Source organism: Pongo abelii, chromosome 1, assembly GCF_028885655.2.
Source record: "Pongo abelii isolate AG06213 chromosome 1, NHGRI_mPonAbe1-v2.0_pri, whole genome shotgun sequence".
Classification (NCBI taxonomy): domain Eukaryota; kingdom Metazoa; phylum Chordata; class Mammalia; order Primates; family Hominidae; genus Pongo; species Pongo abelii.
Window position 1 is genome coordinate 220,357,728 of NC_071985.2, and position 71,125 is coordinate 220,428,852.

Here is a 71,125-nt window from a genome sequence, read left to right on the forward strand (position 1 = left end):
GAAAGCAAATCTCATCCCCGTGTTTTCACTTAGTAAAAAGGCATACTTTTCTAAAAATGGTCCAAATGTCATTTGGACTGCTTCAAACACAGGAATTTTCTAAACTGCATTAGAAACCTCTCCTCACAAATATTTTCCTTACTCCAAGGAATTTGCTGATATATTGGGTGTAAACTGGATATGGCAGCTCTGGTATCCACCAACTCTGTATCTAAGTCCACGCTGATCTGGATCTCAGCTTCTCCATTTTTATTTAAGGGTTTTATAGAAAATAATTTACCAGAGTTATCTGAAGTTCCATCAATATGGAGCCATCAGAAATGAACTCTAGCCAGGTGCTGGGGCTCACACCTCTAACCTCAGCACTTTGGGAGGCTGAGGCAGGGGGATCACCTGAGGTTGGGAGATCCAGACCAGCCTGACCAACATGGAGAAACCCTGTCTCTATGAAAAATACAAAATTAGCCAGCTGTGGTGGTGCATGCCTGTAATCCCAGCTACTTGGGAGGCTGAGGCAGGAGAATCGCTTGAACCTGGGAGGTGGAGGTTGCAGTGAGCCGAGATTGTGTCATTGCACTCCAGCCTGGGCAACAAAAGTGAAACTCCATCACAAAGGAAAAAAAAAAAAAGAAAGAAAAGAAAAAAAGAAATGTCCTCTAATCAGATCAAACAATGTCTGGGCCAAAAGGGTTCAGTCCAGTAAAGACCTGGTGCAAAGGTGGACAATTTTCATTCCAATGGCCTGACTGTTTCAAAGGTGATGGGCAACTCGAGCAGGGTTTCCCTGTTTACAACGAACCGAATTTGAGTTTTAATAGTAAGGGGAGCTCCCCTTGCTCTTGTCCCTTCAGCTGTTTTAGCTGCAAACACTTTATTATCCTTTGCATTCTTTTCATTCAGCATTGGGTACTTTTATGTTCTAGAACTCTCTTAAAATGTTCTCCTATGGTGACCAATTCGGCAATATCAGTAACTTCTTTTTTTTTTTTTTTTCTTTTTTGAGATGGAGTCTCCCTCTGTTGCCCTGGCTGGAGTGCAGTGGCATGATCTTGGCTCACTGTAACCTCCACCTCCCAAGTTGAGGCAATTCTCCTGCCTAAGCCTCCCAAGTAGCTGGAACTACAGGCATGCACCACCATGCCTGGCTAATTTTTGTATTTTTAGTAGAGATGGGGTTTCACTATGTTGACCTGGCTGCTCTCGAACTCCTGACCTCGAGATCTGCCCTCTTCAGCCTCCCAAAGTACTGGGATTACAGGGGTGAGCCACCATTCCCGGCCTTTTGTATTTTTAGTAGAGATGGGATTTCACCATGTTAGTCAGGCTGGACTCGAACTCCTGACCTCAAATGAGCCACCCACCTCGGCCCACCAAAGTGCTGGGACTACAGGTGTGAGCCACTGTGCCCGGCCTGGTAACTTCGTATGTTATGTTTTTCAGTCAGGTCACCAAGCTGTAGACGAAGTCCATTAATGAGTAAAGTTGTCAGAGCCCTTCAGTTCTAGCAGGAAATACTCCCAGTTATTATTATAGGACCAGAATGTTTTACAAAGGAAATTACCATTCTAGACTTGGAATCAAAAACTGATACACCTGTCTTCTGTTTACATGATTCAATAATAAACCAGTTGGCCAAGTGTGGCGACTCAAGACTAATCCCAGCACGTTTGGATGCCGAGGCAGGAGGATCGCTGGAGACCAGGAGTTAGAGACCAGCCTAGCCAACAGAGTGAGGCCCCATCTCTATAAAAATAAAAAAAATTAGCCAGTTGTGGTGGTGTGCATCTGTGGTCTCAGCTACTCAGGAGGCTGAGGTGGGAGGATTGCTTGAGCCTAGGAAGTTGAGGTTGTGGTGGATTATGATCACACCACTGCACTACAGCCTGGGTGACAGAGGGAGATCCTGTCTCAGAAAAAAAAAAAAAAAAAATAACAATGGACCAGTCAATCTTTCAGGGGAAGGCAGTGGGGATTGCTGCATCTTTTGGGTCATCCCTAGAAGTAGCTTTTGAGGGAATGATGTAGTCATTCATTTTTAGGCTTTCTCAGGTCCTAATACATGTGTGTCAACTGATATAAATCAGGTAACCCAGAGTCATAGCCTCCTGTGAGGATTCTAGTTTACTCAGTAGATCAGGTGCAGTAACTCACATCTGTAATCCCAGCACTTTGAGTCTGAGGTGGGAGGATCACTTGAGGCCAGAAGTTCAAAACCAACCTGGGCAACATTGCAAGACCCTGTCTCTGAAAAAATAAAAATAAAAAACCAACAGAAAATAATGCTAAGGAGGATATGGAGAAATGGGGACCTTGGTACACCGTAGTTATGTAAATTATGTTGGTAGTTATGTAAATTAGTACAGCTACTATGAAAAACAGTATGAAATTTCCTCCAAAAAATAAAAATAGAATTTCCCTCTCCCTCTCCCTCTCTCCCTCTCTCCCTGTCTCCCTCTCCCTTTCTCCCTTTCTTCGGTCTCCCTCTCCTTCTTTTTTCGGTCTCCCTCTGTTGCCGAAGCTGGACTGTACTGCCGTGATCTCGGCTCGCTGCAACCTCCCTGCCTCGGGCTCCTGTGATTCTCCTGCCTTGGCCTGCCGAGTGCCTGGGATTGCAGGCGCGCGCCGCCAGGCCTGAATGGTTTTTGTATTTTTGGTGGACACGGGGATTCGCCGTGTTGACCAGGCTGGTCTCCAGCTCCTGGCCTCAAGTGATCTGCCCCCCTCGGCCTCCCAAGGTGCTGGGATTGCAGACGGAGTCTCGCTCACTCAGTGCTCAATGTTGCCCAGGCTGGAGTGCAGTGGCATGATCTCGGCTCGCTACAACCTCCACCTCCCAGCCGCCTGCCTCGGCCTCCTAAAGTGCTAATATTACAGCCTCTGCCCCGCCACCATCCCATATAGGAAGTGAGGTGTGTCACTGCCTGGCCGCCCATCGTCTGGGATATGAGGAGCCCCTCTGCCCGGTGCCCCGTCCATCTGGGAAGTGAGGAGCGCCTCTGCCTGGCCGCCATCCCGCATGGGAAGTGAGGAGCGTCTACGCCTGGCCGCCCATCGTCTGGGATGTGAGGACCGCCTCTGCCCGGTCGCCTGGTCTGGGAGGTGAGGAGCGCCTCTGCCCAGCCGCCACCCCGTCTGGGAGGAAGTGAGGAGCGCCTCTGCCCGGCCGCCCCATCTGGGAAGTGAGGAGCGCCTCTGCCCGGCCGCCGCGTCTGGAAAGTGAGGAGTGCCTCTGCCAGGCCACCCTGTCTGGGAGGAGAAATTCTTCTGCCTTGGAATGCTGTTGATCTATGGCCTTTCCCCCAGCCCCGTGCTCTCTGAAACATGTGCTGTGTCAACTCAGGGTTAAATGGATTAAGGGCGGTGCAAGATGTGCTTTGTTAAGCAGATGCTTGAAGGCAGCATGCTCTCTAAGAGTCATCACCACTCCCTAATCTCAAGTACCCAGGGGCACAAACACTGCAGAAGGCCGCAGGGACCTCTGCCTAGGAAAACCAGAGACCTTTGTTCATGTGTTTATCTGCTGACCTTCTCTCCACTATTATCCTATGACCCTGCCATATCCCCTTCTCCAAGAAACACCCAAGAATCATCAATAAATACTTAATAAAAAAACAAACAAACAAACAAACAAAAAACGAACACAAAACAGCTTACTGCTTACACTGCTGGGCAGAGTTCTCTGAACCTCTCTTCTGGTTCTCAGTGCTGTCCCATTCATGAATTGTTCTTGCCTCAAATAAACTCTGCTAAATTAAAAAAAAAATTGAATTACTATATAAACCATAAATCCCACTGCTGAGTATGTATACAAAAGAAAAAAGAAATATATCCAAGAGATATCTGCAATTCCATATTATTTTTCTTTTTCTTTGTTTCTTTTTATTTTTGTGAGACTGAGTTTTTACTCTTGTTGCACAGGCTGGAGTACAGTGGTGTGATCTCAGCTCACTGCAACCTCTGCCTTCTGGGTTCAAGTGATTCTTCTGCCTCAGCCACCCAAGGAGCTGGGATTACAGGCGTGTGCCACTATGCCCAGTTAATTTTGTATTTTTAGTAGACATGGAGATTCACCATGTTGGTCAGGCTGGTCTCTAACTCCTGACCTCAAGTGATCCACCTGCCTTGGCCTCCCAAAGTTCTGGGATTACAGGCATGAGCCACTGCACCTGGCCTGCACTCCCATATTTTTTGCAGCATTATCCGCAATAGCCAAAATATGGAATCAACCTAAGTGTCAATCAACAGATAAATGGATCAAGAAAATGTGGTAAATATACACAATAGAATATCATTCAGCCATAAACATGAATGAAATCCTGTCATCTGCAACAACATGGATGGAACTGGAGGGCGATTTGTTAAGTGAAGTAAGCCAGATACAGAAAGACAAACATGGCATGTTTTCACTCATATTTAGGAACTAAAAAACATGAAACTTAAAAATGGAAAGTAGAATGATGGTTATCAGAAGCTAGGAAGGATAATGGGAAACAAAGAGTAAGAAGGGCGCGGAGGCTCATGCCTGTAATCCCAGCACTTTGGGAGGCCAAGACGGGGGGATCACGAGGTCAGAAGATTGAGACCATCCTGGCTAATATGGTGAAATCACGTCTCTACTAAAAATACAAAAAAATTAGCCGGATGTGGTGGCATGCACCTGTAGTCCCAGCTACTCGGAGGCTGAGGCAGAAGAATGGCATGAACCCAGGAGGCAGAGCTTGCAGTGAGCTGAGATCGCACTACTGCACTCCAGCCTGGGTGACAGAGCAAGACTCCATCTCAAAAAAAAAAAAAAAAAAAAGAAGGGGATGGTTAATGGGTACAAAGCTGCAGTTAGGTAGGAGTAAGATCTAGAGTTCAGTAGCACCATAGGGCAATTCATGTTGACAATAGTTCATAGTAAATTTCTACATAATTAAAACAATGGAATTGGAATGTTGCTAACACAAAGAAATGATAAATTCTTGAGATGGTGAAAACCTGAGTTACCCTGATTTGAACATTACTCATTTTACACTTGTATCAGAATATCAGGCCAGGTGCTGTGGCTTATGTCTATAAACCCAGCACTTTGGGAGGCTGAGGCGGGTGGATTACCTGAGGCCAGGAGTTCAAGACCAGCCTGGACAACCTGGTGAAACCCCGTCTCCACTTAAAATACAAAAGTTAGCCCGGTATGGTGATGGGCTCCTGTAGTCCCAGCTACTCAGGAAGCTGAGGCAGGAGAATTTCTTGAACCCAAAAGGCAGAGGTTGCAGTGAGCCAAGATTGTGCCATTGTACTCCAGCCTGGGTGACAGAGGGAGACTCCATCACACACACACACACAAAAAAGAACATCAGATGTATCCTGTAAGTATGCACGAGATTTATATATCTACAATAATTTTAAAATTAGAAAAATAGTAAGACTAGGCATGGTGGCTCATGCCTATAATTCCAGCACTTTGGGAGGCCAAGACAGGAGGAACACTTGAGTCTAGGAGTTTGAGATCAACCGGGTCAACACAGTGAGCCCAGGTTCACCTCAGTGAACCATCACAGAGCTTCCTGGCCCACATGGGGCAAATTCCAAAGAGATTCTCAAGGCAGTGCGGGAATGCTGCCTACAGGTCAGTGCCCTGGTCTCTTGTGTTTCTTGATAAGGAGAGAAGGGAGATGTTATAGGAAGATATCTCATTGGTATGAATTAGCTTTCCAAAAGATGTATTTTTCTATTAATGTGGACTAGAAATATTTAGAATATGTAATATGCATTTTTCTAAAAGGGAAATTGGACAGAACTACTTTAATTCAGTGAAACCCACCAGCCACCTTGAGGACAGGCAAGGCTTGATCCTGCAATACACACTGTAGCTATTCCCTTCAAGGTCAGGGGGCAGCCCCTGGTGCAGTGAAGCCATTTCCTGGCATGGCCAAAGATCAGAAATGGATTCCACTGGATCTGCCCATTAGGAGTGAGCAGGGTCTCAGTATCTGGGGAGCAGTGAGGGCCCCTAAGAAGAGGGTAGATTTCAGTGGCTCATCATCACTGCCCACACAGAATGTTCCAGGCTGCAAGTGTGCATCCTTTGTGAATGAACCCAGTGAACAGGCATGGGAAAAAGCAAGGAAGAAACAGATGACTGAAGGGAAGTAAAAAATTGGTGAGAATTAATCAAAATGATCACATTTCAGTTTTGATGCCTTGATTTGCTGCAGCTGAACCTCAGTCACAGACAACTTAGTACCTCTCATCAGTAACTAGAGATTTCTGATGTATAAATAGCTAAAAGATTGATCAATCATGGAAGACACCAGAAAGTTTCCATTCAAGTTCCATTTATTTTTGACATTTTTAAATAACCATCCTTGAGAGGGTAACTCCTGCATCACTCTAGAACTTCAGGTTCCATTTCTGAGTCTAGGAAACAGGTCCCTGAAGGCCTCATCGATGCCAAGTCAGCATTTTCACCCAGTCCTGCCCCCAGCTGAGTCACCTTTGTTTTTCCAACCACAGTCAGCACGTGCCTGAAACACATGGCTGTGTGCTTCCTTTAAGATGCACCTGACTGGGCCCAGCTGCTCATGTCTGTAAACCCAGCACTGTGGATGGCCAAGGTGGTTAGATCACTTGAGGTCAGGTGTTCGAGGCCAGCATCCTCCAACATTGTGAAACCCTGTCTCTACTAAAAATACAAAAATTACACTTTGGGAGGCTGAGGTGGGTGGATCACAAGGTCAGGAGATCGAGACCATCCTGGCTAACACCGTGAAACTCTGACTCTACTAAAAATACCAAAAATTAGCTGGGTGTGGTGTCAGGCACCTGTAGTCCCAGCTACTCGGGAGGCTGAGGCAGGAGAATGGCGTGAACCCGGGAGGCGGAGGTTGCAGTGAGCTGAAATCGTGCCACTGCACTCCAGCCTGGGTGACAGAGCGAGACTCTGTCTCAAAAAAAAAAACAAAAATTAGCTGGGTGTTGTGGCACATGTCAGTAACACCAGCTAATAGGGAGGCTGAGGCAGGAGAATCACTTGAACCTGGGAGGTGGAGGTTGCAGTGAGCTGAGATTTTGCCACTGCACTTTAGCCTGAGGGACACAGCGAGACTCCATCAAAAAAAAAAAAAAAAAAAAAAAAAAGCACCTGTGTCCTAGATTTTAGTGCCCAAGGGTCCAGAAGAAAGCGTATCCATCCCACTAACCAGGCCTTCCCTAAGAGCAAAGATGGAAGTCCACTTTCTCAGATGGCCATGAGCCACAGGAAGGGCAGGGGACGGGACCAAAAAAGATCCTCTTGGGCTGCCTGACTTCCCTGAGTGTACGCATCAGCTCAGCCCGAATTGGGGCAAGGATCTCCCAATTGACATGACCCCTGTTGTCAAGACACTCCAGAGGGGCAGGGTACAACTCCAGGCCTAACTTGCTCAGCCCGCCTGTGTGACGCAGTAGGTCTTTCAGAGCATTCGTGGAGGTCTCATTTCCGTGAAAGTAGAAGGTGGTGAGCTGGGAGCAGTGGCTCAGGGCAGGCAGGAGGACCCTGAGTTGGGAGTCCTGGATCTGACAGTCCTTTAACGTGAGGATCTCGAGAGTAGCAGCAACTTTCTCTAGCAGAGCTCTAAGGGGCTCAGGATTGGTGGTCCACATTAGGATATGAATCAGATGCAGCTCCTTTAGCTGACTGAGGCTTGGGTACTGAGACAGACACTCCATGTCCCGATCAGCTAGGTAGGCATGACAGAATATAAAGGCCCCCAAGGGGTTCTTGAGGCACCTGGGGAGAGCAAGAAGTTAGTTATAGACAATGGTGCCAGTTAGAGGAGGGGGTTGGGAAAAAATCTCAATGGTAAACTTGAAGTGGGTATTGAGTAATTCTGCACCTTACTACAACACAGGTGTTATAGTAACTGCAATGGGGAAGCCTGTTTCACCCAAACACAAGTTTGTTCCTGTCATCAGATGATGGTCTGCATGCAAGGTGCTGCCTGATGAAGGTTCAGATCATTCAGGGGCAGCTCCATTTTAGGCTCAGTCCTTTCAGCCTCACTTGTGTGATTGGTTCAAGGCCACAAAATCTTTAAAGCCTCTTTACTTCATCTTTCAGCAGTCAACCTCAGCTCTGGGCCAGAGGAGCCCAGTGGGAGATGTGCACAAAGAACTCAACTGAGCAAGGTCTAGGGACATCAGCTAGGGCCACCTGCCTGCAAAGGTTCCCTGACATGCCCATGTCTGCAAACCACCTATCACTTTATACCACTCTCCTGCCTACTCCCTCACCTCCATCCAAGAAGCACGCTTTTCCCATGTCAACTACTTTTCCTGGGGTTCAAAAGGACGTTTTACAGACAGGGAATTAGAGACAGGATCATTGGTATTTACTAAGCTGTGAGGACAGAGCTTCTACTGTGAAATGCACAGGTTTGATGCACTTTCCCTTCTTTCATATGCTCCTCTATATGAAGAGTAAGTTTCATCATATTAACTTCAAACACTTTTCCTTAAAAGGAATTCACAAATGCACCCTCCCTAGATCTGAACCCCTGACTAACTAGCTCCCTACAAATCTCTCTGTGTAGCATCTACCCCAGGCCATCCCTCTGCCCTTATTTGAGTGGTCTTGTGATACCCACTTCAGGATATAGAGCACTGAACAGCATAAGGCATTGGCATACTAGTGTCCCATTCCCTGTGACATCATCAGTGGCTGGCACAGAGTAGATGCCCACTAGCATTTACTGTGAAAAAGAAAAAAAGTCTGTGGTGTGGTCTGCAGAGAAAGCTCACCATCATTTCTTACCTGAGCAGGTGCTCCAGGTGCTCTTTGATATTACTGATCTTTCTTATATAAAGCATCTGAGGGTAGTACAGGCAGAGGAATGAAGAGTCCAAGTCAGGAACGAACTGCTGTTGGCCGCTTACATATAACTCATCGTCATAACCGAAGGCTAAAAAGAGTTTGCGAAGATTGCTCATCTGGCTCAAGTAAGGGGCAAACTTTCCTGTTTTATTCAGAGAGCACTTTCTCTTAACTTCCAACTCCTGGATACTGTCTGGGTATACCCTTTTCAATAAATTTCGGAAACTTGAAGTGGGCATTGAGTAATTCTGCAACTTATTACAACACAGGTGCACTAGACCTCTTCTGTAGTGGATCCACCCACAGAGGTAGCTCAGGCATTCATCCAGCATACTTTCCTTTAGGCAGAGGTCTATGAACACCTTTAAGGGCTGGCGCTCTCCCATCCTTGGACAGTCCTCCACTGTCTGCCTCTTACTCATGGCCTCTGGGGAGCAGGAGAGGGCCCTGGCTCCAGACCATATGGTCCAGAAATTCTCATCAACATCCCGCAAATCCAGCACTTGAAGTTTCCACCTCCTGTGAGTAACATAGGGGAAAAGCTCAGAATGTAGGCAAGGACCCACCCTTGACCTGAACTTTCACTCCACATCCAGGACATCAGTCAGCTGCTCCTGTCCTCAATGCTCCTCCTTCTGTCTTTTCTCCATCCTGCTCCCCCTTGGGTTCTGCCTGGTTCTCACTTCTAGAACCTTTACCATCCACTGGGAGAAAGCAGGTTCTTGTTTCCTCAGTGGACCCTGTATGTTGAGCAGTCCTTTCCCAGAGGATCTGGGCAATGGTCAAGGCCTCTCATGGGCACCATCAGAAGCCTCTGAGCCACCCTAGCTCCCCAACCCCACCACTCCTCCTGAGCCCACTGTCCCTTCCCTGGATGCCTGGACCCTTCCCACTAGGCCACCTGAGTCACCTCACCTAGGGCGAAGCTTCTGGGCCAGCAGTGTATCAAGTCCCTTCAGCACAGCTTGCAAGGTCTCCAGATGAGGTGTCTTCATCAGGGATCCCAGAGGGAGGCGTACGAAGGGCCAGGCCTGCACCATCAGCTTCAGGGCCTCACAGTGTCTCATGCTGAAGGCCTCCATGAACATCAGAGGGAAGACTTCCCTGGGCAGCTCGTCCAGGGTGAAAATGGTCAAGAACTGGTTCCTCAGCAGGCTCTGCCCTGCCAGCTGCAGGAGTCTGGATGGGGACTGGAGGCTCATTCTGACAAATCTGCAAGGAAAAGCTCTAGAGGACAATCCAGTGAAAAGGCAAGTTTCTCGGGCCATTCCCCATCAACCCGCACTTCTCCTAGGGCCAAAGTCATTTCTCTAGCATGTGTGAAAGAGCCCTCAGTTTACTCCAATTCCATCTGCAATAAGTGGCCACAGAGGCATAGTTCTGCCCTTCTGGTACCAAGAAGAATGTGTCCCAACCTCTAAAGAGCAGGCAAGATCACTCCTATAGGGTCCATGAATTATTAGCCACTGTTCCACCAAACTGATAGCACTGGGAAGTGTTAGCAAGGATCTTTGAAGCTCAGATCTCCACTTTTTTGAGGAAAAAAATGTCTTCTTGGCCGGGCACGGTGGTTCATGTCTGTAATCCCAGTATTTTGGGAGCCTGAGGTGGGCGGATCATGAGGTCGGGAGTTCGAGAGCAGCCCAGCCAACATGGTGAAATACCATCTCTACTAATACAAAATATTAGCCGGGTGTGGTGGTCCATGCCTGTAATCCCAGCTACTTGGGAAGCTGAGGCAGGAGAATCTCTTAACCCAAGGGCCAGAGTTTGCAGTGAGCCAAAATCTAGCCACTGCACTTCAGCCTGGGTGGCAGAGTGAGACTACCTCAAAAAAAAAAAAAAAAGTAAAGAGAAGCCAAGCATGGCGGCTTACAGCTGTAATCCTAACACTTTGGGAAGCCAAGGCAGAACAATCACTTGAACCCAGGAGTTCTAGACCAGCCAGGGCAACATAGTGATAGCCCACATTTACTAGACTCTACTAGAATATAAAATAATTATCTGAGCATTGTGGCACATGCCTATAGTCTCAGCTACTCTGCAGATGGAGGTGGGAGGATGGCTTGAGCCTGGGAAGCAGTGGTTTCAGTTATCTGAGATTTTGCCACCACACTCCAGCCTGGGCAACAGAGAAATACCCTGTCTCAAATAATAATAATAATAATAATAATAATAATAATAAGAACAACAATAATAATAACACACTTTGGGATTGAGTCTAGGGGAAGAAATGGATCCTACATTCAAAACAAAGACTCTACCCTCGAAAATAGTGTATGGGGCCAGACATGGTGGCTCATGCCTGTAATCCCAAGACTTTAGGAGACAAGGTGGGGGGTTTGCTTGAGTCCAGGTGTTCCAGACCAGCCTGGCTAACAAAGCGAGACCCCATCATTATAAAAAAATTTAATAGAACATGGTGGAAGGAATATCTTGATAATTTTAGTAAAAAACAAAGCCTATCTTTCAAAATCACAATAGCATTCCTGGGTGGGGTGACTCTTGCCTGTAATCCCAGCACTTTGGGAGGCTAAGGGCTGGCAGATCACATGGAGCCCAGGAGTTCCAGACCAGCCTGGGCAATATGGTACAACCCCATCTCTACTAAAAATACAATTAGCCAGGCCTCATGGTGTGGGTCTGTAGTCCCAGCTACTGGGAAGGCTGAGGTGAGAAGATCCCTTGAATACAGGAGACAGAGGTTGCAGTGAGGCAATGATCACACCACTGCAGTATAGCTGGGTGACAGAGTGAGACTTTAACTCTGTAAACTGTAAATTAAGGGCACACAATCTACAAACTTTAAATGTCAAGGAATGAGATATTAATTAATTGGATTCTTTTTTTTTTTTTTTTATTGAGACAGAGTCTATTGCCCAGGCTGTAGTGCGATGGCGTGATCTCGACTCACTGCAACCTCCACCTCCTGGGCTGAAGCAATTCACCTGCCTCAGCCTCCTGAGTAGCTTGGATTACAGGCATGTGCCACCATGCCCAGTTAATTTTTGTATTTTTAGTAGAGAAGGGGTTTCACTGTGTTGGTCAGGCTGGTCTCAAATTCTTGACCTCAGGTGATGCACCCACCTTGGTCTCCCAAAGTGCTGGGATTATAGGCATGAGCCACTGTCCCTGGCCCAATTGGATTCTTTTTTAATTCTTTGGTTAAGAATTTTGAAATGACATAAAACAAAGCACAAATAAATTTTTTTTCCTTTTTAAGGCAAAGTCTTGGTGGGTCACCCAGGTGTGCACCACCATTCCTGGCTAATGTTTGCATTTTAAGTAGAGATGGAGTTGGCCTCACGTGATCTGGCTGCCTTGGCCTTTCAAGGTTGCTGGAATTACAGGTGTGAGGCATCATGGGAGTCTCAGCTACTTGGAAGGCTAAGGAGGGAGGATCAGTTGAGCCTGGGGGGCAGAGGTTACAGTGAGGTGAGGAGTTTGAGAGCAGTGTAGCCAGCATGGCAAAATCTCATCTCTACTAAAAATACAAAAATTAGCTGCGCATGGTGGCAGGTGCCTTGTAATCCCAGCTACTTGGGAGGCTGAGGCAGGAGAATTGCTTGAAGCTGGGAGGCAGAGGTTGCAGTGAGCTTAGATCGTGACACTGCACTCCAGCATGGGTGACAGAGTGAGACTCCTTCTTGGAGAAAAAAAAAAAGAACTTTGAAATGTGGCAGGGCCCAGTAGCTCATGCCTGTTATTCCAGCACTTTGGGAGGCCAAGGCAGGTTGATCACTTTAGAGGTCAGGAGTTCAAGACCAGCCTGGCCAACTTGGCGAAAACTTACCTCTACTAAAAATACAAAATTAGGGCTAGGCAGAGTAGCTCACACCTATAATCCTAGCACTTTGGGAGGCCGAGGCGGCCTGATCACAAAGTCAAGAGTTTGAGACAAGCCTGGCCAACATGGTGAAACCCAATCTCTACTAAAAATATAAAAATTAGCCAGGTGTGGTGGCAGGTGCTTGTAATCCCAGTACTCGGGATGCTGAGGCAGGAGAATTGCTTGAACCTGGGAGGTGGAGGTTGCAGTGAGCCGAGATTGTGCCATTGCCCTGCAGCCAGGGCAACAGAGTGACTCTCCATCTCAAAAAAAAAAAAAAAAAAAAAAGAAAAGAAGAAGCTTATCGAGCCCTGAAGCAACATGGGAAAAAAAAATACAAAATTTAGTCAGGCATAGTGGTGGGTGCCTGTAATTGCAGAGAGTAGGGGGGCTGAGACAGGAGAATCACCTGATCCAGGTGGCGGAGGTTGCAGTGAACCAGGTCGTGCCACTGCACTCCAGCCTGGGTGACAGAGCAAGAGTCTGTCTCAAAAAAATAAAAGAGAACTTTGAGATGGCATAAACTAAAACAGAAATAAAATATTTGGAGAGTGGCTGGGCATGGTGGTTCATGTCTGTAATCTCAGCACTTTGGGAGGCTGAGGTGGGTGAACCACGAGGTCAGGAGTTCAAGACCAGCCTGGCCAACATGGTGAAACCCTGTCTCTCTAAAAATACAAAAACAATTAGCCAGGTGTGGTGGTGGGCGCCTGTAGTCCCAGCTACTTGGGAGGCTGAGGCAGGAGAATCGCTTGAACTTGGGAGGTGGAAGTTGCAATGAGCTGAGATCATGCCAGTGCACTCCAGCCCAGGCAACAGAATGAGACTCTGTCTCAAAACAAAAACAAACAAACAAACAAAAAAATATATATGTGTATACATATTTGGAGTGTAGATAAAGCTGTATTAGAGGAAAAATCAAAGCCTACATCTGTTCATTTGAAAAACAGGCAGGAGAATTCTCTGTGTTGTCTTGACCTGCCTGTCATCATCTGGACTGTCTGACTGTGGGTCATAGGAGTGCCCTTTGTGGAGGTCCCTGACTTACCAGATCTGGACTCACTTTGCCGTGTACTCGGATCTCGTGGAGAACCAAGCGCTAACTCCAGGCACCACAGCTCTGCGTCTCTTCTGGGGGTGCTCACAAGCTTTCTTGAACCTTTCTCATCACACCTCCCCTTTTCAACCACCAGCTTCCCATCAGAGGGTGATGCCTGATTGGATTTCTGAAGATCCACCCAGTTAAGCCTGTGAATTCAGGTGTCCATTCAATCCCTTGGATATCCTAATCATGAAACTGAAAGTGTTGGGATTAGGATGCAAGTCAGGAATTCATTTTGATAACGTTGATCCAGCCAAAGATCTCTGAACCATAAAGCTTTCAGGTTTTGTTTTTCTGTCTAATCTCAGGAGCAGATTGAACCTTTCCCTCTCTCAAACTCAAAAATAGGAAGGTCACATATTAGCACAACTCATTCGCTGTGGAGGTCATTAACAAATGAATTCTTGACTTCCACCCTAATCCTAACAAACACTGATGGAATTTACTAAGGGACTGACTGATAAGGTGGGTGGTGTGTGCCTGTAATCCCATTGAGCAATTCATATTGAGGAATTATTTTCTTATTTTGCTGAGAATATTTTTAAAATCTTGAATGAGTCATTGAATTTTTTCAAATGTTTTTCCTGCATCAATTAAGATGATCATTTTCTGGTGCTTTTATTCTATTTATTTGTTTAAATACATTGGTTGAATTCAAATGTTCAACTAATTGTGCATTTTTTATTTTTATTTTTGGGAGACAGAGTCTACTCTGTGGTCCCGGCTGGAGTGCAGTGGTGTGATCTCAGCTCACTGCAACCTCCATCTCCCGAGTTCAAGCGATTCTTCTGCCTCAGCCTCCTGAGTGGCTGGGATTACAAAAGTGCACCACCATGCCTGGCTAATTTTTGTATTTTTACTAGAGACAGGGTTTCCCATGTTCCCCAGGCTGGTCTTGAACTTGTGATCTCTGGTGATCTGCCCACCTCGGCCTCCCAAAGTTGTTGGGAGTGCAGGCGTGAACCACTGCGCCTGACCCAGTCATGCATGTTTGGTTGATATTCAAATGTTAAAACCATTTTCATTGTCCCTTTGGTCATTTTTATAAATTGTTGGAAGACACATAGATGGGTGGGATTGGAAGGAGAAGAGTGGAGAGACAGGTGGCCCTAAGGTGGGTGGAACGTACATATGCCTTCATTTTACTGAGGACTAAGAACTGAATTTTTTATCTTGCCCAAATTCCTAAGGAGTCTACAGAGTCATGCCCCGAAATCATAAATTCTCATCAGATGAGTTTTTTTTAGCCCTGTATATGGCAACTTACTTTCCAATCTGACTCTGGCATAACATCCTGTGACAGAGGAGAAAGTCAAGATATTTTGTCCCAAGGCATGTTTCTTTGCCATATCTTGAAATGGCCCTGCAAAGCTGTCCTTTATGGAGGAAAATCTGCATCTGTAAAGAATCTCTATTAACACAGCTAGATCTTTTTCTTGCAGGCCCTCCCAATCCTGAAGAGATGAACTGTCTGGCACCTTTTAAGGGTCTGAATAGTAAACATTTGTCATCTGTTGTCTCTAAGGGTGGCCACTATAATACTTCAAAAGAACCTTGGTCTCCACAATCTTTTATTTCACCCTGACCATTTCCTTTCTATGGATCCAGGGTCTTTAGACAAACTCAACCAATTGTCAACCAGAAAATGTTTAAATTTACCTATAGCCTGGAAGCCCCCCACCCTTCAGTTTTCTCTCCTTTCTGAGCCAAACCAATGTAATTCTATTCTTTTCTTTTCTTCTCTCTCTCCGCCCCCCCCCCCAACCTTTCTTTCTTTCACATGCATTCTCACTCTCGCCCAGGCTGAAATGCGGTGGTGTGCTCTTGGCTTACTGTGACCCCTGTCTCCTGGGTTCAAGTAATTCTCCTGTCTCAGCCTCCCAAGTAGCTGGGAATACAGGCACACCATCACGCCTGGCTAATTTTTGTATTTTTACAAAAATTAGACGGGGTTTCACCATATTGGCCAGGCTGGTCTCTAACTCCTGACCTCAGGTGATCCACCCACCTCCGCCTCCCAAAGTGCTGGGATTACAGGCGTGAGCCACTATGCACACGGCCATGTATTTCTTTTTTCTTACTTTCTTTTATTTTTCAGATGGAGTCTCACTCTGTCGCCCAGGCTGGAGTGCAGTGGTGCAATCTCAGCTCACTGCAAACTCCACCTCCCAGATTCAAGCAATTCTTCTGCCTCAGCCTCCTGAGTAGCTGGGATTAAAGGCGTGTAGCACAATGCTAGGCTGATTTTTGTATTTTCAGTAGAGATGGGGTTTCAGCATGTTGGCCAGGCTGGTCTTGAACTCCTGACCTCAAAAGATCCACCCACCTCAGCCTCTGAAAGTGCTGGGATTACAAGCGTGAGCCACAGGGCCCAGGGGACTGGCCATGTATTTCTTAGATGTATTTAATTGATGTCTCATGTCCCCCTAAACTATAAAATCAAGCTGCGCCCCAACATCCTTGGGCACATGTTCTCCAGACCTCTTTTTTTTTTTTGAGATGGAGTCTTGCTCTGTCACCCAGGCTGGAGGGCAGTGGCACGATCTCGGCTCGCTGTAAGCTCCGCCTCCCGGGTTCATGCCATTCTCCTGTCTCAGCCTCCCGAGTAGCTGGGACTACAGGCACCCACCACCACACCCACCTAAGTTTTTTTTTTGTATTTTTAGTAGAGACGGGGTTTCACCATTTTAGCTAGGATGGTCTCGATCTCCTGACCTCATGATCCGCCCGCCTTGGCCTCCCAAATTGCTGGGATTACAGGCATGAGCCACCGCACCCGGCCTCTCCAGACCTCTTGAGGGCTGTGCCATGGGCCATGGTCATTCATATGTGGCTCAGAGTAAATCTCTTCACATCTATTACAGAGTTTGACTCTTTTTGTCAACATTACTATTATATTTTTTGACTGCATACATATTACATGTGTGTATTTATTATATACAGTGTTCTGTTGGTATGTATCATTTATTTTACTACTTATTTATTTTAAGTTTGGAAGGGAGAGCTTTATTTTTCATAAAAGGTGGCCATGGCCAGGCAAGGTGGCTCACAGCTGGAATTCCAGCACCTGATCCAAGTGGGTGGATCACCTGATATCAGGAGTTCAAGACCAGCCTGGCCAACATGTTGAAACCCTGTCCCTACTAAAAATACAAAAATCGGCTGGGCATGGTGGCCAATGCCTATAATCCCAGCTACTTGGGAGGCTGAGGCAGCAGAATTGCTTGAACCTGGGAAACAGGTTGCGGTAAGCCGAGATGGCACCACTGCACTCCAGCCTGGGTGACAGAAGGAGACTCCATGTCAAAAAAAAAAAAAAGAGTAGCCAAGTGTCGGATGGCCACTCTGACGGGAGGAGCAGCATCAGGCAGTTGGTTGCTATGAGTGGTAGATTCTTAAAGAGCTGGTTTCTGTTTCACCCTTAAGGAAGAAAGGCTAATGGTGGTTAGCAAGGGAAGGGGTATAGTGAAGCATGTGGACTCCGCCACCCACCATCTCGTTCTCCTTGAGAACTCAGTTTTCAAGGATAACTGGGGGTCCCTCTTAACCAACAGGGAGTCTGTTTCTTCAGTTAGGGGGCTTAGAAATTCACTGTTATTTCTCATTTCTCCCCCTGTTCACCAGGATATGCCAGAAGCAGCATCAATGGCCAAAGTTTTAATTTGTCTCATGTGGATGACAGGGTGGCGGAGCTACCTGCCTCGGTCCACCCAGCACGTAGGTGGGACTCCTATGGAGAGTGAGATTCAGAGCCAAAAGGCTTACAGCCAATTAAAGCATCCTAGGCCAGATGAGCATGGTGGTGGGCAGGCATGCATCAACCCTTAAAACCTTTTAGGCAACATAAGCCTCAAACCAAAGCCAAAAAGCAAGGTTACAAAAATTGACTTATATATAAGTTCTACGCATTGAGCTACTGCAACCTTGGTTTTAGTTAGACTTGTAGCAATTAGCTATAAACAAAAACATTTCCCTTAAACCACTTAAGGTAAGGAATTTAGAGACTTCTGTGTCTCACAGCGTTTTTTGTGGTCTCTATTGTAATCTGTCCTAAAGTGGCCAAAAAATGTCTTCATCATATCTCTATTTGCATAAATCCAATAGTGAGAACAAGTATACCCAAAAGGCTTTATCACCACCTGTCTTGATATCCTCTTGGTGATTCTCCTTAATGCTCTAGAAAGCAGGAATTTTTCCATAATTGGAATGGATGAATAATGACCCAGGAGGAAAAGTCCCTCAGTTGCCAACTGTTAAGGCATCTGTGTGCCCATTCTTTGTTTTTTTTTTTGGATACGGAGTGTTGCTCTGTCACCAGGCTGGAGTGCAGTGGCACAGTCTCAGCTCACTGCAACCTCTGCCTCCCGGGTTCAAGGAATCTCCTGCCTCAGCCTCCCAAGTAGCTGGAAGTACAGGCATCCCCCACCACACCCAGCTAATTTTTGGTAGAGACAGGGTTTTACCTTGTTGGCCAGCAATAAGGAAATGATTCAGAACAACTGGGCTCCCAACTAAACCCACCCTCAAGCCTGGAACCTCGGCCCTAAGTGAAAACAGCTAACCCAATTTTTCTGCCCAAATGATTGCCCTTTTGGCCTTCCCCACACCCTATCCTGGGCCCATAAAAAGACCAGATGGCAGAGCAACACAAGCGGCTGCTGCAAGTGGTTGGGGATGCAAGATGCTGAGCACTGGAATACAAGTGGATGAGCATTAAAGCCTACAGAGAGATGTAGCTAACTTCAGATGGTGTGGCTTCAGGGGAAGATCGCCTTCTTGCTGCACCATCACCTTTCTTTTTTTTTTTTTTTGAGACGGAGTCTCACTCTGTTTCCCAGGCTGGAGTGCAGTGGCGTGATCTCAGCTCACTGCAAGCTCTGCCTCCTGGGCTCAAGAGATTCTCCTGCCTCAGCCTCCCAAGTAGCTGGGATTACAGTCACTCGCCACCATGCCCAGCCAATTTTTTTGTATTTTTAGTTGAGATGGGGGTTTCACCATGTTGGCCAGGATGGACTCGAACTCCTGACCTCAGGTGATTCACCTGCCTCAGCCTCCCAAACTGCTGGGATTACAGGCTTGAGCCACTGTGCCTGGCAGCACCATCCCCTTTCTAACTCCCCTTTCCACTGAGAGCCACATTTATCACCCAATAAAATCCTTCACTTATGCTACTCTTTAAATAGTTAATGTGACCTGGTTCTTCCTTTACACCGAATAAGAACTTGGGTGTCAAAAAGAGCAGGCACAGGAAGCTGTCACTCTGACCCTACGCTGAGCTGTTAACACTCAGCCATCCACAGACTGCAGCCAGAGTGAAACAAGCCACTCTAGTTCCTGCTCATGAAGAAGGTCAAGGTCAAGGGAACAATCCTGTCTCAGGAACACACTTTACTGGACAGGTTATCAAATGCTTAAAGAAGATTTTACAAATTTAATGGCACTACCATTGCCCTTGTTTTTCTCAGCCTTCTACAAAGGTTGAATGAACAAATGCTATCTTGTAACTAAAATTAGCTAAATCAGGCTGGACATGGTGGCTTACATCTGTAATCCCAGCACTTTGGGAGGCCAAGGCAGGTGGATCACTTGTCAAGAGTTCGAGACCAGCCTGGCCAACATGGTGAGACCACTTCTCTTCTAAAGATACAAAAAGTAGCTGGGCATGGTGGTGCATGCCTGTATTCCCAGCTACTAGGGAGGCTGAGGCAGGAGAATCACTTGAACTCAGGAGGCAGAGGTTGCAGTGAGCTGAGATTGCACCATTGTATTCCAGCCTGGGTGACAGAGAAGACTCTGTCTCAAAAAAAATAATAAAAATAAAATAAAATTAGCTACGTCTACAGGGAAGACTAGATTACACTAACCAAAAGTTTTTTTTTTTTTTTTTTGAGGGCAGAGTCTCTCTCTGTCACCCAGGCTGGAGTACAGTGGCGTGATCTCAGCTCACTGCAAGCTCCGCCTCCTGGGTTCACACCATTCTCCCGCCTCAGCCTCCTGCGTAGCTGGGACTACAGGCACCTGCGACCACGCCTGGCTTATTTTTTTCTATTTTTAGTAGAGATGGAGTTTCACTATGTTAACCAGGATGGTCTTGATCTCCTGACCTCATGATCCTCCCGCCTTGGCCTCCCAAAGTGCTGGGATTACAGGTGTGAGCCACTGCGCCCAGCGAACCAAAAGTTTTACCAATGACTTTTTTTTTTTTTTAATTTTGGAGATTCAGTCTCCCTCTGTCACCAGACTGGAGTGCAGTGGCACGATCTCTGCTCACTGCAACCTCTGCCTCCCAGGTTCAAGTGATTCTCCTGCCTCAGCCTCCCAAGTAGCTGTAACTACTGGTTTATGCCAACATGCCAGGCTAATTTTTGTATTTTTAGTAGAGACGGGGTTTCGCCATGTTGGCCAGGCTGGCGTCGAACTCCTTACCTTAAGTGATCCTCCGATCTTGGCCTTCCAAAGTGCTGGCATTACAGGTGTAAGCCACTGTGCCTGGCCTCTAACTGAACATTCTGTAAGTTCTACTGTTCAAAGTTTAGCTTCTTTCACTAAGCAAATCAATTGCTGGCTATGTATACATTTTTTTAATCTTTATTTTTGTTTTTCTTTTTTGAGACAGGGTCTTGTTTTGCAACCCAGGCTGCAGTGAAGTGGCACGATCACGGCTTATTGCAGTCTTGACCTGCCAGGCTCAATCAATCCTCCTAATCCACCTCCTAAATAGCTAGGGTTACAGGCATGTGCCGCCACACCTGGCTAAGTTTTTTTTTTTTATTTTTTGTAGGGACAGGGCTTCACCATGCTGCCCTGGCTGGTCACTAACTCCTGGCCTCTGGGCTCAAGCAATCTGCCTGACTCGGCCTCCAAAAGTGCTGGGATTGCAGGTATGAGCCACCAAGCAAGGCCTGGAAATTTATATCTGTGCATAGAAAACCTTAGTGCAACAGGGTTGAACTAGGCAGTGTTCCAGACTCCCTCTGTAATCCGACTCTTTGGTTTGACACACATTATGGAGATTGGAAGCCAACGTGTAAGGGAAATTGATATAAAATTAGAACATGACCACTACTTAGGAGGCTGCAGTAGAACGATCACTTGAGTCCAGGAGTTCAAGGCTGCTATGAGCTATGATCATGCCACTGAACTCTAGCCTGGGCAACAGAGTGAAGAAGGCCTTATCTCAAAAAACAAAACAAAACAAAACAAAACAAAAACAAAAACAAACAAAACAACAGTCAGGGGTAGTAGTTCATGCCTGTAATCCCAGCATTTTGGTGGGCTGAAGAGGGCAGATCACTTGAGGTCAGGAGTTCAAGACCAGCCTGTTCAATGTGGTGAAACCCCATCTCTACTAAAAGAGCAAGAAAAATTAGCTGGGTGTGGTGGCAGGCCCTTGTAATCCCAGCTACTTGGGAGGCTGAGCCAGGAACATAGCTTGAACCCAGGAGGTAGAGGTTGCAGTGAGCTGAGATGGCAACACTACATTTAGACTCTGTCTAAATCAAAGCAAAACAAAACAAAACAACAAAACAAAGCAAAGCAAAACAAAACAATACATGAGCATGATCATGTTACCCTCTACTACGTAATCAACATCTTACTAAAACCAGACATTGGTGGCTGGGCGCAGTGGCTCACGTCTGTTTTCCCAGCACTTTGGGAGGCCGAGGCAGGCAGATCACCTGAGGTCAGGAGTTCAAGACAAGCCTGGCCAACGTGATGAAACCCCGTCTCTACAAAAAATACAAAAAAATCAGCCGGGCATTATGGCGAGTGCCTGTTATTCCAGCTACTTGGGAGGCTGAGGCAGGAGAATCGCTGGAACCTGGGAGACAGAGGTTGCAGTGAGCCGAGATCGTGCCATTGCACTCCAGCCTGGGTAACACAGCAAGACTCCATCTCAATAAAAAACCCAAAAAACAAAAAACTAAAAAACTAGACATTGGTTTAATGGAAACATGAGAGGCAAAGGGATTGTCTCTACAGTTCTACTATATGAAATAAACAATAGCTTCTTTTGTTTGTTTGTGTTGTTTTTGTTTTTTTGAGACAGAGTCTCACTCTGTCACCCAGGCTGGAGAGCAATGGCGTGATCTTGGCTCACTGGAAACTCTGCCTCCCGGGTTCAAGCAGTTCTCCTGCCTCAGCCTCCAGGTAGCTAGGATTACAGGTGCTCTCCACCACACCTGGCTAATTTTTTGTGTTTTTAGTAGAGACGAGGTTTTGCCATGTTGGCCAGGCTGGACTGAACATCGTGAGCCCTAGTGATCCACCCACCTTGGCCTCCCAAAGTGTTGGGATTACAGGTGTGAGCCACTGCACCCGGCCAATAGTTTGGTTTATTAGATGTATCAATAATCAGGGCATTTTGTAGAGGAACCTACTTATCCTTTAATGGAGATAGCATGCAATGGCTACTTCATCTAATTCATTAAAATACTTTTTCTTCGTACATTTATTTATGTATTTATTTTATTTTATTTTTATGAGATGGAGTTTTGCTCTTGTTGCCCAGGCTGGAGTGCATTGGTGCGATCTCAGCTCACCACAACCTCTGCCTCCCCGGTTCAAGCTACTCTCCTGCCTCAGCCTCCCTAGTAGCTGGGATTACAGGCATGTGCCACCATGCCTGGCTAATTTTGTATTTTTAGTAGAGAGGGGGTTTCTCCATGTTGGTCAGGCTGGTCTTGAACTCCCGACCTCAGGTGATCCACTCACCTCAGCCTCCCAAAGTCCTGGGATTACAGGCATGAGCTGCTGCACCCAGCCTTATTTACTTATTTATTTATAAGACAGGTTCTCACTGTGTCACCCAGGCTGGAGTGCAGTGGCAGATCTCAGCTCACTGCAACCTCTGCCTCCTGGGCTCAAGTGATCCTTCCACCTCAGGCCCCCAAGTCACTGAGAGTACAGGTGCATGCCACCATGCCCAGCTAATTTTTGTATTTTTTGTAGAGAGGAGGTTTTGCCACATTGCCCAGGCAGGTCTTGAACTCCTGGACTCAACAGTCTGCCCACTTTGGCTTTCCAAATGCTGGGATTACTGGTGTTAACCACCATGCCATCTCCTCTATCCCAATTTAAACCACAATCACACAATCTGGTGTCAATGGAAATTAAGGCTGTTGAGGGAGAAATAATTTGATAAAAGTTTATTGGAAGCAGAATGTGAGAATTGACCCAGGAACATATGGCAACAAAGTGGGTGTGTTCCAAAGTCTGTTATAAGTTGGAATGCTTTCATGAGAGAGTGTAGAAGGCAGTGGGACTCCTCATAGCTGAGTTGTCATTCTTCAGTGATGGGTACAACACAGAGGTTACAATCATTGGCCAAGTTTGACAATGAACAGTCTAAAATGCTTGATGTGCAAGACAGTCAAACTTCATGATCAAAATCAAATCAGTGTCCTTCTCAATGTCAGAAGGTGAAGCCTTCATCAGTACTTGAAGAGTTTGAGAAGCTCATGATCAGATGATTTACTCAGGGACAGGATATAAGCCATGAATCCTAAGTCCTTCCCCAGATGGTTGGTTTGGAAGCCCACCAACTGTGATTTGCAGGTCTTTGTTTTTGTTTTTGTTTTTGTTTTTTGAGATGGAGTCTCACTCTGTCACCCAGGCTGGAGTGCAATGGTGCAGTCTTGGCTCACTGCAATGTCTGCCTCCCTGGTTCAAGCAATTCTCCTGCCTCAGCCTCCCAAGCAGCTGGGATTACAGGCATGCCCCAACACACCTGGCTAATTTATATATATATATATATATATATATATATATATATATTTTAGTAGAGATGGGGTTTCACCATGTTGGCTAGGCTGGTCTTGAACTCCTGGCCTTAGGTGATTCACCTGCCTCGGCCTCCTAAAGTGTTGGGATTACAAGTGTGAGCCACCAAGGCTGGCCGATCTGCAGGTTTTCACTGGCAATGTGCAGATGCAGCTATGATGAAGAATAACCATGACCATCACATAAACCCCAACTGGTGGGGAATGGGATCCTTTGACCCTTTCTCACCCTAAAACTGGGTTACTCATCTGTGTGTCAACAAAAATATGGTGTACTTAATGGACAGAGAAAGAGACTCTGTAAAAAAGGATTTTTTTCTTATAAAATGAGCAAAGCAATCGGAATAGGTGTGAGACTACTCAGGGAGGTCAAGGAAGACAAGGGTTTTGAAAGGGAAAATGAGTATTACATAAGTGGTTTTGAAAGCATCTGCCTTGGCTCCTTGGCCCCTTGGCCATAAGGATCACAATTAAGGTGGCATTGGCCAATGTTGAAAAGATTCTCCCTGCATCCCCACAAAAACCCAACATGTTGACCATGCCTTGGTTCAATCTCAAGGTCCCATTGGAACACTAATCTCAACCCAGACCAGCCCAGCCACCACCCTTACTTCTCTTGGTAATTTTTCCCTGATTTCCTCCAGAGAAACCTGGAACAAAGTCTTGAGAGCAATCACACCCTTAGTGGTACCTCTCTTCCACACGAATGAACATACGATTTGCTCATATGGGTAACTTAAATCCCAAATGACCAATATATACACGAACATTTAAATTCGATTTTGTAGGGATAAAACAACTGCCTTCATGAAGTTGTTTTTTGTTTTGTTTGTTTTTGTTTTTGATACAGGCTCTGTTGCCCAGCCCAGAGGGCAGTGGATTGATCCCGGCTCACTGCAACCTCTGCATCGTGGGGATCAAAAAATGGATCTTCCCATTTCAGCCTCCAGAGTAGCTGGGACCATAGGTGTGTGCCACAATGCTTCGCTGATTTTTTTTTTTTTTTTGAGATGGAGTCTCCCTCTGTCCCAGGTTGTAGTGCAGTGGCATGATCTTGGCTCATTGCAACCTCCACCTCCTAGGTTCAAGTGATTCTTCTTCCTCAGACTCCTGAGTAGCTGTGACTAGAGGTTTGGGCCACCATGCCCAGCTAATTATTATATTTTTAGTAGAGATGGTGTTTCACCATATTGGCCAGGCTGGTCTCAAAGTGCTGACCTCGTGATCTGCCCACCTTGTCCTCTCAAAGTGCTAGGATTACAGGTGTGAGCCACCACACCTGGCTTATAAAGTTTGAACTCTGAAACATTTTATTTTTATTTATTTATTTATTTATCTTGAGATGGAGTCTTGCTCTGTCACCCAGGCTGGAGTGCAGTGGCACGATCTTGTCTCACTGCAAGCTCCGCCTCCCAGGTTCATGCCATTTTCCTGCCTCAGCCTCTGGAGTAGCTGGGACTACAGGCACCCGCCACTATGCCTGGCTAATTTTTTGTATTTTTAGTGGAGACAGGGTTTCACTGTTAGCCAGGATGATCTCGATCTCCTGACCTCGTGATCCACCCACCTTGGCCTCCCAAAGTGCTGGGATTATAGGTGTGAGCTACTGTGCCTGGCTGAAACCTTTTATAGTTTTGTTTTGTTTTGCTTTTTGAGGCAGAGTCTCTCTCTGTCACCTAGGCTGCAGTGCAGTGGCACGATCTTGGCTCACTGCAACCTCTGCCTCCTGGGTTCAAGTGATTCTCCTGCCTCAGCCTCCTGAGTAGCTGGGACTACAGGCACCCGCCACCACACCAGGCTAATTTTTGTATTTTTAGTAGAGACAGGGTTTCACCATGTTGGCCAGGATGGTCTCAATCTCCTGACTTCGTGATCCACCCACCTGGGCCTCCCAAAGTGCTGGGATTACAGGCATGAGCTACCGTACCTGGCCCATTTTGATAATTTTGATGGGGCCAAAGATTTCCCCAACATTAGTCTTTTTAGGTTTTGTTGTTCTGTCTAATGTCAGGAACAGAGTGAGAGTTCCCTGTCTCACATTCAGGACAAAGAAGGTCACATACTGGTAAATTCCATCAGTGTTTGTTAGTGGAAGTCAAGAATTCACTCATTAATGCCCTCCACAAACAGAGATGGAGTGATAGTAATATGTGACCTTCCTAGTCCTGAGTGGAAGACGGGGAAGTGTTCAACCTATTCCTGAGATTAGACAGAAAAGCAAAACCGGAAAATATTATGGTTTCGAGTTCTTTGGTCACATGAAAATCATCAAAATGAGTTCTTGACTTCCACCCCAATTACAGTGCTTTCAATTTCATGACTGGATATCTGATTCAATCCATTATTCTGCAGAAAGCCAAAACTTCAATCAGGCTTAACTGGGTGGAGTTCAGAAATCCAATCAGGCATCACTTTCTAATAGGAATCTGGAAGCTGATAAGGGAGGTGGGATTAGGAAGGTCCAAGAAAGGTGCTGGGTGCCGTCTAGGTGTGGTGGCACATGCCTGTAATTCCAGCTACTTTGGAGGCTGAGATAGAAGAATCTTGAACCCAGGAGGTGGAGGTTGTGGAGAGCCGAGATCACGCCATTGCACTCCAAACTGGGCAACAAGAGCGAAACTCTGCCTCAAAAAAAAAAAAAAAAAAAAAAGAAAGGTCCAAGAAAGCTTGTGAACATCCACAGAAGAAGCCCCAAGCTGTGGTGCCTGGAGTTATTGCTTGGTTCTTCAAGAGGTCTGAGCAGACTGCAAAGTGAGTCCAGATCTGGTAAGTCAAGGACCTTCACAAGGGCACCCCTATGACCCACAGTCAGCCAGTAGAGATGGTGACATGAAGGCCAAGGTGGCAGAGAGAATTTTCATGCCTGTTTTTCAAATGAACAGATGTAGGCTTTAATTTTTTCTCTAATGCAGTTTTATCTCTTCACTCCAAATATTTTATTTGTGTTGTAGTTTTTGTCATTTCAAAGGTTTTTTTTTTTTTTTTTTTTTTTTTCTGAGATGGAGTCTTGCCCTGTCACCCAGGCTGGAGTGCAATGATGCAGGCTCGGCTCACTGCAACTTCCACCTCCTGGGTTCAGGCGATTCTTCTGCCTCAGCCTCCTGAGTAGCTGGGATTACAGTGCCTGCCACCATGCCCAGCTAATTTTTGTATTTTTAGTAGAGACAGGGTTTCATCATGTTGGCCAGGCTGGTCTCGAACACTTGACCTCATGATCTGCCCACCTAGGCCTCCCAAAGTGCTGGGATTATAGGCATGAGCCATGGTGCCCAGCTTCAAAGTTCTGAATCAATCAGTTAAAAAATAACGCAATTGACCGAAGTCTTTTTTTTTTTTTCTTTGAGACAGTGTCTTGCTCGGTCATTCATGGTGGAATGCAGTGTTGTGATCTCGACTCACTGCAACCCCTGCCTTCTGGGCTCAAGCAATCCTCCCTACTCAGAAGTTCTAGCCTTCTGAATAGCTGGAATTCAGGGATGCACCAGTATAACTGGCTGATTTTTTTGTTTATGTTCTGTTTTTGTTTTATTCTTTTTTTTTTGAGATGGAGTCTCACTCTGTTGCCCAGGTTCGAGTGCAGAGGCGTGATCTTGGCTCGCTGCAACTTCTGCTTCCCGGGTTCAAGTGATTCTCCTGCTTCAGCCTCCCAAGTAGCTAGGACTACGGGTGTGTGCCCCCATATCTGGCTAATTTTTGTATCTTTAATAGAGATGGGGTTTCATTATGTTGGCCAGGTTGGTCTTAAACTCCCAAACTCAGGTGATCTGCCCACCTCAGTCTCACAAAGTGCTGAGATTACCAGTGTGAGCCACCATGCTGGGCCTATTACTATTTTTTTTTATAGTGATGGGGTCTTGGTTTGTTACCTAGGCTGGTCTGGGACACCTAGATTCAAGCAAACCTCCCACTGGGCCTTCTAAAGTCTTGGGATTACAGGCATGAGCCAACATGACTGGTATCATACTCCATTTTCAAGAATGGAGTCTTTGTTCTGAATGTGGGATCCATTTGTTTCTCTAGACTCCATTCCAAAGTGGGTAATATTTTATTTATTTATTTATTTTATTAAGACAGTCTTGCTCTTCTGCCCAGGCTGGGGGTACAGTGGCACAGTCTCAGATCACTGTAACTTCTGCTTCCCAGACACAAGCCATCCTTCCACCTCAGCCTGCAGAGCAGCTGGGACTACAGGTGTGCACCATCACATCCGTCTATTTTTTGTATTTTTTTGGAGAGACAGGGTCTCACTACGTAGCTCAGGCTGGTCAGCAACTCCTGGGCTTAAGTGATTGTTCTGCCTTGGCTTGCCAAAGTGTTGGAATTATAGCTGTGAGCCTCCGTGTGTGGCCCCTTATTACTGTTTTGAAAGTGAACATAATGGTGTCTAATTAAAAAAATCCCTTTAGTCTCTCCCAGCCAAGTTCATTGTGGGAACTGAGATTGTAGGCTGTTTGAGGCCACAGGAGACTCCCATTACCATTGTTTTATTGTTTTGTTTTCCTTTTTGAGACTGAGTCTCACTCTATTGCCCAGGCAGGAGTGCAGTGGCACTATCTCAGCTCACTGCAGCCTCCACCTCCTGGGTTTAAGCGATTCTTGTGCTTCAGCCTCCCAAGTAGCTGGAGTTACAGGCATCCGCAACCATGCCTGGCTACTTTTTGTATTTTTAGTAAAGACTGAATTTCATCTTGTTGGCCAGGCTGGTCTCTAACCCCTGACCTTAAGTGAGCCACCCACCTTGGCCTCCAAAGTGCTGGGACTACAGTTGTGAGCCACCAAGCCCAGCCACATGACCATTGTTTTAGATCCTTAAATTAAGAAGACATTTTTTCTCAAAAAAGGAGCTGAGCTTTGAAGATCCATGGTAACACTTCCCAGAGCTAATAGAGTTGGGTGGAGCAATGGATGAAAATTCACGGAGTAGGAGGGATCTTGCCCGTTCCTTAGAAGTTGGGAGACTCTTCTTGATACCAGAAGGGAAGAACTATGTCTCTGTGGCCAATTATTGCAGAGTGGAATTGGGGTAAACTAAGGACTCTTTCACACCTGCCAGAGTAGTGACTTTTGGCCCAGGAGAAGTCAGGTTGTGAGAGGACTGGCCTGATAAGTTTGTCTTTTCTCTGGATTTGTTTTCTTGCAGATTTATCAGGATGAGCCTCCAGGCCCCACGCAGACTCCTGCAGCTGGCAGGGCAGAGCCTGCTGAAGGACCAGGCCTTGGCCATCTCCGTCCTGGATGAGCTGCCCAAGGAGCTCTTCCCCCCACTGTTCATGGAGGCATTCACTAGCAGACGCTGCGAGGTTCTGAAGGTGATGGTGCAGGCCTGGCCCTTCCCCTACCTCCCTCTGGGGTCCCTGATGAAGACGCCTGATCTGGAGATCTTATATTATGTAGTGGATGGGATTGATTGCCTGCTTGCCCAAAAGGTTCGCCCCAGGTGAGGTGACCCAGGTGGGGAGGGCCCAGGTGTCCAGGGAATAAACAGCTGGGTCAGACAAATTGGGAACCTGGGGTGGCCCAGGGGCTTCTGATGGGTGCCAGTGGGAAAGCTGGGAAAGTTCTTGGCCACTGCCCAGCTCCTCTGGGAAAGGACTGCTCACCATACAGGGTCCACTGAGGAAACAGGAACCTGCCTGCTCCTAGTGGAAGGTAAAGGCACTAGAAGTGGGTACCAGGCAGAATCCAAGGGGGAAAGGGATGGAGAAGAGACAGAAAGAGGGGTGCTGAGGAAAAAAGCAGCTGAAGTCCTTGATGTGGAGTGACAGCCCAGGTCAGGGGTGGGTCCTTGCCTACATTCTGAGCTTTTTCCCTATGTTACTCACAGAAGGTGGAAACTTCAAGTGGTGGAAATGCGGGATGTTGATGAGAATTTTTGGACCATGTGGTCTGGAGCCAGGACCCTGTCCTGCTCCCCAGAGGCCATGAGTAAGAGGCAGACAGTGGAGGACTGTCCAAGGACAGGAGAGAAGCAGCACTTGAAGGTGTTCCTGGATGTTTGCCTCAAGGAAGATTCCATGGATGAAGATCTGAGCTTCTTCTCTGGGTGGATCCAGCTCAGAGGACGTTCAGTACACCTGTGCTGTACTAAGGTGGTAAATTATTCAATGAACATTCTAAATTTCAGAAACGTATTCGAAACAGTATACCCAGACAGCATCCAAGTGTTGGAAATTTGGGACATGTGCTGGCCATGTATGATAGTAGAGTTTAGCCGTTACCTGAGCCAGATGAGGAATCTTCGCAAACTCTTCATCTCCGATGGCTGTGGTTACCTGCCAAGCCTTGACAGCCAAAAACAGTTAGCTGCTGAATTCAGCTCTGTGTTCCTCAGGCTGCAGTACCTCCAGATGCTTTATATAAGAAGGATCTGCTTCTTGGAAGGCTACTTGGAGCAGCTGATCAGGTGAGGAAGGATGGTGAGCTTTCCCTGGGGACCATAGCACAGCCTTTTTTTGTTACAGTGAACACTAGTCAGCATCCACTGTGTGCCAGTGGCTGGCGATGTCCAGGGAAGGGGACACTAGAATGCATTGTCCTGTTTGGTGCTCTATATCCTGAAGTGGGTATCACAGGATCGCTCCAGTAAGGGCAGAGGGATGACCTAGGGTAGATGCTACAGAGAGGGACATTGTGTAGGGAGCTGGTTAGTGGGGGGTTCAGCTCTAGTGAGGATGAATTCCTTTTAGGAATTCCTTGCTAGGAAGTGTGTTTAAAGTTAATATGATAAAAAAGAGGCAACAGAGGGGAGGGTATAAAAGAAGAGAAAGTGCACCAAACCTGTGTGTTTCACAGAGGAAGCTCTGTCCTCACAGCTTAGTGAGCATGAATGATCCTGTCTCTAATTCCCTGTTTGTAAAAGGTTGTTTTGAACTCCAGGAAAGGTAATTGACATGGGAAATGTGTGCTTCTGGGATGGAGGTGAGGGAGTAGGCATGAGAGTGGTACAAAGTGATAGGTGGTTTGCAGATGTGGCCATGTCAGGGAACCTCTGAAAGCAGGTAGCCCTAGCTGATGTCCCTAGACCTTGCTCAGGTTAATTCTTTGGGCATCTCTTCCACTGGGCTCCTGTGGCCCGGAGATGAAGCTTTCTGCTGGAAGATGAAGAAAAGAGGCTTTAGAGATTTTATGGCCTTGAACCAATCACACCAGTGATGGTGAAAGGACTGAGCCTAAAATGGGACTGCCTCTGAATGATCCAAGTCCTCATCAGGCAGCACCTTGTGGGAGGGCCATGATTAGATGATGAGAACAAACTTGGGTTTGGGCAAAACAGGCTCTTCCCTTGAGGTTATTTTCCACCACCATCCTCTAACTGGTGCCATTGCCCAGTAGTAACTTCTTGCTCTCCCCAGGTGCCTCAAGAGCCCATTGGAGACATTGGCATTAACTTATGCCTCCCTAGAAGAAGAGGACTTGAAGTGTCTGCCCCAGTACCCAAGTCTCAGTCAACTGAAGCAGCTGAATCTGAGTCATGGTGCACTGCGCTTCATCCATCTTGAGCCCCTCCGAGCTCTGCTAGAGAAAGTTGCTGCCACTCTTCAGACCCTCTTCTTAGTGGACTGTGGGATTAGGGACTCCAAACTTGGGATCATCCTGCCTGCCCTGAGCCGCTGCTCCAACCTCACCACTTTCTGCTTTCACGGCAATGACACCTCCATGGATGCTCTGAAGGACCTGCTGCGCCACACAGGCAGGCTGAGCAATTTGAGCCTGGAAACATATCCTGCCCCTCGGGAGAGTCTTGACGACAGTGGTCGTGTCGTTTGGGAGCTCCTCACCCCACTTCAGGCTGAGCTGATGCGTATACTGAGGGAAGTAAGGCAGCCCAACAGGATCTTCTTTGGTCCCGTCTCCTGCCCTTGCTGTGGCACGTCATCCACTGAGCAACTGGAGTTCAATTTATGCTTGTGGGGAAGGCCTGCCTAGTGTGGTGGAGGTATAAAAAGCTTTTTCTCCAGGCACTTGGAAACTAAAATCTGGGACATAGATGTCTTTTTTCTTTTTCCTTATTTTACAATTTTAGAATTTTTTTTAAAAAATTTGAGACGGGGTTTCCCTATGTTGTCTAGGCTGGTCTCAAACTCTTACGCTTAAGGGACCCCTTGCTTGGCCTCCCAAAATTCTGGGATGACAGGCATAAGCAGCTGTGCCGGGTCTATAGGCCCATTATAAAGGGAGCAGAGAAGCCTCTGTTTCAGGCATGCGCTTTCTGTGAGTGGAAAAAAAAAAAAACAAAAGAAACCCAGCAGGGGGCAGCACTGGGGAAAAGGTCGAATGGAGTCAATGAGACTCAGGGATCCGTGTCCTAGATAGTCAGAAATAGAACCTGAAGTTCTAGAGAAGGGAGTTATCTCAGCAAGGATGGATACAAAGAAATGTCGGAAGTAAAGGGAACCTAAATGGAAACTCTCTGCTGTCCTTCATGATTGATTAGCCTGTTTCAGCAATTTATACATCTGAAATCTTTAGTTCCTGATGAATTAAAAAAAGACATCTGTGATTTAGGTTCATCTGCAGGAAATAAAGGAATAAAAATAAACTTCATTTTGTTGTTGTGTTTTTATTTTCTGTTTTTCTTGTTTTCTTTTAGATGGAGATTCGCTCTTGTTGCCCAGGCTAGAGTGAAATGGCACGATCTTGGCTCACCACAACCTCTGCCTCCTGGGTTCAAGCGATTTTTCCTGCCTCAGCCTCCCGAGTAGCTGGGATCACAGGCATGCACCACCATGCCCGGCTAATTTTGTATTTTTAATAGAAATGGCGTTTCTCCATGTTGATCAGGCTGGTCTCGAACTCCTGACCTCAGGTAATCTGCGCACCTTGGCCTCCCAAAGTGCTAGGATTACAGGCATGAGCCACCGAGCCTGACCTGTTTTTTGTTTGTTTGTTTGTTTTCTTTTCTTGACGGAGTCTTGCTTGGTCACCTAGGCTGGAGTGCAGTGGTGTGATCTTGGCTCACTGCAACCTCCAACTCCCAGGTTGAAGGGAATTTGTGTTTTTAGTAGAGACGGGGTTTCACCATGTTGGCCTGACTGGTCTCAAACTCCTAACCTCAAGTGACCTCAAGGAAGCCTCCCAAAGTACTAGGAGTACAGGCGTGAACCACTGTGCCCAGCCTAAACTTTGATTAATTTATGCCCATTCTTTACCTCTCCAGTCATCTCTTCCTTACTTTCTCCTGTGGTTGTTCACTGGGTTCATCCACAAAAGATGCATGCCTGGGACCTAGAACATTCTGTGTGGGCAGTGATGATGAACCATTGAGTCAATCCTCTTCTTGTCAGGGGCCCTCACTGCTCCCCAGATACTGAGACCCTGCTCACTCCTAATGGGCAGATCTGGGAGAATCTGTTCCTGATGATTGGCCGTGTCAGGAAAGCGCTTCACTGCACAAGGTGCAGCCCCCTGCCTTGGAAGGGAATGGCTGTAGTGTGTACTAGCGGGAGCCTCATGGCATCACCAACCCTTGCCTGTCCTCATGGTGGCTAGTGGGTTTTGCTGAATTAACGTCATTGTGTGTAGTAAAGATGTCCAATTTCTCTTAGAAAAATGCTAAAATCATTTAGGTAGATAACACATTCTAAATATTTCTAGCCCACATCAATATGCATCCTTTTGGAAATTAACTCATTTCAATGAGACATCTTCCTCTAACACCTCCCTTCTCTCCTTATCAAAAAACAGGAAAACCAGGGCACTGACCTGTCCTCATGGTGACTAGTGGGGTTTACTGAATTAAAGTGATTGTGTCCAGTAAAGATAACCAATTTCTCTTTTAGAATAACGCGAAAATCATTTAGGTGGATAATACATTCCAAATATTTCCAGCCCATATTAGTGGAAATATACATCCTTTTGGAAACTAACTCATTTTAGTGAGAGCTCTTCCTATCACACCTCCGTTCTCTCCTGATCAAAAAACAGGAAAACCTGGGCTTGACCTAGCTAGCACTCCTACACTGCCATGAGAATCCCTTTGGGACTTCCCCCATTTGGGACTGGCAGTACTCTCCTGGTTTACTAAAACTTAGGTAAACCTGGGCTTAAGCCACCACCTGGAGCCAAGAAGGAAGCAGCAACCTAGTGGTGAAGATTCACTAAGGGAATGTATTCAGTCCAAACCAAAGCAAGCCAGACAGAGAAAACTGGAGTAAATCATTCTTCCTTCAGTGCAAAAATACAGATCTATATCTACAACAAACCAGAGCAAACAGGAAACCGTGACCTCCCCAAAATGACAAAGCAGAAATCTAGTGGGTGACTCTAATGAGATGGTGATTTGTCAGCTCTCTAACCAATCACTGGAAATCACAGGTTTTCAAACTTGTATTTTAGTTCCAGAAATACAGATGCAGGTTTGTTCTATAGATAATAGACAAACTATCAGATAAATAATTTTAGGAGTTTTTGTTTGTTTGTTTGTTTTTTAGGCAACATATCACTCTGTCATCCAGGCTGGAGTGTAGTGGCGTGCTCTTAGCTCACTGCAACCTCTGCCTCCTAGGGTCAAGCAATTATCCTGCCTCAGCCTCCCAAGTAGCTAAGACTACAGACTTGCATTATCACACCAGGCTAAGTTTTTGTATTTTTAGTAGAGACAGGGTTTCACCATATTGGACACGGGGAACTCCTGACCTCAAATGGTGCACCTGCCTCAGTGCTGGGATTAGAGTTGTGAGCCACCATGTCCAGCCAGTTTTGGTAGTTTTTTGATACACACTCCCCTTCCACCCTCCACTCTCCAGTAGTCCCGGGCATCTATTGTTTCCATTATTATGTCATGTATACTTAATATTTGGCTCCCATTTATAAGTGAGAACATGTGATGTTTGGTTTTCTGTGCCTGCTTTAGTTTGCTTAGCATAATGGCTTCTAGCTCCATCCATGTTGCAGCAAAAGGAGGATGAGGACTTAATGAAAGGGCATTATCTTGCTCTTGTTTAAGGCTGTGTAGGTTTCCATGGTGTATATGTACCATATTTTGTTAATCCAGTCCACCACTGATGGGCATTCCAGTGGATTCCATGTCTTTGCTATTGTGAATAGTGCTGGGATGAGCATCTACATGTGACCACTCCTATTCAACATGTGCTGGAGGTCTCATGTTACTGGAGTCTCTCTATATTACTTGGGCTGGTCTAGAACTGCCAGGCTCAGGCAGTGCTCCGATCTTAGCCTTACAAAGTATTGAGATTACAGGCATGAGCCACCACACATGGCTCTATTTTATTATAACATATATTTCTAGGCTGGGTGTGGTGGCTCACGCCTGTAATCCCAGCACTTTGGGAGGCTAAGGCAGGTGGATCATGAGGTGAAGAGATGGAGACCATCCTGGCCAACATGGTGAAACCCCGTCTCTACTAAAAATACAAAAATTAGCTGGGCATGGTGGCACGTGCGTGTAATCACAGCTACTCGGGAGGCTGAGGCAGGAGAATCGCTTGAACCCAGGAGGTGGAGATTGCAGTGAGCCGAGATCATGCTGCTGCACTGCAGCCTGAGCAAAGAGCGAGACTCCCTCTCAAAAAAAAAAAAAAAAAAGATATAATTCTATAGGCCAAGCAAGGTGGCTCATGCCTGTAATTCCAGCACTTTGGGAGGCCAATGTGGGTGGATTGCTTGAGCCAAGGAGTTCTAGCCTGGACAACAAGGCAAAATCCTGTCTCTGCTTAAAAAGGAAAAAAAGATATATTTCTGTAGCTTATGGCCTGTAGGCTGGCCATGCCTCAGGCTTGAAAGTGCAGTTTTCAGAAAAGATCCTTCACTGGTACTTCCAGGGAGGAAGTGATGAGGCAGGAATTTATGCTGAGTGGGTTGGCCAAGTATACACACTCAACAGGTCATGAAATGGGCTATGAGTATTCATGAAGGGGGCCTAACATGCATACCGAATAAACATACAAGTGGCTTATGTCCCATGTTCACTTTGGGGTGGAGACTTCACATTTCTTTTTTCTTTTTGAGACAGAGTCTTGCTCTGTCACCCAGGCTGGTCTGCAATGGCACCGTATCAGCTCACTGCATCCTCCACCTCCCAGGTTCAAGCGATTCTCCTGCCTCAGCCAAGTAGCTGAGACTACAGGTACATGCCACCACACCTGGCTACTTTTTTTTTGAGACGGAGTCTTGCTCTGTCGCCCAGGCTGGAGTGCAGTGGTGCAATCTCAGCTCACTGCAAGCTCCACCTCCTGGGAGCCATTCTCCTGCCTCAGCCTCCCCAGCAGCTGGGACTACAGGCACATGCCGCCACACCTGGCTAATTTTTGTATTTTTAGTAGAGACGGGGTTTCTCTTTGTTAGCCAAGATGGTCTCGATCTCCTGACCTTGTGATCCACCCGCCTCGGCCTCCCAAAGTGCTGAGATTACAGACATGAGCCACCACGCCTGGCCTACTTTTTGTATTTTTAGTAGAGATAGGGTTTCACTATGTTGGCCAGGCTGGTCTGGAACGCCTGACCTCAGGTGATCTGCCTGCCTCGGTCTCCAAAAGTGTTCCAAAGTGCTGAGATTACAGGCATGAGCCATCGTGCTGCGCTGAGACTTCACATTTTAATGCATTACAGCTAGACCACCTATATCAAATGGTGCATCAGGGACATGAAGACGCTCGCGTGCTAAGTCTCTTTCAAGTGGCCAGAACCAGTCAATGCTCAGAGGTCTCTCATCAGCAGAAAGTTACTGGAATCAATCTCTTGTCCAGTCAAAGCTGGAGTCATGGCTTGTGGAGCAAGGGGTCAGTTAGTCAGAATCTGGGATGGATGAGCTGCAATCATTTCAATATTGCTTATCTTAGGGCGGGTGCTTGTTCAGCTGCTAGAGAAAGAGAAAAACCCTGTGGCAGTTACAATATAGTTCATTCAGCTGGGCACAGTGGCTCTTGCCTGTAATCCCAGCACTTTGGGAGGCTGAGGTGGGTGGATAACGAGGTCAGCAGGTCAAGGCCAGCCTGGCCAACATGGTGAAACCCTGTCTTTACTAAAAATACAAAAAATTAGCCAGGCTTCGTGGCATGCACCTGTAATCCCAGCTCCTCCAGAGGCTGAGGCAGGAGACTTGCTTGAACCTGGGAGGCAGAGGTTGCAGTGAGCCAAGATCATGCCACTGCACTTCAGCCTGGGCTACAGAGCGAGAGGCCACCTCAGAAAAAAAAAAAGTATGTAGTTCATTTTTTAAGGGTTGGGGCCCTTGACTTAACTCTTGCCTGGGAAGACCTTAGGTCCTGTATATAACTAGGTACCTTATTACCCTAAATAGTCAGTTCAGTCAGCCTTATAATCTCTATTTGAACATGAATGCTGGTCAGTTTTGTGTCTAAACCATGACAAGAAGGAAGTAAAATGAGATGTGTCTAACCTTACATCCCGCCATGGCCAGGAACTCAGTTTTAAAGATTTCTCTGGGTACACTTGGCCGAGGGGGAATCTGTTCAGTTCATATGGGGAGCTTAGGATTTTATTTTTAGTTTTCAGAATGAGGGATGAATAATCATGGAGGCTTCTGCTGGGAGGCAAAAAGGAGGAAAAAATGCATTAATTTCACTCTTCCTGTATGCCAGGCCCTATGCCAAGCCCTTAAGTTGCCCCATCTCATTGGCTCCTACCAGGGTCACACAGGTGGTGGGCATCATCATCCTCATTTTTCAGGAAAACTGAGGCTCTTGCCCAAGGTCCCTGCCAAACAACATCAGGCTCTGAGTTCTCAGCAGGGTCCTCACTCAGATACCCTTTGTGTAGGGTCTCTCACCTGAGTCCTCAGCAGGGTCCTCACCTGGATGCCCTTTGTGTAGGGTTTCTCACCTGAGTCCTCAGCAGGGTCCTCACTCGGATGTCTTTCGTGTAGGATTTCTCACCTGAGTCCACAGCAGGGTCCTCACTCGGATGCCCTTTGTGTAGGGTTTCTTACCATAGGGAAGGTCAGTCATCACCCACAGGCACTTGACTATTATCTGCACTCTAAGGATGTGTGATTCCAAAACACGCTTGCTCTGAGAAAAACCAGGGCTGTATCATTTTCCCCGCCAAACCGGAAAGGAGCCAAGAGATCAAAGGATGACTCAGACGAGCCCAGCTTGGCAAATAGATGAGTTGATTAGGATTCACATGCAGGGCACTCCTGGGCAGCAGCAGCACAGCCCCAAAGATCTGCGCCACCTCCTGTCTCTAAACTGCTTTTAAGTGAATTTTCTGGCTCTTTGTCCACTGATTTTGAGCAATCAGTCTCTTCTGCTTGGTAGGCTCTCTGATACAGTCTGGGCTGTTTGGGTTCTCAGGGACACCTGCTTCTTGGCTGGGCACAAGAGACTTGGCTTCCCACCTGGCCTTCATGGTTCAAGCAGGGGACATGCGCCCTTAAGTAACCTGATGGGACCTGTCACACTACAATTCTATATACTTGAAGAGGACCAGCCCCTCCACACCTGTGGTTACTTCTCATCAGGTTGGATGAGAGACTGAGAAAAGAAATAAGACACAGAGACAAAGTATAGAGAAAGAAAAGTGGGCCCAGGGGACCAGTGCTCAGCATATGGAGGACCTGTACTGGAACTGGTCTCTGAGTTCTCTCAGTTTTTTTGATTACTGTTTTCACTATCTCAGCAAGAGGAATGTGCCAGGAGAGCAGGTTGATAGTGGGGAGAAGGTCAGCAAGAAAACACGTGAACAAAGTAATGTGTGTCCCAAATAAGTTCAAGGGAAGGTACTATGCCTGGATGTGCACGTAGGCCAGATTTATGCTTTTCTCCACCCAAACATCTCAGTAGAGTAAAGAGTGACAAAGCAGCATTGCTGCCAACATGTCTCACCTCCCACCACAAGGCAGTTTTTCTCCTATCTCAGAATAGAACAAATGTACAATCCGGTTTTATACGGAGACACTGCATTCCCAGGGGCAGGCAGTAGACAGAGGCCTTCTTCTAATCTCAGCTGCAAGAGGTCTTCCTCTTTTAGTAATCCTCCTCAGTCCAGACCCTTCAAGGGTGTCAGGCTTGGGGATGGTCAGGTCTTTCCCATCCCATGAGGTTATATTTCAGACAATCACATGAGCAGAAACCTTGGACAATACATGGCTTTCCAGGGCAGAGGTCCCTGCAGCTTTCTGCGGTGCATTGTGCCCCTGATTATTCGAGAATGGAGAATGGCGATGACTTTTATCAAGCATACTGCCTGTAAATAGTTTGTTAACTAGGCACATCCTGAACAGCTCTAGATCCCCTAAACCTTGATTCCATACAACACATGTTTCTGTGAGCTCAAGGTTCTGGCTAAAGTTACAAATTAACAGCATCTCAGGGCAAAGCAATTGTTGAGGGTACAGATCAAAATGAAATTTTTCATGTCTTCCTTTTCTACGTAGACACAGTAACCATCTGATCTCTCTTTCTTTTCCCTACTTATCCCCCTTTTCTTTTTGAGAAAACCGCCATCGTCATCACGGCCCATTCTCGCTGGTCGCTGTCTCTTTGGAGCTGCTGGAAACACCTGTAGACTAACCACAGAGAAAACAGATACACAAGGATTAATATGAAATTTACAATAGTGGAACTTCGGATGGTTTTAACCCAAGTGACGGGGTTAAGATTTGTGAGGCCATCAGCAGCTTTCATGATTGCCTCAGTTTCTGGCACCAAATTTAAATGAGCTTTTGATGCCTCAAAATTTTTTTCTTTTAATTTTAAAATATCTAAAGTAAGATTATCTTCTCTTCCTTGTAGATGGCATCTAACCATGTCCCAATGATGCTCAGACTCATTATAGGCTCGGGGTTTAATACAAAAATCTGATGTATTCCAGTCACACTGTAACTAAAAAAGATATTCCATGCTCATGAGTCTATCTCCCATCCAAAGGACAGTTTGTCTAAGATCATTAATTTGGTTTGCCAATTTTTTATCCATTTGGGTTTGAGAATTCCACAATTTTGAGGAGTTCTTTTGCCAATTATTTACATATTCTACAGTTTGAACAGAGAAGTGTAAAGCAATTCCAGCAGCTGCAGCAGTAACTGTGACTGCAATAAGACCCAAAATCACTGCAACCAAAGTAAAAATGCGTCTTTTGGATCTAGTTAGAACTCCTTTAATACTTCCGTTAAAATATGGATGGATGGGGAAGTCTCCCATGGTCGGTCTACGGACAAAGGGATCCACACGCCCCCTCTTACCCTCACCAGCAGGATACGGTGCTGCCAAACAAAAGTTGAATCAATGAAAGTAAACAATCTACAGTTTTCACAGGTGATAGTTTGGGAATCTGGTTGAATAACTATGTTTCCTACAACTAGCATATAAGGAGGTTTTACACAACTTTGCAAAGGAATTGTCAGATTGGAATTTAGGTTCATAGTATAATATGGCTTATGATCTCTTGCTCCTATAGCTTGATTTTCAGACCAAATTCTAATGTGGTGTGAGACCACAGTAAGCTTTCATAATTCTGGATGTTCAGGACCAGTAGCAGGACTAATTAACTTTGTTCGAGGTGATGAAATTCCCTTTTCACCCCATTTCCGTGGATAGGTTGATTCTAACTTTCTATAAACCTGTCCAGTCTTTTAGTTAAATCACTATCTTAGGCCAAATTACTGGGCCAGATAGATGGAGCCTGTGAGCATGAGTGAGTCTGGCCTGTACAATTATCATATAATTGGCTCGAGGTGCCCAGTCTATAATAGTTCCAAATTCATTGTTTTGTAATGCCACCGCAGTATCAGCCACACATTCTTCCCAAACTGAAACTTTTGGGCCTTTGGATTCTTTGGGAATTTTCTTGGGGCAAGGCTTCCCCTTAGGCCTAAATTTTAATGATCTTTGATAAGAAGAGTCCTGTAAATTATTTATCTGTGGCCCGAGTGACAATCCACTTACTATGTGATAAGTAAATCTACTGGTGGCACCGACAGTAGGTACTTCTACCAACCAATTTGGGGTTGTAGGCATTAAACATCCTGGTACTTCCCTTGGCAAATAGGAGGATAATGATACCCAATGAAAATATTTATCATCAATTCTTCTTTTTTAGGTTGAGCAGGGCAATGATCATCTGTGAGGCCTGGTACCCATGCACTAGTATTAACATATACTTCAATAGGATTATCCATCCATGTGACTGCCTGAATTAAGGGCAAGAAAGGCACATAGGCCCAGTAAGTATGATTAGCTGCAGCTGCTCCTGCAGTCACATGGAGACTTACCACTGTTGATACAATCATCAAAGCTGCAGGCAGCATGTTCTCTGGAGTTTGTGTTACCCTTGTGTTCTTCAGGCTTTTTTCAGCTAACTATGTCAGCTTCTTTAATTGGGCCCAGGTCGGCGGCTCTGCTTTCTTGGTGGATGGCAACTTCATCTGTTCTTCTGATATCACCATTTTGTTCACCCGGTGAGTCGATGATGCTCGATTGCGGGTTTTCCATCTCCGTTGTGGCGCTTCTCTTTGCATCTCTGATGTGTTCATTGTAGAAATTTAAATGTCTAGTGGGTATCCAAACAGGAAGCTGATTTTCTCCTGGTGAAACACAAGCAAAGCCTCTCCCCTATGTTATCATTTTCCCTATTTCCCATGTCTTATTTTTGTTGTCTTTCCACCAAATCAGTTTTCCTTCATGTGGGCTGTTCTTTTTACCAGTAAAATGTTGCTCTGCAGAGGTAGTGGTCTGATTTCTATAAATGTTTAAAAACTTTGAAGTATAGAGTGCTAAATTAAGTTGCATCTGGGGAGTGTTATACTCCTTAATGTCTTTTTCCTTTTTTTGTTTCACCAATTGAGCTTTGAGTGTTCTATCAGTTCTTTCAATTATGGCCTGTCCTTGGGAATTATAGGGGATTCCTGTTGTATGTGTAATTTTTCACTGATTTAAGAATTTTAAAAAGTTTTACTACAGTATCTTGGCCCATTATATGTTTTAATTTTTTTTTTGGAGCTCCCATGACAGCAAAACAAGATAATAAATGTCTTTTAACATGGGAAGTACTTTCTCCTGTCAGGCAGGTTGCCCATACAACATGTGAATAAGTATCAACTGTCACATGTACAAATGATAATTTTCCAAATGAAGGTACATGTGTGACATCCATTTGCCATAATGCATTAGGACATAGACCTCTGGGATTAACTCTTGCCTCCTGAGTGGGCAGGTGTAGGATGACTTGACACTGGGTGCAATGTTTTACAATATTTTTTGCCTGTTTCCATGTGATATCAAATTTATTTTTTAGTCCTGTTACATTTACATGAGTCAAAGCATGAAGTTCTTGTGCTTCTATGAATGCAGATGATACTAGCAAGTCAGCCTGTTCATTTGCTTTAGTTAAAGGCCTTGGTAAATTAGTATGTGCTCAAATATGAGTAATATAAAATGGGAAATTTCTTTTTCTTACAATTTATTGTAACAAATTAAAGGGCTGGTTTAACTGATCATCCATACTATATTTGATTAGGGCTGTCTCAACATCCTTTGTAGCCTGTACTACATATGCAGAATCTGATACAATGTTAATAGGCTGATTAAAATCTTGTAACACTGAAATGACAGCAACCAACTCTGCTCTTTGAGCTGAATGATATTGAGTTTCAATGACTCGTTCTTCTTTCCTGGTGTAAACACTTTTCCATTGCTGGAACCATCAGTAAACACCGTCAGAGCATTTTCTAAAGGTTTATGTCTGGCAATTTTAGGTAAAATTCACGTAGTCAATTTTAAAAACTGGAAGATTTTTGTTTTTGCATAATGATTATCAATAATTCCCATGAAATCAGCAAGACCAATCTGCCATACAGCAGAATTGATAAACGCTTTTCTAACCTGTTCCTTGTTTAAAGGAACAATGATTTTATCTGGGTCACTTCCACACAATTTTATTATTTGTAATCTTGCCCGACCAACTAATGTAGTCATTTGATCCAAGTACAATGTAAAAATCTTAATTGTACTGTGAGGAAGGAAAGATCACTCCACAAGATCTGTATTTTGAACAATAACACCTGTTGGAGAATGTGCAGTAGCAAAAATCAAAAGTTGGAGTGGGGCTAAGTGATCTATTCTCTTTACTCGTGCTGACCGAAATTTTTCTTCAATTAATTCAATTTCTTTAGTTGCCTCTGGAGTTAATGTTGTTTTGCTATTCAATTCTGGATCCCCACTCAAGATAGAGAACAAATTTGACATGGCATAAGTAATGATGCCTTGAGTTAACGAATCCAATTAATATCTCCTAGCAATTTTTGAAAGTCGTTTAATGGTTTTAATGTGTCTTTTCTTATGTCTATTTTTTGTTGTTTAAATTTCTTTCCTCTACCCGCATTCCCAAGAAATGGACAGGAGTAGAGGTTTGAATCTTATCAGATATTATTGTTAGTCCTGCATTTGCAACCTCTTTCTGCAGAAATGCGTAACAGTCAATTAATTTGTCTCTCGTTTCTGCAGCTCACAAAAGATCATCAACATAACGAATGATGTAGCAGTCTGAAAACTTGCTCCTAACAGGTTGAAGAGCTTCAGCTACAAAAATCTGACATGTAGTTGGACTATTAAGCATTCCCTGGGGCAACACTTTCCACTGAAACCTGGTGGCCTGTTCTTTATTATTTTTGGCTGGTATAGTAAAAGCAAATTTTTCCAAATCCTGTTTTGCTAGAGGAATGGTAAAAAAGCAATCCTTCAGATCAATTATAATTAAAGGTCAATCTTTGGGGATCATGGCCAGAGAGTGCAACCCAGGTTGCAGAGCCCCCATAGGTTGAATTACAGCATTGACGGCTCTTAAGTCGGTTAGCATGCCCCATCTGCCGGATTTTTTCTCAGTTACAAATACAGGAGAATTCCAAGGCGAAAATGAAGGTTCAATATGTCCCTTTGCTAATTGTTCTTTTGCCCATACGTGTAAAGCCTCCAGCTTTTGTTTTGGTAGCAGCCACTGATTTAACCATACAGGTTTTTCTGTTTTCCAAGTTAATGGAATGGGTTTTGGAGGCTCTACAGTGGCCACTCCTAAAAAGAATATCCTATTCCTTTTCTTTCTTAATTTCCCTCAGCCTCAATTGGGATTTTAATGCCATCTCCATTTTTCCCTAGTCCTTTGTCAGGGAGATATCCCATGTTAGTCATGATTTTTTGACTCGTGGGGCTGTATAAGGAGGCTGGGATAGTAATCTCTGCATGCCCTTGTTGTAACAAGTCTTGGTCCCATAAATTAATTGGAATAGAAGTAATCATTGGTTGAACTGCACTTTCTTGATTATCAAGTCCTAGACAATGTAAAATCATGGCACTTGATACACTTTTGAGGTGGTGCCCACACGGACAAGTCCTGTAACAAAAATTGGCTTTTGTTTAGGCCAACTTTTTGGCCATTGATTTAAGGCGATAATGGAAACATCAGCCCTGGTATCCACTAATCCTATAAATTGCTTTCACTGAATAGTGACTGTACACACAGGTCTATTCTCTGAGACCTGACTAGCCCAATGAGTGGCTTTTCCAGCAGGGTTTGTACTTCCAAACCCTCCTGTTCTTTCCGTTGTGTTTTCCCCAATTTTAATATAAGGCAAAAGCAATAATTGAGCAATTCTATCACCTGGATTGGCACTCCAGGGAACAGTGGAGCTGATCACTAACTGAGTTTCCCCTTTATAATCTGAGTCAATCACCCCAGTGTGAATGTGTACTCCCTTCAAATTTAGACTTCATCTTCCTAAAATAAGGCGTACCGTCCCTTCTGGCAGCGGGCCATATACCCGTCTAGGAATCTTTTGCGGGGTCTCTCCAGGGAGTAAAGAAACCTTTTGAGTAGAGCATAAATCTACCGCTGAGCTGCCTGCTGTGGCGGGGGACAGCTGTTGTATTGTTGTAATTGGCTGATTCCCTGAAGTGGTGGTATTTGCTGTGGGGGTTACTGTCCCTGAAAACCCTGAAGAACAACAGCTGAATCGGGAATGCCCCAGTTTGTTGCGGGGCCTGAGGCTGGCCCCTCGCCCCTTTTTCTGACAATAGTTGCCAATTTTTATCATATTTAGAATGACATTGATTAGCCCAATGTTTTCCTTTTCCATGTCTTGGACGCAGGCCAGGTGGTTCTTTATCTTTACTCTGTTTATTTAAGACTGGGCAGTTCTTTTTTAGATGACCGATTTGACCACAATTATAACATTTTCCCCCAAATCTTCTAACTGTCCTCCTAAAGCAACTCCCATCATTGCTTGAGCCATTAGCATTGCCTTATGCATAGCTCCTCCAATCCCAGCACAAGCTTTCACATATTCTGTAATTACATCAACTCCTGCTGGACCTTTTCCTTTTAATGACTTTATGGCTGGTTGAAATTCTGGATTTGCCTTTTGATAAGCCATTATTTCTACAATAACTTTTTGGGCATTATCATCCGAAATAAATTTTTGAGAGGCATCTTGCAACCTTGCCACAAAGTCTGGTTATGGCTCTTTGCAGCCTTGTCTAATTGAATTAAAAGAAGGGCAAGTGGTTCCTGGGTCTTGAATTTTTTCCCAGGTCCTGAGGCAAATAGCCCTTAGATGTTCAATACCCTCATTCTGCATTACTGATTGTTGGCCAATTTGCTCCAATTTGGACCTGTTCCTAGCAATTGATCTGCATCTATATTAACAGCAGGATAAGTAGCCTGATTTTTTCATGCCTGTTCTTGTAATCCATCAATCCACCAGGTTTTAAATTGTAGGAACTGAGAGGGTGAAAGGGAAGATTTAGCCAACATTTCCCAATCATAGGGAATAAGTCTATTTCCATGAGCAATGGAATCTAATAATGTTCTCATATAAGGGCAGTTGGGTCCATATTGTTTAACTCCTTCCTTCATATCTTTTAACATTTTTGTGGTGAAAAATTCATATCTAGCCTCAGTTTGGACAGATGCTCCAGCTTGCCCCACTTTCCTGGCCGGTATTGGTTGTAAAATTACCAGAAACTGCCATGCTTCAATATCTCCCTGTTTTCTGGCTTTATCAATGGTTTCATGCAATGTACTACATTTTCCACTAGGTGGTGATGTAGAATTAAACTCCACTAGGTTGCTGGTAAGGTGCCATGCTATTTGTCATGGGACACAGCACTTGAGGTCTGTATTGAACCTCTGCAGATGGCCCATACTGAAGCTCAGCTGGCGGCCGGTATTGATAAACTACCGGTGGTTGGGTCTTATTTTCTACTGGCTGATGTTGTGGATACTGTATCTGAATTGGCATTGCCGGGATAGAGACTCTATCATTTTCTACTTGATATTCTCTTCGGGTTTGCCCTTGTCTAACCTGCATGTGAGGTTGTAAAGTTACAGGCATCTGAATCGCTGGAGGAGGAGTTGATCGCCATTGTGGTTTAGGCTGTAATAGCCCCAATAACTCTGGACCTCCTTCCACCAGTTTTGATGACTCAGGTATATTATCTCCTGTAATTGATTGTAGTCAACACTTTGCATTGACTGAGCCATTACAGTCTCTGCTACATTTTTGCAATGTGAACTTTCTGTTAATTTCCGGGACTTTGTCCCTGCGTCTTCTTCGCAGTCTATTACAGAGCTTTCAGGGGCATCAGAAACTGAAAACTATCTTCCTCTATTTGAAATGGTTCTAAAGTTACTTTAATAATGGGCCAATCATTCCATAGTGTAAGAGAGATGAATTTACCTTCCCTACTTTCTTGTTTTGATTCTTTGCCAATTTCCCCCCAATCTTTTAGATCTAAAGTTCCCTGTTTTGGAAACCATGGGCAGAATTGTTCTATTGTTTGAAATAGCATAATTAGATTTTCTGTAGAGGCTCTAACTCCCCATCTTCTTAGAAGAATTTTAATGAAGCTGAGATAAGAGGCATATTTACTTTCAGTTTTTCCCATTGTTACCCTGGGTTCTTCCGAGCACACAAGCTTACCGCATGGCTGACCATGGACGTACTTGGGAATCTCTCATTGACTGTCCTCAATGTTCATATTTTTAGGGTACATTCACCCTAGTGAAAGACCCACGTTGGGTGCCAGATGAAGGGGCAAGCCCCTCCACACCTGTGGGTATTTCTCATCAGGCAGGACAAGAGACTGAGAGAAGAAATAAGACACAGAGACAAAGTATAGAGAAAGAAAAATGGGCCGAGGGGACTGGTGCTCAGCATATGGAGGATGCGCACCAGCACTGGTCTCTGAGTTCCCTCAGTATTTATTGATTACTATTTTCACTATCTCAGTAAGGGTAATGCAGCAGGAGAGCAGGCTGATAGTGGGGAGAATGTCAGCAAGAAAACATGTGAGCAAAGGAATCTGGGTCACAAATAAGTTCAAGGGATGGTACTATGCCTGGATGTGCACATAGGCCATATTTATGGTTTTCTCCAACCAAACATCTCAGTGGAGTAAAGAGTAACAAAGCAGCATTGATGCCAACATGTCTCGCCTCCTGCCACAGGCAGTTTTTCTCCTATCTCAGAATAGAACAAATGTATAATCAGATTTTATACTGAGGCATTCAGTTCCCAGGGGCAGGCAGGAGACAGAGGCCTTCCTCTTATCTCAACTGCAAGAGGCCTTCCTCTTTTACTAATCCTCCTCAGTACAGACCTTTCATGGGTGTCAGGCTGGGTGGAAGGTCAGGTCTTTCCTATCCAATGAGGTCATATTTCAGACTATAACAAGGGGAGAAACCTTGGACAATACCTGGCTTTCCAGGGCAGAGGTCCCTGCGGCTTTTCACAGTGTATTGCACCCCTGGTTACTCGAGAATGGAGAATTGCTATGACTTTTACCAAGCATACTGCCTGTAAATATTTTGTTAACAAGGCACATCCTGCACAGCCCTAGATTCCTTAAACCTTGATTCTATACAACACATGTTTCTGTGAGCTCAAAGTTTGGGCTAAAGTTACAGATTAACAGCATCTCAGGGCAAAGTCAGGGTACAGATCAAAATGAAGTTTCTTATGTCTTCCTTTTCTACACAGACACGGTAACAGTCTGATCTCTCTTTCTTTTCTCTGCATACACTAGTCTTCTTCTTTAGTCTGCTAGATATGGGAAGGATGTAAAGAAAAGATCTCTCATCAATATGACCTAGCCCCCAAAAAGCATGCTTGATTTTTCAATGTGGTAAAGAAATATTTAACCACGTTTCATGTCTATATGATTATTAGTATTTATATATTATTTTGTTTTGTTTTGTTTTTGAGATGGAATCTCGCTCTGTCACCAGGCTGGAGAGTGGTGGCACAATCTCGGTTCCCTGCAACCTCCACCTCCTTGGTTAAAGCAATTCTCCTGCCTCAGTCTCTCTAGTAGCTGGGAGTACAAGCATGTGCCACCATGCCCAGCTAATTTTTGTATTTTTAGTAGAGACAGGGTTTCACCATGTTGGCTAGGGTGGTCTTGATCTCTTGAGCTTGTGATTCTCCAGCCTTAGCCTCCCAAAGTGCTAATATTACAAGCATGATCCAACACGCCCTGCCATATTTATATATTATTGGTAGTAGTTTGCTAAAAGGGAATTTTGATATCTTTATAAGACACAACTAGTTTAATTAAGGAAGAACCACTGCCCACCATGAGGACAGGTATGGGTTGGTGATGCCCTGAGGCTCCAGGTAATCACTGATGTGAATGTCCCCTTTCAAAGCAGGGGCCATGCCTTGTGCATTGAAGCTGTATCCCAGCACAGCTAATGGTCAGAAATGGATTCTTCTGGATGTGCCCATTAGGACTGAACAGGGTCTCAGCATCCGGTTAGCAGGGAGGGACCCTGAGAAGGGGCCTTACTCAAGTGACTCACACTCATTGCCCACATAGAATGTTTCCGGCCCTGTGTGTGCATCTTGTGTATATTAACCCACTGATCAGCCACAGAAGAAATAAAGGAGGTAATAGATTTGTAAAGAGAAGTAAAGAACAGGAGGGAATTGATAAAAATGAGGAAATTTCATTTGGATGCCTGACTTCCTGGGGCAGGACCTCATTAAAAACACAGCTCAGTGCTTTTGATTTTCCTTTTTTTTTTGTCTTTTTTTTTTTTTTGAGACGGAGTCTTGCTCTGTTGCCCAGGCTGCAGTGTAGTGGCGCTATCTCAGCTCCCTGAAAACTCTGCCTCCTGGCTTCAAGCGATTCTCCTGCTTCAGCCTCCCAAATAGCTGGGACTACAAGTGCCTGCCACCATGCTCAGCTATTTTTTTTTCTTTTTTTTGGCCTTGAGTCTCAACCTGTTGCCCAGGCTGGAGTGAAGAAGCACAATCTGGAGATCTCAAGTTCATGGACCAAGGAGTCTGCAGGAGTTTGTTTATCTTGGGCTGGGGGTGCATGGAGAGTATGTAGGGCTCCTGTGACCACAAACCCAAGGCCTCTGGGATCAGAAGGCAACAACAAGGGCCAGGACCTACCCCGGGGCCTGTGCTTGCAGGGACCCTCGTTCTCATTTGTATGTGGGGTGCATGAGTGATTTCAGATTCCTCACCCATCCCCATTGGCTTTTCTAAGGGAGATGCATCTATAACACCTGTAGGTAACCCTGTGTAGGAAAAGATTGCAGAACCCAAATGGGCCCATGCTGAGTGAGGCTTTCTCCAGGTGGGCACAAAAACCCCTAGCTCCCCAGCCACTGCCAGAGCTTGGGGTGGGGGTCCCCACATGGAGGCAAATGCAGGGAGCATTGGCAAAGGCAGGGCTGAGTGAAAGGAGAAGAGGAGCACATGGAAAAGACACAGGGGTATCTGACAGTTCCAGGGCCAGAGGCACTTGGGAGTGGGAGAGGCATGGCTCGGAGATAGGTCCAGGGTTTTTTTCTGAGCCCTGAGGCCTCAGCAGGTTTACCTCCCTCCCAAGATCTCTCTAGGCTATTGTGCCTGGGAGTCACGAATGTCTCTGCTGCAACCCTGTGGGAAGGGCATAGATCCCTCAGGGTCTAAAGTTCAACTTTACACATTATCCTCCAATGAGGGCTTTTACCCAGGGACCTCTTGTCTGCAGATCCCACGTCTTCTTGCTGGACTCCCAGAGGAAGTTGTCCTACCAGGGATATGGGATATTATACTTTTCTCTTACATGGAACCAGCTCTGTCAGGTAGAGTTGTGCCTTTCTAGGTGGCCGCACACACACACACACACACATGCTTATCATGTGGTGATTGCAGTGATGCCCACTGGCCCTGGGGTTCTTCCATAGCACCCAGTGGAAAAAAGCCTCACCTAAGGCTAAGAAGAGACCAGGCTTGGACAAAAAAATACTTATTGCATTCCAGCTGCAGCCTTATCAGCTCTAAGGCTGGGCCAGGGGAAACTGGGAAGGGATGGCTCCTGCACTGGGACTTGTCCTAGGCTCTGCCATCATCCTGGCAGCCTTGGAAGACCAGAGGGGTCAGGTCTTCCTCTGCAAGCCAGGCAGCATCACCACCCAGAAGTCCAGGGTGCCTTCTTAGGTCCAGAGCAGTAGCTGTGGAGTTTCCAGCTTTGTGCCTTGCCGTGTTCACCAGCATCAATCAGTATAAGTTGGGGAAAATTTCTTAATTACTGCTGGGTCTCTCTGCATTGTGGCCATGTTCCAAAGTCAAGGAGAGATGGGCTGATGGCCTTGGGATGCATAAAGTGACACCGGCCCCATCGGCTCATGCTGGGGGAGAAAACAGAGGCTCAGGAATATACTAGAGAGCCTAAGCAAGGGTCACATAGGAGTTTTGGAATCCCATTGTTGACTGTGGGACTGGAGAATAGGTCAGGTCGTTTCCTGACATGAGTTTTGAAGGTTGCTCTGAGCTTGGCAGCAGATGAGCACCTCGAGAAGAACTGGTGATGGGACATGGTAGAAAAGACCCCAAGTGCAGGATTCTCACTGGGGTCCAGGGGGTGCTGCTATACCCCTTGAAATGGGCAGGAAGAGGAAGTCAGTCAGCCAGTTCTTTCCAATACTTAGGTTGTTGAACACCTTGGGGGTTCCACTGAGCCCCTCACCTGAGGGATTTGCCAATCATTTGCTGCCAGAACATTGGCAGGTTTTTCTCTGGCCAAGTATCTGGTTTATCAGGTTAAAAATGGGGAAATTTGCAACGTGCCTTAGATTCTCCATAAGGAAGGGCTGAGGTCCAGTATGATCGGTACCAGCCATCTGTTGTGCCTCTTGGATGCTCAGTGAACACAGATTCTCACAGCCATTATGAGTTCTGAGCTCACCCTGAGCCTCAGGTTTACAAAGTGGGGCATGGGAAGTAGAAGCCTCACTGGGCTCAGGTGATCCTCCCACCTCAACTTCCCGGGCAACTTGGCCTACAGGTGCACACTACCTCCCCCCGGCTAATATCTTGTATTTTATTAGAGACAGGGTTTCATCACATTGCCCATATTCCTCACAAACTCCTGAGCTCTAGTGCTCTGCCTTTCTTGGCTTCCCAAAGGGCTGGGAATGGAGGCCTTTGCTTTCTTTCTTTCTTTCTTTCTTTCTTTCTTTCTTTCTTTCTTTCTTTCTTTTTCTTTCTTTCTTTCTTTCTTTGCTTCTTTTTCTTTCTTTCTGTCTCTCCTTCCTTCCTTCCTTCTTTCTTTCTTCCTTTCTGTATTGCATGCTTGCTTGCTCTTCCTTTTGTTCTTTTTTCAGACAGTGTCATGTGGTCACACAGGATGGAGGGCAGTGGCACCATCTCAGCTCACTGCAACATTCACATCGTGGGTTGAAGCAATTCTCTGGCCTCAGCCTTCTGAGTAGCTGGGAGTGCAGGCATCTGCCACTATGCTCGGCTGATTTTTTGTATTTTTAGTAGAGGTGGAGTTTCACCGTATTAGCCAGAATGGTCTCGATCTCCTGACCTCGTGATCAGCCCACCTTGTCCTCCCAAAGTGCTGACATTACAGGCATGAGCCACTGTGCCTGGGTCTGAGCTTTCTTTGTAGGCCTAATTGTGATGCTCTGATAAGAATCTCTATGTTCAATATTAGCAACAGGAAAGGACTCTAAGAAGGAAGAAACATGAATTATCAATTTAGAGTAGGAAGGGAGTGGGTGAGATTAAGATTTGGATGAAGGGTCCTGGAAAATGACTGGGGCCAATGGTTGCTGGGAAATGTTCCACTGTGGGAAGATCCCAGAGTCTAAAGGAAAGATTTCCAGATGAAAGCACCATGACAGGGACATATGGACCATCGTTCATTTCTCTCTCACATCCTGTAGAGCCCACAGTTTCTACCTGGGTAACTTCCAGCTTGGGAAAGTCTCCCTTCCCAAGTCTGGCCCCAATCTTCTCTCTGACCTCTGCTCCAGCTCACATTCTCAGATTCCATCTTTGCATGCTGCTTTTCTGAGAGGAGCCCATCATTTTTGTGGGTAAACACACTTTACCTTCTAGTAGGGCCAAGACTATACCTGCCCTCTGTGTTCTCAAAGCCAACGTTTTGGTTTAAGAGTCTGCCCTATCTCTTTTGATGATTCTCCTTTTAATTTCTGAACTCAATCTAGGGTGGGTGAGATGGCTGATGCCTGTAATCCCAGCACTTTGGGAGTCCGAGGTGGGGAGATCATTTGAGGTCAAGAGTTCGAGACCAGCCGGGCCAACACTGTGAAACCCCATCTCGATTGAAAATACAAAAAGTGTGTCAGGTTGGAGTGCACCCATAATTCCCAGCTACTGAGGAGGCAGAGGTGAGAGAATCACTTTAACCCAGAAGGTTGAGGTTGCAGTGAGCTGAAATCGTGCCACTGCACTCCAGCCTGTGTGACAGATGGAGGCCAGATGGAAAATCAATCAAACAATCAATAAACAAACTCAATCTTGACAAAAGACTTTCAGTCCTGACATCTAGATGCCCACAAGATAACCACCATGTTTTATATTGTCTTATTTCCTTTCCGTGTTCCCATAAGAACACCTAGTCTCATACTGTCAGTCCAGACCTCACTTGATCACTTTGTCCTGATTTCCTTCAGTGAAGCCTTCACTTAGTCTTGAGATAGATCACACCCTCAGTGGTTCCTTTCTTCTACCTGAGTGTGCACATGATCTGCTATGTTAGATAGCATAAAACCCAGGCAACCATTCGATATACACAGTTTTTATTCTGCTTTCTTGGGAATGACATCACTATCTTCTTCGGGCTGTTGTAGCTCTGAAACATTTTGACAATTTTGATGGGCCAAACATCCTCCAATAAGGAAACCTTAAGGTTTTTTTTTTTTGTCTAATATCAGGAGCAGATTAATCCCTTCCCTGTATCACTATGAAAGTCATCTATTGCCAAACTTCATCAATATTTGGGGAATAAATGAACGAATGAGTTTTGGACTTTCACCCTATTACTTATTCTTTTACTTCGATAAATATGTATCTAATTCAATCTGTTAGTCAGAAGAAAGTTGAAAACTCAATCAGGATTAAGTGGGTGTGACTACAAGATCTATTCAGGGATCACTTTCTGATTGGAAGCTGGTGATTGAGAAGGGAAGAATGAGGGTTAGAAAGGTCTATAAAATCTCCTGAGGGTACACAGAAGAGACCCACAGTACTCATACCTGGAACTACTTCTTGGTTCTCTGAGGTCCCAGGACTCTGCAAAGTGAGCCCAGTGCTGGTAAGTCACCACCTTCTTAGGGTCATGCCCATTTGATCTGCAGCCAGCCAGTCAGGGATGGTGACACACATCCCAAAGTGGCACAGAATATTTTTCTGTCTGTTTTGTGAGATGAACAGATTTAGGCTTTCATTTTCCCTCTAAATGTAGTTTTGTCTTCATCCATCAAATTGTGATTTGTGCTTGGTTTTTGTCATTTTAAAATTCTTAGCGAAGGAATTTTTAAAAATACATTAAAAATTTAAAGTTTGATTAATTTTTATTTCTTGACATTTGAAGTTATTTGCTTTTGTGCCCTTCAATTACAGTTCATAGACTTGGCGTTATTGTGATTCTCCAAGTGTGCTTTCATTTTCATAAAATCCTTAAAGGTATCCCACACACCAATCTGAAGAATGCAGATCATGGGATTTATGGGACGTATTTTTGCCCCTAGGATCTGTCCAAAAGTGAGTAATTGTGAGTATGTGGAAGTGATGTGTATTGGAACCTTCATCTTGGAGTTACAGTGCTCTAGAATAGCATCATAGCACTTTTACAGTTTCTGGTTAATTATTATTTTTTTTTGAGATGGAGTTTCCCTATTGTTGCCCAGGCTGGAGTGCCATGGTGTGATTTGGCTCACCGAAACTTCTGCGTCCCGGTTACTTGCGATTCTCCTGCTTCAGCCTCCTGAGTAGCTTGGATTACAGGCACTCACCACCATGCCCAGCTAATTTTTGTATTTTTAGTAGACACGGGGTTTCGCATGTTGGCCATGCTGGCCTCAAACTCCTGACCACAGGTGATCTGCCCACCTCGGACTCCCAAAGTGCTGGGATTACAGGAGTAAGCCACTGTGCCCAGCTACAGTTAGCATTTCTATACATTCCTTCCAAATGCTGTGGAATACCATCACACCACTTTTACAGTTCCAGTGAATTATTATTTTTTTTTCTGGGATGTATTCTGACGCTGTCACCCAGACTGGATTGCAGGGCACTGAGCTGGGCTCCCTGGAAACTCTGCCTCTGGGGTTCAAGTGATTTTCCTTCCTCTGCCTCCAAAGTAGCTAGGATTACAGTCATGCATGCTCATGCTTGGCCAATATTTAAATTAATTAATTTATCAATTTGCTTATTTTTGAGTCAGAGTCTAACTCTGTTACCCAGTCTGGAATGCAGTGGTGCGATCTCGGCTCACTGCAACTGTAGCAGGACGAGTCGCAGACAAAACTCCTCAGACACCAGATTAAAGAAGTAAGAGGTTTTTTATTCATCCGGGAGGGTCAGCAGACTTGTGTCTTAAGAGACGAGCTCTCCGAAAAAGAAACTCCTAGTCCTTTTAAGGGCTTACAACTCTAAGGGGTCTATATGAAAAAGTCATAATAGATCAAGTAAGCATGAGGAACGTGACTGGGGGCTACATACATCAGCTAACAGAACAAAAGGTTTTACAGTGCTTTCTTATACAATGTCTGGAATTTACAGATAACACCAGTAGATTTGGTCAGGGGTTAATATTATTATTATTTTAGCCACCAGGGCCAGGTGGTGGTGCCAAGGTCGTCTAGCTATTTATCTTACTTCTGTTTCTTTCCAGCTTTTTGCTTTCTCCCTTTTCCCCTGTCTTATAAACTAGGGAAAAGGGGAGGATGGGGAGAAACTGAGAAGGAAAACAGGAGAAGTGTTAGCCTCATACCATACAACCTCTGCCTTCTGGAGTCAAATGATTCTTAATTTTTTTATATTTAGTAGAGACATGGTTTCATTATGTAGGCCAGGCTGTTCTTGAACTCCTGACCTCAAGTGATCTGCCTGCCTTGGCATCCAGCAGTGTTGGGATGACAGACATTAGCCACAGCACCTGGTCCATTTCTGGTAGAAAATTTTCAAAATAAAAAATAATGGCATCGATTTTAGGGAGTCACTTTAGTGTTCCCCCAGCATGTTCATGCTGTGAACTGAGAATGTAGGCTGTCTGGGGCCACAGGACACTCTCATTCTCAATGCTTTAGGGTGGTAAGTGACAAAAAATTTCTCCTCAAAGAGGTGGAGCTTGGCTTTCAGGATCCTCAGTGGCACTGTCCGGTGGTTCTGGGATTCAGTGGAGCAATGGATGAAAGTTAATAAGCCAGTGGTCTCTTTGACCCCTCCCTTCTTACTGTTTGGAAGATATTCTTCTTGGTACCAGTAGAAGCAGAAGTATAGATTGAAGCCACCAAGTATAGAGTGGAACTGGAGTAAACTGGTAATTTTTCTACCTCTACTAGAGCAATGATAGTGGTCTTGGAGAAGATGAGGTGATTCTGTTTGCCCTGAGAGGGATACATTTTCCCTGCATTTGCCTTCTAGATATTTTCCTTGCAGATCCATCAGGATGAGCATCCGGACCCCACCCAGACTCCTGGAGCTGGCAGTGCAGAGCCTGCTGAGAGACCAAGCCTTGGCCATCTCTGCCGTGGAGGAGCTACCCAGGTGCTCTATCTCCCACTCTTCATGGAGGCCTTCAGCAGGAGACTCTTCCAGACTCTGATGGTGAGTGTGCAGGCCTGGCCCTTCACCCACCTGCCTCTGGGATCACTGATGAAGACGCTTCATCTGGAGACCTTAAAAGCATTGCTGGAAGGGCTTCATATGCTGCTAACACAGAAGGATCGCTCCAGGTGAGGTGACCCAGGAGGGCTGGTAGATAGGACTCAGGTGTCCGGGGAAAGAACAGCAGGGTCAGGCAGAGAAGTAGCCCAAGGGTGGCCCAGAGTCTTCTGATGGTGTTGGCAAGGAAGCTCAGGGAGGCTTTGGCCATTGTCCAGATCCTCAGAGAAAGGACTGCTCACCATACAGGGTCCACCGTGGGAACAGAAACCTGCCTTTACTCAGTGGAAGGTAAAGGGAATAGAAGTGGGGACCAGTCAGAATCAAAAAGGAAAAGGGATTGAGAAAAGACAAAGAGAACAGGGAGCACTGAGGACAGGAGTAGCTGATTTATGGTATGAGAATGAAAGCAAAGGTCTGAGACGGGACCTTCTAAATTCTGAGCCTCTCCCTTACTTTACCCACAGGAGGTGGAAACTTCAAGTGCTGGATTTGCGGGATGTTGATGAGAATTTCTGGGCCATATGGCCTGGAGCCTGGGCCCTGTCCTGCTTCCCAGAGGCCATGAGTAAGAAGGAGACAGCAGAGGACTATCCAAGGATGGAAGAGCACCAGGCCTTAAAGGTGTTCATAGACGTCTGCCTCAAGGAAATACCCCAGGATGAATGCCTGAGATGCCTCTTTCAGTGGGTTTACCAAAGGAGAGGTTTAGTACACCTGTGCTGCAGTAAGCTGGTCAATTATCTAATGCCGATTAAATATCTCAGAAAGTCATTGAAAATAATCCACCTGAATAGTATTCAGGAGCTGGAAATTCGCAACATGTCCTGGCCACAACTGATAAGAAAGCTTCGTTGTTACCTGAAGGAGATGAAGAATCTTCGCAAACTCGTTTTCTCCAGGTGCCATCATTACACGTCAGACAATGAACTCGAGGGAAGGTTAGTTGTCAAATTCAGCTCTGTGTTCCTCAGGCTGGAACACCTCCAGTTGCTTAAAATAAAATTGATCACCTTCTACAGTGGATACCTGGAACAGCTGATCAGGTGAGAAAGGATCATACACTTTGTATGCAGACCACAGCACCGCCTTGTTTTGTTACAACAAACACTAGAAGGCGTGTAGTGTGTGCCAGCCAGTGGCAACATCACAGTGAAATGGACACCAGAAGGTCAACACATTGTCCCATTCAGTGTTCTATGTCCTGGAGTGACTACAACAGGATTGCTCCAATAAGGGCAGAGGGGTCACCTGATGTAAAAGCTAGAGAAGGACATCATGTACAAGCTAGTTAGTGAGGGTTTCAGCTCTATTGGGGGTGCACATGTGAATTTCCTGTTACAAAGTGTGTTTCAAGTTGAGATGATGTCAAAGAGACAATAGACGAGGGTATGCAAGGAGGGAAAGTGCATCAAACCTGTGCATTTCACAATGGGTCTGTCCTCACCAGCTTAGTGATCACGAATGATCCTGTCTCTAATTCCCTGTCTGTAAAAGGTTGCTTTGAACTCCAGGAAAGGTAATTGACATGGGAAATGCGTGCTTCCGGGATGGAGGTGAGGGAGTAGGCATGACAGTGGTAAAAAGTGAGAGTTGGTTTGCAGTTGCAGGCATGTCAGGGAGCTCCTGCCGATAGGTAACCCTAGCTGATGTCCCTAGACTTTGCTGAGTTGAGTTCTTTGTGCACATCTCCCACCGGGTACCTGTGGCCCAGACATGAAGTTTTCTGCTAAAAGATGAAAAAAAAAAAAAAGGCTTTAGAGATGTTGTGGCCTTGAACCAATCACACAAGCAATGGTGAAAGGGCTGAGACTAAAATGGGACTGCCCCTGAATGATCAGGGTCCTCATCATGCAGCAACTTGCATGCCGACCATCATCAGATGGTGGGAACGAACGTGTTTGTTTGAAGCAGGCATTTTCCTTGAGGTTATTCCCCACTACCTTCATCTAGCTGGTGACATTGCCCAAAACTAACTTCTTGATCTCCACAGGTGCCTCCAGAACCCCTTGGAGAACTTGGAATTAACTTGTGGCTACCTATTGGAAGAGGATGTGAAGTGTCTCTCCCAGTACCCAAGCCTCGGTTACCTAAAGCATCTGAATCTCAGCTACGTGCTGCTGTTCCGCATCAGTCTGGAATCCCTCGGAGCTCTGCTAGAGAAAATTGCTGCCTCTCTCAAGACCCTGATCTTGGAGGGCTGTCAGATCCACTACTCCCAACTCAGTGCCATCCTGCCTGGCCTGAGCCACTGCTCCCAGCTCACCACCTTCTACTTTGGCAGAAATTGCATGTCTATGGACGCCCTGAAGGACCTGCTGCGCCACACCAGCGGGCTGAGCAAGTTAAGCCTGGAGATGTATCCTGCCCCTGAGGAGAGTTTGAATTCCTTGGTTCATGTCGATTGGGAGATCTTCACCCCACTTCAGGATGAGCTGATGTGCACACTGAGGGAAGTCAGGCAGCCCAAGAGGATTTTCATTGGCCCCACCCCCTGCCCTTCCTGTGGCTCATCACCCTCTGAGGAACTGGAGCTCCATCTTTGTTGCTAGGGAAGGCGTGCCTAGAGGGGTAGAGAAATCCAAAGTTCTCTTCCAGGCACTTGGACACTAAAATCTACTATGTGGGTTCAAGCTATTTTTCTATTTTCTTATTTCCATTTTTAATAATTCCAAAAGTTTTATTGAAGACAATTAGAGACAATGTTTGTCTATGTTGCTCCAGCTGGGCTTATGGGATCCTCCTGCCTCAACGTCCTAAAATGCTGGGATTACTGGGATGAGTGACTGTGTCCAGGCCACATGCAACTTAAAGGAATCACAGGCAAGTGCTCAGTGTTAGGGAAAAAAAAAGATAACAGCAGGGGGCAAGGCTGGAAGAAAATGTTGAAGTGATGTCAATGAGAACTTCAGGGACCCGTGTCCTACAGAGTCAGAAAGAGAAGCTAAAGCTCTGCATTGATGAGAATGTTATCCCTGGAAAGACGGTTACCGAGGAGTATCAGAAACAAAGAGTGCCTGAATGAAAACTTTTAATCTGTTGTAGCAATTTATCCATCAGAATTGTCTAGTTATTGAGTTACTGATGGAAAAATAATGAAATACTAATTTGTCTGTGATTGAGTTTCAGCTGTAGAACATCAAAGCAACCAAATAAAATTTGATCATTTTGAGTATTTCCCGCCCATTCTTGTTCTTTGTTTTCTTTTGGAGACAAAAATCTCACTTTGTCATTTAGGCTGGAGTGCGGTGGTGCAATCTGGGCTCACCACAATCCTTTCCTTCAGGGCTCAAGTGATTCTTGCACCTCAACCACTCAAATAGCTGGGACTGCAGGCACGTTCCACCAAGCGTGGCTGATTCTTGTATTTTCAATAGAGACGGGGTTTTTCCAGGTTGATCAGCCTGGTCTCAATATCCTGGCTTCGAGTGATCCACCGACCTTGGCCTCCCAAAGCGCTGGGAAAACAGGCATATAGATGATCTCCACCCATTCTTTACTTCTCCTCAGTCATCAGTTTTTTTCTTACTTTTTCGCCCATGGGGAGCAGCTCGGCCAGGCAAAAAGGGACGGGCAGAGAGGGGCCCCAAGGAGAAGATAGGAATGGGGTGGTGTCCTGCTCGCACAAGATGTGTGGATGCCAGGCCCAGAAGGCAGAGCTGGGGCCATCCATCAGGGGGCCAGGGTGAGAAGCAGAAATGGCACCTGCTTCAAGGACCTGGCCAGCTATCTGGCCACTGTGCCTATCCTGCTAACAGTGTCAAGCTCCCGGGTCTTGAAGGGAGGTTCTATGCAGATCCACCCCAGGCTGTGTTTCCAAGATCCACCCACCATAGGGGTGACCAGCCTGATTGCTGGGCCTGGGAACCATGAACCACTTCTGGAGGCACTCCCCTTTGCTGGATCATGAGTCAGGCCTGTGCTCCATGTCCCTGAGGCAGCCAACTGTGTCACCCACACCCTTTCATGGCAAAATGGAACCTGGTCCCAGGTCTGGAGTCTCCACCACAGCCTCTACCTCACTGCCAACTGCCTCCTGTTAGCCTGCAAGCTTCTGGATGAGAGTGCAGTTGGGGCTTGTTAAACCACACCCAGGAGCATTGGGTTTGTTTGTGTGGGGTTGGCCAGAGCTGCTGTGAACCTGAATCTCACCTGTCACCTCTGCAGGGAAACACAGAGAGAGGGCACAGCCGAGGCTGCGTACACTTCGGAGCTGATGGGAGCCTGGGAGAAGAGGGAGTCCTGGTCCTCCCGAGTTGGCAGGGCAGTCGCTCTGCCAAAGGCATAACTGAAGCTGTCCAGGTCACAGTTACCAACTGAGGTTCCCCAGTGCTCTCCAGGGTCCAGGAGATCCCCCCTTCTCCTGCAGCTTTGGGGTGTCTGCTCTGACAGCCTCATTTCTCATGGCACCTGCTCTAATTTTGGAGTGTGGTTGTGGTCAAGCCCAGATGCTGTCGCAGCCCAGGTGGGCCTGTGCACACTTGGGTCAGTGCTGATGCACCGTCCCACTGCTGTCTTGAACCCTCTGGACTTTGGGCCCTGATGAGTGTGGAAGGGAGGCTGAGGGGGTTGTGTACAAATCAGCACTCATCTTTGGATGCTCCCTGGTACGAGTGACCTGGGCAAAATGGTTGGTGGTGGGAGGCAGACAGAATCCAGGACAGGAAGGTGAGGGTCACGGGTGAGGCTCCACCTTCTGACTAAGGAGGACCTGAAGCCCGTGGACTGGGCTACCAGTCCTATAGACCAGAGTGTGAACATGTGTTGTATTTTTTGTGCCTGCCTATGGCCACCTATGACCTAATCAACACAGACTTTCTCCCGTCTGATGCCGAAAAAAGCCCCAGACTCAGGGAGAACATCAGGAAGATCTGTGGCAGAGAACTACCCACTATTGGGATGATTTTCCTGCAGAGACAAGCAATCCGTTCTGGGTCATTTCTCTGCTGAGAGCTGTAGAGATGAAGAGATGGCTCTCCTGCAGAGAGCAGCAACCCACTCCAGGGCCTCCTCTCTACTGAGAGCTGTGGTGATGATGGAATAACCTGCCAGGAGGGCGGGGTCACCCTCCCCAGGGCCTCCTGTCTGCTCAGAGCTGAACACTTATCACAAGACCCTGGTTTCAGAAAGAAGCTACCCACTGTGGGTCTCTGAGCTGTTCTATTGCTCAATAAACCTCCCATTTATCTCACTCACCCTGCTCTTGTCTGCATATTTCATTCTTCCTGGTTGCAGCACAAGACCTTGGGACCTGCCTAATGTTGGGGCTAAAAGAGCAATAACACAAACAAAGCTGAAACATGGCCCTTTCTCACCAATTTGTAGGTGAAGAGAAAAAGAGAAGAGCTACTACTCTTCCAGGAGCCCAGATGTGGGTGCTTCCTGAGCCAGGGCTGTGACTCCCTTTTGGGGGTTGTGCAGTTCCTGGCATTTCCAAGCATTCGGTGTTGGTGTCACTGTGTATTCCAGTGACAACCATGGAAGATGCTTGCGCTGTGCCTGGTTCACTTGCAGCCTTGCAGAAATCTGGCACCCATGCTGGCACCTGGAGCTGCCCGACCCACTGCTGCAGCAGCAGCAGCCAGTGACTGTCCGAAATGGCCTGACCCCCTGCTCACTCACACACCCCTCACCACTCCAGCCCTGACCCACCCTTAATAGGCGTGTGCTCCAGGCCTGAAACATGAGCCAAGCATAGTCTACCAGGCTGCATGGGCAGAATGAACCCAGTGAACCCGATCAAAACTCTGGCAAAGGTGCCCCCAGACACAGAGGTTTCTGGCCAGAAAAGTCACATTCCAAGGATTCCAGAAGAGAAAATTACCTAAACACAAAGAAAGACAATAAGAAAAGGATGGAAGAGAGAAGTCTCTAAACAACCAAAACACAAGAAATGAAATGGGAGTACTAAGCCTTTATCAATAAAAACAATGAATATAATTTATATCAGTTCTGCAAGTGAAAGGCACAGGGTCTTTGAATGAGTAAAAAAATAAGACCCTACTATATACTGTTTTCCAGAAACTCAATTCACCTCTAAGCATACATGTAGATGGAAAATGAAGGGGTGGAATAAGGTATTCCATGCAACTGGAAACCAAAAAACCGCAAGTGTAGCTGTACTTATGTCAGGTAAAATAGGTGTCAAATCTCAGAAAGCACTCAGGTAAAACAGAATACAAATCTAAGCTTGTAAAATAATAGACTGCACTCACACAAACTATGCCTAGAAAGAACATACATCAAAATAATAGAAGCCAAAAATGACAAATCCACATGCAACATCATATTGAATGAAGAAATGTTGAAAGTATTCCCACTAAGAACTACAAGCAGACAAAAATGCCAACTTTATCCACTTGTAATCAACATAGGACTGAAAATTTTTCTCAGAGCAATCTGGTAAGCAAAAGAAATGAAGGACAATTAAATTGGAAAGAAGGAAGTGAAACTACCTGTGTTTGCCAATGATGTGATCATATGTGTTTAGAAAACCCGAAAGATTCCACCCAAAGACACGTAGAGGAAATAAGTGAATTCACTTAAATCTCAGGTACAAAATCTGTATGTAGAAATAAGTAGCACTGTTTTATACCAACAACAACCAAGATGAGAATCAATTCAAGAACTCCATCCCTTTACAATAGTTGCAAAACAACAACAAAAACAGTGACTATAGCAAAAACAACCTAGGAATACACTTAACCATTAGGTAAAGGATCTCTATATGGTGAACTACAAGACACTGCTGAAAAAAAGTCATAGACGACAAAAAAGTAGAAAAACATCCTGTGCTCATGCATTGACAGACAAAATATTGTGAAAATGACCACACTGCCCAAAGCAATCTAAAAATTGCAGACATCAAACATCAGTCTAAAAATGGCAGTCTAAAAATTGTATACATCAAAATATATACATCATTTTCACAGGGTTAAAAAAAGAATCCTAAGATTCATATGGAGATGAAAAAGAGGCTGGAGAACCAAAGCAATCCTAAGCAAAATGAACTAATATGGCGGGATCACATTGCCTGGCTTCAATTTATACAGTAAGGCAATAGTAAACAAAACTGCATGGTGCCAGTATGAAGGTCGAGACATAGAACAGTGGAACAGAAAAGAGAACCCAGGAATAAAGCCACATACTTACAACCCAGCGGTAGGACTGCAGCTTCTCAGTTTGTGCTGAGTGATGCCCTTTGGGGATATGGGGCCAAAGTTACGGATTTTTCCCCCAAGAAAAAACAGAGAGTGAATTGTGATATTCTGTGTGATTTTTAGACTCTGACTATTGCCATAGTGCTTAGGTCGTCTCCAGGTGCCCAGAGACTCAATAACCAACCAGTGTCCACATTCCTGTCACCACGGCAAGAAAGAGTTTAGGAAGTAGGCAGAATGAAGCAAAAGGCAAGAAGTGTCTATTGCAAAGCAAAGGAACACACTCAAGAGAGGGCTTATTCAGGAGAGCGATTCGTGTACAGGGGAGTTTGGGTTTCTAATTTTATAGGATCTCTAAGGAGAGGTTGAAATAATCATTAGGATATTAAGAAAAAATTGTGAAGTTTTCTTAGAACTGAGGTGTCACCTATTTATTTATTTATTTATTTATTTATTTATTTATTTATTTATTTATGTTTTGAGATGGAGTTTCGCTCTTGTTGCCCAGACTGGAGTGCAATGGCACGATCTTGGCTTACTGCAACCTCTGCCTCCCAGGTTCAAGCAATACTCCTTCCTCAGCCTCTGAATTAGCTGGGATTACAGACATGGGCCACCACACTGTGCTAATTTTGTAATTTTAGTAGAGACGAGATTTGTCTATGTTGGTCAGGGTGGTCTCAAACTCCCGACCTCAGGTGACTCGCCTGCCTCAGATTCCCCAAATGTTGGGATTACAGGCATGAGCCACTGCGCCTGGCTAGGTGTCACCTGTTTTTATAATAAATATGGATATGCTCAGAACCGTCCTGGCGCTGGTGTGTGACTTAGTGTCATAACTAGTGTATAATTAGGACTGGGGTAGGGCATGGTTCATACCCAGCGCCATGTGAGACCGAGTCAGTGTCAGCCAGCTTAGCCCCATCCTGCTTGTTCGGATCTTATTGGTCAAGGCTTATCCTTATTCTTGTAGCTAATTTTACAAGCTCTTTTCTTGCTGTTGTATGAAATCACTGCTTGATATTTTCATGCTTCTCCTGTGACCGGCCAGCATTCCTACTTTATGGGTATTTCTTTTCTTTTCTCTTCCCTTCCCTTTCTTTTCTTTTCCTTTTTCTTTTCTCTTTCTCTCTTTCTCTCTCTCTTTCTTTCCTTCCTTCTTTCCTTCCTTCCTTCCTTCTTTCTTTCTTTCTTTCTTTCTTTCTTTCTTTCTTTCTTTCTTTCTTTCTTTCTTTCTTTCTTTCTTTCTTTCTTTCTTTCTTTCTTTCTTTCTTTCTTTCCACTTTAACTTCTGGGATACATGTGCAGAATGTGCAGCTTTGTTACCTACGTGTACACATGACATGGTGGCTTGCTGCACCCATCAACCCATCATCTACATTAGGTATTTCTCCTAATGCTACTCCTCTCCTAGAACTCCACACCCCAAGAGGCTCTGATGTGTGATGTTCCCTTACCTGTGTCCATGAGTTCTCATTGTTCAACTCCCACTTATGAGTAAGAACATGTGGTGTTTTTGTTTACTGCTCCTGTGTTAGTTTGCTGAGAATGATGGTTTCTAGCTTCATCCATGTCCCTGCAAAGGAAATGAACTTATTTTTTTATGGCTGCATAGTATTCCATGATGTATATGTGCCACATTTTCTTTATCCAGTCTATCATTGACGGACATTTGAGTTGGTTCCAAGTCATTGCTGTTGTGAATAGTGGTGCAATAAACATATGTGTGCATGTGTCTTTATAGTAGAATGATTTCTAATTCTTTGGGTATATACCCAGTAATGGGATTGCTGGATCAAATGGTATTTCTGATTCTAGATCCTTGAGGAATTGCCACACTGTCTTCCACAATGGTTGAACTAATTTAAACTCCCACTAACGGTGTCAAAGTATTCCTATTTCTTCACATCCTTTCCAGCATATGTTGTTTCCTGATTTTTTAATGATCACCATTCTAACTGGCATGAGATGGTATATCACTGTGGTTTTGATTTGCATTAGAGAAATGCAAATCAAGTGACCAGTGATGATGAGCTTTTTTTCATATGTTTGTTGGCCAGATAAATGCTTTTTTTTTTTTTTGAGAATTGTCTGTTAGTATCCTTCACCCACTTTTTGACACGGTTGTTTGTTTTTTTGTTCTAAATTTGTTTAAGTTCCTTGTAGATTCTGGATATTATCCATTTGTCTGATGCATAGATTCCAAAAATTTTCTCCCATTCTATAGGTTGCCTGTTGACTCTGATGATAGTTTCCTTTGCTGTGCAAAGGCTCTTTATTTTAATTAGATCCCATTTGTCAATTTTGGCTTTTGTTGCCATTGGTTTTGGTGTTTTAGCCATGAAGTCGTTGCCCATGCCTATGTCCTGAATGGTATTGCCTAGGTTTTCTTCTAGGGTTTTTATGGTTTTGGGTCTTAACTTAAGTCTTTAATCCATCTTGAATTAATTTTTGTATAAGGTGAAAGGAAGGGGTTCAGTTTCAGTTTTCTGCAAATGGCTAGCCAGTTTTCACAACACCACTTATTAAATAGGGAATCCTTTCCCCATTGGTTGTCTTTGTCAGGTTTGTCAAGGATCAGATGGTTGTAGATGTGTGGCACTGTTTCTGAGGCCTCTGTTCTGTTCCATTGGTCTACATATCTGTTTTGATAACTGTACCATGTTGTTTTGGTTACTGTAGCCTTGTAGTATAGTTTGAAATCAGGTAGCGTGATGCCTCCAGCTTTGTTCTTTTGGCTTAGGATTGTGTTGTGTATACAGGTTCTTTTTTGCTTCCATATGAAGTTTTAAGTAGTTTTTTCTAATTCTGTGAAGAAACTCAATTATAGCTTGATGGGGATAGCATTGAATCTATAAATTACTGTGGGCAGTATGGCCATCTTCATGATATTGATTCTTCAGACCCATGAGCATGGAATGTTTTTCCATTTGTTTGTGTCCTGTCTTATTTTCTTGAGCAGTGGTTTGTAGTTCTCCTTGAAGAGGTCCTTCACATCCCTTGTAAGTTGTATTCCTAAGTATTTTATTTTATTGCAGCAATTGCGAATCGGAATTCACTCATGATTCACTCTCCGTTTGTCTATTTTTGGTGTATAGGAATGCTTGTGATTTTTGCACATCGATTTTGTATCCTGAGACTTTGTTGAAGTTGCTTATCAGCTTTAGGAGATTTTGGGCTGAGATGATGGGGTTTTCTAAGTATACAATCATGCCATCTGACAACAGACACAATTTGAGTTCCTCTCTTCATATTTGAATACTCTTTATTTCTTTCTCTTGCCTGATTGCCCTGGCCAGAACTTCCAATACTATGTTGAATAGGAGTGGTGAGAGGGCATCTTTGCATTGTGCCAGTTTTCAAAGGGAATGCTTCCAGTTTTTGCCCATTCAGTATGATATTGGCTGTGGCTTTGTCATAAATGGCTCTTATTATTTTTCTTACGTTCCATCAATACCTAGTTTATCTAGGAGTTTTTAGCCTGAAAGGGTGTTGAATTTTATTGAAGGCCTTTTCTGCACATATTGAAATAGTCATGTGGTTTTTGTCATTGGTTCTGTTTATGTGATGGATTACATTTATTGATTTGCGTATGTGGAACCAGACTTGCATGCCAAGGATGAAGCCAACTTGATCATGGTGGATAAGCTTTTTGATGTGCTGCTGGATTCAGTTTACCAGAATTTTATTGAAGATTTTTGCATCCATGTTCATCAGAGACATTGGCCTGAAATTTTCTTTTTTTTGTTGTGTCTCTGCCAGGTTTTGGTATCAGGATGATGCTGGCCTCACAAAAATGAGTTAGGGAGGAAACCCTCTTTTTCTATTGTTTGGAATAGTTTCAGAGGAACGGTAGAATTCGGCTGCAAATTCGTCTGGTCCTGGATTTTGGTTGGTAGGCTATTAATTATTGCCTCAATTTCAGAACTTGTTATTGGTCTAGTCAGGGATTTGACTTCTTCCTGGTTTAGTCTTGTGAGGGTTTATGTGTCCAGAAATTTATCCATTTCTTCTAGATTTTCTAACTTATTTGCATAGAGGTGTTTTTACATTCTCAGATGGTAGTTTGTATTTCTCTGGGATCAGTGGTGATATCCCCTTTACCATTTTTTATTGTGTCTATTTGATTCTTCTCTCTTTTTGTCTTAATTGATCTGGCTAGTGGTCTACTTTGTTAATCTTTCGTAAAAGTCAGCTCCTGGATTCGTTGATTTTTTGAAGGGTTTTTTGTGTCTCTGTCTCTCTCAGTTGTGCTCCAATCTTAGTTATTTCTTGTCTTGTGCTAGCTTCTGAATTTGTTTGCTCTTGCTTCTCTAGTTCTTTTAATTGTGATGTTAGGGTGTCAATTTTAGGTCTTTCCCCCTTTCTACTGTGGGCATTTAGTGCTATAAATTTCCCTCTAAACACAGCTTTAGCTGTGTCCCAGAGATTCTGGTACATTGTGTCTTTGTTCTCATTGTTTTCAAAGAACTTATTTACTTCTGCCTTAATTAATTTTGTTATTTGCCCAGGTGTCATTCAGAATCAGGTTGTTCAGTTTTCATGTAGTTGTGCAGTTTCGAGTAAGTTTCTTAATCCTGAGTACTAATTTGATTGCACTTTGGTCTGAGATACTGTTTGTTAAGATTTCCATTCTTTCACATTTGCTGAGGAGAGTTTTACTTCCAATTATGTGGTCAATTTTAGAATAAGTGTGATGTGGTGCTGAGAAGAATGTATATTCTGTTGATTTGGGGTGGAGAGTTCTGTAGATGTCTCCTAGGTCTGTTTGGTCCAGAGCTGCATTCAAGTCCTGAATATCGTTGTTAATTTTCTGTCTCGTTGATCTGTCTAATATTGACAGGGGTGTTTCTTTAATTAGCAGGTAGAAGAGTCATTAGATATTTCAGGAAAGGAGAGAATTTCAGAGACTGGAAACTACCACCCATTTCTTCCTTCTCTGGGTTTCTTTGGAAGAATGTTAGACAAGGCACTCCGACCCGGACTTTTGCTGTTTTCTGGCTCTTATACTGAGTTTTGTTTTACCTTGTGTTCCTTTGCTGAGTTCTTATTTTATCTTTGTTTGCGGTTTTCCGTCTTCCTGAGACCAATCACTGCTATTCCTATGTCATGCCCATAAAGTTTTTTCTTCTCTTTTATAAACATTTTATTAATAAAAATTGTATCTGTTCATGGGGTACAGTATGATGTTTTGATATATTCATACTCTACAATGTGGAATAGTGAAATCAAGCTAATTGACATTCCTACCACTTCACATTTTTACTTTTTTTATGGGGAGAGATTTAAAATTTACTGTCTCAGTATTTTCAATTATACAATATATTATTACTAACTAGAGTCACCTTACTATGCTATAGATATCCAACTTACTCCTCCTTTCTAACTGAAAGTCTATTTTTTAAAACATTATGCCAACACATATCTGGACACATTTGGCTTTTGGGATCCCACCCTCTCCTCTGAGATGGGAGAACAGTGCAGCTTGCCCTGTGGCCAGACCCAGAATGATCCTGATGGAATTAGAAAAGACACCGCACCTCTTTTCTCTTCCAGATCTGAGGTTGACCTTAATTGAAGGTCTGGGATTTGAAAACTGCTGGGATTAGAATCCTGGCTGTCACCTCACTCCCACCTACACCAGCAGGATATATAGTCCATGGGAAGCATCTGGGAACATCTATCGTGTTCGTCCTATGAATGAATACATTGTATACACTGTTACAATTTTATTGAACAGGGTTATTTCATGAGTGTTACATTGTTCTTTGGGATTTTTCTCTCAATAACATAAATGCCTTGAATTTAAAATGTCCTGCAAAGACCTTGAGTCGTTGTTTTCATGCTGGCTCCTCACTTACTCTTCCCAACATCACTGAGTCAAAACCAAGCTCTAGGAGGTGTGGTCAACCCATCGCTTTTCCTCAGGCCTCACGTCCACTCCAGAAACCATAGGAGCAAGTCACATTGACTCTACCTCCAGGATGTCCCCAGGCTGTCTGCCGCCACTCCAGGTGATGCCAAGACCTCCTGCCTGGACATTACAGTGTTCATCTTATGGTTGTCCCTGCATCCTGGTTACCTCTCTCAGGGATCAGAGTCCTCCTGGCCATAATGGGGAACTGGAAAACAGGCCTCAGGTGTCCTCATCACCCTAGTCCAAAACTGCCAATGACCTCTGGACCACCCCTGGCTCTGGTTGCACTCTGCAGTCTCATCTGCCTGTGCCACTTCACAACATGCAACTTTCAAACCTGGTTTTCTCATTCTCTCTGTTCCCCCAAGTCCATGAGTTAGAGGCTGTGTTCAATTATCTGCCTTCTGAGATGGTTTCCACTGAGTAAAAATCCTGGGTGAAACGGGCAGGGGACGGCTGATGTCTCTAGGTGCTAGATGAGTAGAAGGGAGGTTTTTATCAACTGGGTTCTGTGAGAGAACCCAAGGCCCAGAGGGCATCTCTGCAATGACTTCATGTTATGTACATATATGTGTGTGTGGTGTGAGTACTTAGAAAGTCACAACCCTCCAGGATGGAGCTGGCCTTATATAGGTTAAGATGGTTTTCTGTTCACTCTGATGGTAGTTTCTTTGCTGTGCAGAAGCTCTTTAATTTAATTAGATCCCATTTGTCAATTTTGGCTTTTGTTGCCATTGCTTTTGGTGTTTTAGACATGAAGACCTTGCCCATGCCTATGTCCTGAATGGTAACGCCTAGGATTTCTTCTAGGGTTTTTATGGTTTTATGTCTAATGTTTAAGTCTTTAATGCATCTTGAATTAATTTTTGTATAAAGTGTAAGGAAGGGATCCAGTTTCAGCTTTCTGCATATGGCTAGCCAGTTTTCCCAGCACCGTTTATTAAATAGGGAATCCATTCCCAATTGCTTGTTTTTCTCAGTTTTGTCAAAGATCAGATAGTTGTAGATACACGGTTTATTTCTGAGGGTTCTGTTCTGTTCCATTGATCTATATCTCTGTTTTGGTACCAGTACCATGCTGTTTTGGTTACTGTAGCCTTGTAGTATAGTTTGAAGTCAGGTAGCGTGATGCCTCCAGCTTTGTTCTTTTGGCTTAGGATTGACTTGGCGATGTGGGCTCTTTTTTGGTTCCATATGAGCTTTAAAATAGTTTTTTCCAATTCTGTGGAGAAAGTCACTGGTAGCTTGATGGGGATGGCATTGAATCTATAAATTTTCTTGGGCAGTATGGCCATTTTCACGATATTGATTCTTCCTACCCATGAGCATGGAATGTTCTTCCATTTGTTTGTATCCTCTTTTATTTCCTTGAGCAGTGGTTTATAGTTCTACTTGAAGAGGTCCTTCACGTCTCTTGTAAGTCAGATCCCTAGGTATTTTATTCTCTTTGAAGCAACTGTGAATGGGAGTTCAGTCATGATTTGGCCCTCTGTTTATCTGTTATTGGTGTATAAGAATGCTTGTGATTTTTGTACATTGATTTTGTATCCTGAGACTGTGCTGAAGTTGCTTATCAGCTTAAGGAGATTTTGGGCTGAGACAATGGGGTTTTCTAGATATACAATCACGTCATCTGCAAACAGGGACAGAAAATTTTTGCAACCTACTCATCTGACAAAAGGCTAATATCCAGAAACTACAATGAACTACAAAAAATTTACAAGAAAAAAACAACAACCCCATCAAAAAGTGGACCAAGGATATGAACAGACACTTCTCAAAAGAAGACATTTATGCAGCCAAAAGACACATGAAAAAATACTCATCATCACTGGCCATCAGAGAAATGCAAATCAAAACCACAATGAGATACCATCTCACACCAGTTAGAATGGCAATCATTAAAAAGTCAGGAAACAACAAGTGCTGGAGAGGATGTGGAGAAATAGGAACACTTTTACACTGTTGGTGGGACTGTAAACTAGTTCAACCATTGTGGAAGTCAGTGTGGTGATTCCTAGGGATCTAGAACTAGAAATACCATTTGACCCAGCCATCCCATTATGGGTATGTACCCCAAGGATTATAAATCATGCTGCTATAAAGACACAAGCACACGTATGTTTATTGTGGCACTATTCACAATAGCAAAGACTTGGAACCAACCCAAATGTCCAACAATGATAGACTGGATTAAGAAAATGTGGCACATATACACCATGGAATACTATTCAGCCATAAAAAAATGATGAGTTCATGTCCTTTGTAGGGACATGGATGAAATTGGAAATCATCATTCTCAGTAAACTATTGAAAGGACAAAAAACCAAACACCGCATGTCCTCACTCATAGGTGGGAATTGAACAATGAGAACACATGGACACAGGA

General features: G+C 44.9%; 2 protein-coding genes and 2 pseudogenes across 2 annotated transcripts; 2 read left to right on the forward strand and 2 right to left on the reverse strand.

The window, feature by feature from the left end:
- Positions 1-7,068: 7,068 nt before the first annotated feature.
- Positions 7,069-10,064, reverse strand: LOC100438068 (PRAME family member 17). The gene is made up of 3 exons (XM_024238427.2): positions 9,752-10,064; positions 8,777-9,355; positions 7,069-7,753 (listed from the first exon to the last, which is right to left on the reverse strand). The coding sequence occupies exons 1-3, from the start codon at positions 10,036-10,038 to the stop codon at positions 7,195-7,197; spliced, it is 1,425 nt and encodes a 474-aa protein (XP_024094195.2). The 5' UTR covers positions 10,039-10,064; the 3' UTR covers positions 7,069-7,194.
- Positions 10,065-28,699: 18,635 nt separating this feature from the next.
- On the forward strand, positions 28,700-31,475 carry LOC112131250 (PRAME family member 22-like). Its single transcript, XM_054559752.1, has 3 exons — positions 28,700-28,986; positions 29,374-29,952; positions 30,902-31,475. The coding sequence occupies exons 1-3, from the start codon at positions 28,700-28,702 to the stop codon at positions 31,473-31,475; spliced, it is 1,440 nt and encodes a 479-aa protein (XP_054415727.1).
- An 8,445-nt stretch (positions 31,476-39,920) lies between these two features.
- Positions 39,921-40,662, reverse strand: LOC129060471 (endogenous retrovirus group K member 5 Env polyprotein-like; annotated as a pseudogene).
- Positions 40,663-55,444: 14,782 nt separating this feature from the next.
- LOC100443632 (PRAME family member 1-like) lies at positions 55,445-58,211 on the forward strand (annotated as a pseudogene).
- Positions 58,212-71,125: the final 12,914 nt, after the last annotated feature.

Coding starts and splice junctions, on each gene's coding strand:
- LOC100438068 (XM_024238427.2), bottom strand. CDS start 10,038: ATGAGCCTCCAGTCCCCATCCAGACTCCTGCAGCTGGCAGGGCAGAGC. Junction 9,356..9,751: donor GCCCAGAAGCTTCGCCCTAG/GTGAGGTGACTC, acceptor TGTTACTCACAG/GAGGTGGAAACTTCAAGTGC. Junction 7,754..8,776: donor CACCTGGAGCACCTGCTCAG/GTAAGAAATGAT, acceptor TGCTCTCCCCAG/GTGCCTCAAGAACCCCTTGG.
- LOC112131250 (XM_054559752.1), top strand. CDS start 28,700: ATGAGCCTCCAGGCCCCACGCAGACTCCTGCAGCTGGCAGGGCAGAGC. Junction 28,987..29,373: donor GCCCAAAAGGTTCGCCCCAG/GTGAGGTGACCC, acceptor TGTTACTCACAG/AAGGTGGAAACTTCAAGTGG. Junction 29,953..30,901: donor TACTTGGAGCAGCTGATCAG/GTGAGGAAGGAT, acceptor TGCTCTCCCCAG/GTGCCTCAAGAGCCCATTGG.